Below are 68,928 nucleotides of genomic sequence, written 5' to 3'. Positions count from 1 at the left end.
TGTTTTCAGTCAAGTTACTTACATGGATGCTAAGCTCCCTTCCCAGCACTGAAAAATAAAATAAAATAAAAATAATAATAATAATAAAAAAAAATCAAAATATAAAGCAACTGACAACCTCAGAAGCTCAAGTGCATCCAGGGAAGCCTGACTTTGAAGAATGCTCTTAAGAATTTATTAAGAGTGAACAACAGGCCGTGTGAAAAAGGTGTCCTAATGTGAATTCAGACTTTGCCTTGAGGTAAGTACAAACAGATTTGGATAGATAGTGGTGGCCTGATTGTTACATATTCACCAAGTGGAATATGTGAGAATGTGCTGTTCATAAAATGAAAGCTGTTTTCACCATATGTAAGTCAAAAGCAGTAAGAAGAAAGTCTGTCATCTTCCCTACAGGCCTAGATCTCCGCTGTGGAGAAACTTGCTGAAGAGTTCCACCACATAAAGAGAATGGATGTTCCTCCCCACCTGCACAAACCAGTGTCTCGGCTATCAGGGGTAAGTGTCCTTCAGTGGAAGGAAGATGATGCAGTGCGTACACATGCCATACCAGCCTGTGCTTTTGCCTGTGTGACCATGGAAAGGACAGGGAAAAAGGGATGAAAAATCTACCAGGATGCTAAAGGCAAGGGGAGGTGAATTTCAGGGAAAAAGTAAAATGTGAAAAAGGGGTCCACTGAGAAAGGTGGTCTCTCCATATTGAGAGGAGGGTAGCCCGGCGGCCGGGTCTCCCAAGTTCACACACTGCAGAAGGAAAAAGTTATGTATAGCAAATTCAAAGGAACAGCTAGAGTCACTGGAGAAAGCGTGAAATCAGAGGAAATACAAGTAAGCTGTCTTCTGTGGAATAAATGTGCTGTTCTCTTCAATGAATATCTTTTTGTGCAGGCATCTTACAGTAACACCTGAATCCTTCCATTTGTCACACGTGGACACTCATGCTACTTCTGGAAGATGGTTGTGTGTACAGTAAAGATATTTTTGTTATAATAGGACATTGCTTTGATTTCTGTTTCAAATGTATATCCTGCTATCTTTATATAAGAGGAAAAAATGTTGAAGTGCACAATCTATTTTGTACAGAAGGGAACAAGGTTCCTCTATTCCTTGTACTTCTCTACACTGGCTTTTCCAGCTCTGAGCTGACTCTTGAATTTTTTGTCTTCCACTATAGAGTGCTTTACATCTTTTTGATATGAAATGTCATAGTGACAGTGGCCACTGGTCTCCATTCTCACCCCCAAGCTGGATTTTTTTTTAATTTAAAAAAAAAAAAAAACCTATCCTGACCTTTTGGTTTTGAGGTGCTTTGTTGATACCTCATAGGGTATCTAACAACTTAATCTGTGCAATCATGTACCTGATTCATTTATCATGGTTTCTTTTAAATTCCTTTAGGGGAATTCCATCTGTTTCAATCTTCTATTTCATCTTCCGAAGTGAAAAGTAATCTTTGAATATCTGTGGCTATTGGCCTTAGCAAAACTAGATATATATACTACTTTAAGTCATTTTTCCAGAAGAACCACTGATAAAGAGAAGAAAAAGCTGGTGAGCCCTGTGAGACAGTGATAAAGGAGGTGGGGGCCTCTAAAAGCAATGTTCTTATAGGATAAAACAGTAGGCGATGATCATGCTCAGAAATGACTGGAACAATGTTCTGCTGCAAAAGGATATCTAAACCAAAGTGAAGGATATCTAAACAAACTGATACACTTGACAGGAAATAGACAATTTCAGTGATTTTTCTCAAGCAGGAAAGTTCCTGAACAGCAAGAAATCCACCCAAAAATGCACCAAATTTCATCACTTCCACATGTCTGAACTCAGCTGAATATCCCCTGCTGTTTGTAAGGACCCTTTAACTAATAATGTGCCCTTGCCATGACACAAAGTTCTGATGAACTGCTATTCTTACCATTAAAACACACTTTGTCTTTGCTTTTTTTTTAAATATAGACATCTAATTCATTCATTTTCATTAATGAATTAATTGAAATTAATTCATTAAGTTTCATTAATTTGCATCTCCTGATTTTTCCTTCAAACAGCAGGGACCACTCACTGTTACTTTTGTAAGAATGTTTTTTTCCTAAATATAGGAGTTCACAATTATTTTAAAGACTTTTTTTCAATGTGTTTTTGTATTGCAAGCAATGACATAACTTTTTTTTTTTTTTTTCTTCTGGTAGATATTAAAGCAGCAGATTGTGGGACTGCAGGAGGAGTTCAGGAGAAATGAGACCAGCAGGCATGCTGCCTATGGCAAGCTAAGAGACCAGGTTGAGATACAGACTAGACAAAGCATAGAGCTTTGAGATGAGCACAGTTTCAGAACATCAGAGGCTGAAAGAAGAAACGAAATGAGGAGCTGTGAATCTCATGGACAGAAAATTGGAGTCTCCAGTACTGGAAGACATTTTTTAATACTATCTGAATAATTTAGGTTTAGCTTTTCTTTTGGCCAGGCTTGCATGAATACTGTTACTCCATTCCTGCCATGCTTAGCCTGAAGGGGAGAAAAATCAGGTCTGTATTAAGCCATGTGCAAACACATTCTTTGCATGGTCCTTTTCCATTTAGCCTTAGCCATGAGATGGGTACCTCTTCAAGGTGATTCCACTCACATAAGGGCAGATGGTGCCTGTCTCCCTCCTCTAACTAGGGAGGGAGTCTAGGCAACTAATGTATGTTCAGCACCAAACTCAGACAACTAACATCTCCTAAGATTAATTCTAGTTTTCATGTATGTCACTTACCTTTTTATAAAACAGTTTTTTAACCAGATGCAAGCTGGTTTCTGGCAATAAATATGGTAGGACCTTTTAGTAAACCTCATTTCAGTTCTTAGTGCAGTAAACTTTCTGGGAAAAGAACACTGTCAGTGGCCTGCCCTACAAAAGCACAAATTGGACTCTTGATTGGAAGTTATACTAGGCTGGAGCAGGAAAGACAATCAAGGTAGAAAATGTAACTGGCTAGTATAAATGTCTCTGCTCATCTCCTGAATAAAAAATATTTAATCATAGTTTAACAGATTCTATTGTCCTTTCTTGTTAATATCTCATTTGTTTAATATACCTGTAGGGTTACTTGTTACCTTACTATGTAACTACATAACTTCATTTCAGGGATTTAAAAGAAGGGAGAAGAATCCCATTATCCCCACTTCCTACACAGGAGACAGCAAGTCTTGGGGAAATTAAATGGTTCAGACTAGAATCCAAAAGACAGAGGTCTGCTTTGAGTGGACCATTTCATTTCCCTGTGTATTCAAGGGAGGAAAAAAAAAAAGTGCCTTTAAAGAGGGATTAATTTCATCCTATGTGAGTTGAGGTGACTGGAACAGATAATTATCTTCTAAATAGTGCAGTGGTAAGACGAAACCTACTTTTCCACAGACAGCCTGCACCTAGGAGAAAATCAAATTTAGCCCTTTAATCCTATGTATTTCACTAATTTGCAAATCTAATTTCCAGTAATGTATCTTTAAAAGATGCTAGGCACAGCAATTAATCTGTCCCTTGCTTTATAGAGTGAAGATGTTTTGGTCTCTATTTTTATTTGTTTTTAATGTACTCATAAATGAGATTTTTCACCTAACACTTAAGTTCCTTTGAAAATGCCATTTCAAGTCATGTTTCACTTTATTTTTAATTTTCTTAAACATACATGTTAGTATGACTCATCCTCTTGCAGATAATGAGGGTCAGAACAAAAAGATCAGTCGTGCAGAAAGAAAAGATTTAAAAGTTGCAATAAAAGTAATGGTAATAAAAAGCTAATTCACTTCTATTGCAAGCCAGAACTCTATAGTGTTTCTACTGCTTTAGAGCATTTGATATTGTAGAACTACTGCTCAAACCTCTGAAGATTTTTGTGTGATAGTAACATTAGGATGCTGTACATAAAGATGCTAGGATGCTATATATGAAGATTGTTGTATCCAGTGTTGGGAAGTTTCAGTCCTTAGCAGAACGAGATGTGGAATTTCATTGATTGTGCTTAAATATGTAGGGCTTAGTTATCAATCCTGAGCCATGCTGGTCCTGGCATTTTCATACTGAGACTAGCACTCTGCATTGGTAAGTTACCTACTGCTCAGGTATAGCTGAGTAATGGCATCATTGAACACAGACTACATCATTTTTATTAAAACAGAAAACCTGCTGGTTTGAGAGTTATTTGATTGTACTAGCTGTGACTTGAACTTAAAATTATACATGTATAACAAATTCTCTGTTAGGTTGCAGAAGCTATTCTGCGAGGGACAGCATCTTCGTACAAACAAGAAGAAAGATCACAGAGACAAACACAAGAGCCCTGTAATCTTGCATGTGGAGACAAAGGTAGCTTTGCAGAAACACTTGTTCAGAGGTGTGAATAGCAAAATATGCATTTTTACTGCCAGTAGGCACACTTCCACAGCTTCAAGTATTTATTTAAGGCAATGTTCTTGGGAATCAAAATTTGAAAGTGTCTATATATGCATGTTTGGGTTTTCATGCAGTGGCCTCATGCTGTGATTCAGCATGACTTTGCTTCTGGTTTTGCAGTAGCAAGAGGCAAATCTTGTTTTTCCTTTTCAAGATCTACTTGAATTGCCTCTTGTTTATGGATATGCTTTGAATTCATTGTACCTACTACTTCAGAGATTGCTTTTACAGAGAACTGCCATACCTTGCCTTGACAAAGCATAACTCCAGTATTTTACCGGTTAAGTCCTTGACAATGAGGACCGGCAGCCTTCTGCCTGATAAAATCAGTGGGAAAATCACTTAGTTTATTCAAGCTGTGACACGTTAACTCAGTATGTCAAGTTAAATGCTTGGTTTTGGTTGATATTTATGACTACATAGCCAGCTTACAACATTGCTTAACACATCGCAGTGTTTAGAGTATATAGATATCTACATATCTCATGTTTTTCTTTTTCTTGGCTTCATATTTCATGCATTTCATCTTGGGCATCTTGATTGTTACAAGTTTTCCTTCTTCCTTTTGTTAACATTCAGCTGAAATCTGTGCTTTGTTCAAGTGAACACTTCTTCTGACTTCCCTTATTTATTGGAAGTTAATCTGCTTCCATTGGACAGAGCAAAAACTAGCTCAGATTAGCCAATGCATTGTTCTCTCTGCCTATTTATGGACAGAAATGAAACTTAAAATATGTCAGGTGAGAAAGGAGGCAACTATTCCACTCTAGTGATAATGACAGCATGTGACTTAAGTGACCAGACGGTGGCTTTAGTGAATCTTGCTTGGTACTAGATGCGAAAAAAATTCATGAATTGTAAGAACACTTCTAAACTGAGTATGCTTAAGTGGGCAGAATCAGCCATGTGAAATAGTAACTTCAAATATGATGCAGATAGTGTCTGCCTTTAAGGCTGCTCTTATTTCTAAATAATATATGCTAATTTTAAGTCACAAATTGGGGAGTTTAACTGTAGGAAAATGTTTTATTTGTTCTGTACTGATGCTGGATCTCCCCAGTTCCTTCTACAGCCAGGATCTCTCCATTGCCTAGTGCTGCAGTGGGCAGTTATAAAGCAGGCAAGTGCTGTAGGATAGACTATCTGCAGTTAAGGTGGGCATTAAAGTCAAAAAGCTTTGGTAGCTTTCAAAGTATGAAAGCATATTTTATCTGAAGATCTCAACCACTCTTCCAAAATGAGTTAAATCCCAAAATATTTTATACAGGGACTCACTGTGATCTTTTGGTTGTTTCTCTCCTGTGGCACTCAGACATGTGCAAAAAAAAAAGGGGGGGCTTCAAATGGAGAGAATGGGGAAGCTGAGAACAGCACTTGGGCTTGTCATTATCTGAGCTTTCACCATCCAACTAGCATTGGATGCAATCCAACTGGAATCCAGCACAAGCGTGAGCTAGACTGGTGGGCATACTGCCCAGACATCCCAAGTGAACTCTGAAATGTCTGATGGAGCCACATGTTCTTTTTCTGATCTGATGGCAGAGGAAGGCCTTGCAGTGAACTATGTGAATGAAGAATTGAAAGCTCAGGGAAATGGATGGAGCATTAAAGAGAAGCCCCAGATCTATGGCATAGTGATAGATCTGAGCATTGTTACTGTTGTCTTGTTAGCAGATGGGTGTTTTCAATGACAGATCATGTGAATTTGGACAGCTCTAAACAGCTCTAAATTTAGTATATAGATGAAACTAACACTCATGCTGTTTTTCTGTGTAGAATTGAGATACCATGCACGGGAGAAAATCAAAATAGATGGGATTGCCCTGACTAACCAAAGCAGAGATGCATGCCACAGACATTTGGCAAGCTTTGTATGATATTTAAGGAGAAGCTAGCTAGGGATGGTGAATTTCCTCAGCTGTAACCAAAAAGGCAAAACAACACTTAAGGTCTGATGTATATTTGTCAAAGCTAATAGAATTTAAGGATATGTACAAAAATGATTGAGGAGCAAGTCTGAATAATGACTGGTACAGGTTAAAAAATGAGATTTTGGGAGGCCATGATATCATTGAAAAAAACATATCTGAGAGAGATGTATGACACTTGCTCTATGTCTCTGAAAAAAGGTATGTTCTGTTTGCCTATAATTCTTTTACTAACAATGAATTGTTTGTACTGTAGCATTATCTAATTGGTGAGGAAGTGGCCACTTTGAGCCATACTTCAGTGAGACAAGAAAAATGTCAATTTTAACTGCATGTCATTAATGATTCTTTCAGAATGAGGTTTGAATGATGTACAGGTTGGCTAAAATGGTTAACACTTGGAATTCTCTCAATTTCTGAATGCATCACATTAAAAATTTGGCAGAAACAAGTTGCCAGTTTCCTGCCAGACACGCAGTCATAGGTGAATATTAGTGACTTCTAAGAGAAAGCAGTTATTCATTCATACAGGGGAGAGTTTTACTGAAAGGCATACCAGTATCACTTTCTAAAGGTCCTGTTGGGAAAGTTTCAACTAAGGTCTAATGTGCTTCCAATCCCACTAGATGAACTTGCTATCTAATTTTGCCATGGATTTTGATGACCTTTGAACGTGTTATTTCCTCGTCTATGAATATTCTTGCTGAGAACTGATTAATTATGAAACAGGGAAGTACGACTTCAGAGAACATGTAGACAGCCTTTTGTAGCTTTTGAGTTTTCACTACTTTATTCATGAGGATTTGTTGATTTCTCACAGTTTTTAGATCTGTTAGTCAAGGTCTGGGAATGAAAATTCCACAAAACACAAATTGTGATATTTGGAGGCTATACAAGATCATTCTAGATCATTCTTTATGGGATTTGACAGTGAGAGCTTTCTGGGACAGTTTGATTTGCATCACAATAATTAAGAATTATGGGTATTAACATTTTGAGGGAAAAACTCAGAAAATTAAAAGGATGTGCATGTGGATCTGGGAGAACATCACACTTGTAAAGTTTGTCTGGTTTAAAAAAAAAAAAAAACACTGAGTAACAGCATCTCCTGCTCTCTGCTGCCTTCCTGACAGCATAGTTCTACAGGACTAGAACAAACCTCAGGAGGTCACTTGGTCCTTCCTTTTGCTGACAGCAGGATCAGTGTCACTGACAGTTATTAATCTGTGCTTCACCAGCTCCCATGAGAATGATCCAAAATGAGCTGGCATCTTCTGCTGCCTAGCTGTTCTTTAAGTTAGAAAATTCATAGCTAAACTCCCATTTCCTTTGTCACAGCTGATTAATTTTTGTTTTCAATGCAAATAGGAAACAACTGATGTATTTTGTGCATGCTGGAGGGCTATTTCCTTTCTCGGTCCCCATTTGTATCATTTACTGGTGACCCGTGTTTAAAAAGAAAAACAGCATTACTTATTTCATTTGACTTTGCTTATGAAAAGTGGTGGAGTTGAGAGATTCTTTGCTATCTGCTATCGTACGTCTGAAACTCTTGACTTCTCTTTTCCCTTCAGTGGCTTACATCTGCCTTAGGGTCCTGTGGGTCTTGCATCAGCCTTGATTGATGGGGAGATTTAAGAGCAAGATTAAAAAGGGTGGCCATCTGGCAAGTAAAAATGAACTCTCATGCAATTTACTGGATCAGCTCAGTCATGGTATCCCGGGGAAGGATACCATTGTCTGTGATTGGCAGGGTGTTGAACTGAGGGACAGGAGCCTGAAAGCAGCTGTTGGTTTTGTGATGTGCCCCTTGGATTATCATTAACTTGCATCACTGTCCAAGTAGAGAGAACTGTGGGAAGCAAGATAAGAGCCCAAATAGAGAATTATGTATATGGGTATACACATGCATGTCTTATACACAAATATACATTTTCCTAGAAGTTTAAAAATTTAATGAGCCACCTGCTGTAGAAGGATTTTAATGCTATGTTTATATCAACTTAATGCAGATGTATTTAAATCTTTTAGGCAATAAAAAGCTCTGTGCAAAAGACTGATCCTTTGAGATTTGTAACAAAGGAACATCAAGAAAAGACACCATCTATCTGCTCCCTTGGCAGAAGCACAACACCAGCTGGCAGGAGAACACCTCACCAGGGAAGAATGACACCATCTGAATCAGAAAAGTAAGTCAGTGGCAAGGTCTACCTAGGCAACCTCTATTTTCTGTTTACAGTATTGTTCAGAAGGTGGATTGGGATCATATTTCTCAAAGCTACTGCCTGGTTTTCTTGCCTTGGTATTGCACTGGTTTTGCCAGAAATGATCTTAGGGACTGCTCATACATTGAATTATTTGCACACCTTCAGGCCAGAGTGTGGGTGAACAATTTGAAACCTCCCTCACTTGCCCTCAAAAAATGTTCATGGCACCAGGCCCCAGGGCACTGTAGGGGTGAGTGGCTCCTGGGGCCTAGGGGCTGGGAGCAGCAGGGTCTCCCTATGGGGCCTGGCAGGGCAGGACCCCAGCTGCCTGGGCCCATCCTGCCACCTGAGCCAGGGAGCAGGGCTGGCTGGAAATAGGAGTTGGGTCAGGCCAGAATCCCAATTGTAAAAGTCCATAGTGATGAGGCAGGTCATGGGAGGAAGTCAGCCTGCTGGTCAGGGTAGGGGTTTGTAGTCATGATGTACGTGGCCAGACACAAGTGAGCCTGTAACATGGTGTGCCTTGTTGTGACATGGCAACCCAATGAGCACCAAGAGTAAGAGCCACAGCTAAAATGCATCTCCTGAGAGGAGGAGGGAGGGAGCCCTGTCGGGGGCCTCTTCCAGCTCTTTCACCCAGGCCTCATTTTTCACAAAAGCCTGAACCAAGACCAAACATGGGCATTGTATCAGTGATCTGGTTTGCGCACAGACAGCTAAATTGCTAAAAAGGAGGAGCACTCTCTGTCTGTGTCACTGATCGCTCCCAAACAGAAGTGTGTCAGAACTTATCCATGTTGCTTCAGGTTGTACGTCCTCCCTCTCCTACTGGGAGGAGAATGGATGATAGGAAATCACATGGAGCTGGCTCACGTCTGCGTATCTTTAAGGGGCCAAATTCACCTTATGTCAAAGGTAAGATTTGTGGGAACTTCATGTTTGCTCAGAGTCCTCTGCAAATGACTTGATCCCCAACCCTTGGCTAGTAGGCAGTGTGTTGTCACTAAAACTCTCCTATGACATTTAGAAGGGGGGGAAAAATGTGTATTTGACAAGAGAAGGAGAACAGATTGTGCTGTTGTCTGTAATTACATGCCGAGTTTGTTATCCTGGAAGCCCAGAAGGTGGAGCATGAAGGTCATCTGCCCTTCTCTTTGGTCCAGGACAAAGCACCTTCAAAGAGGATGGGGCAAGCAAACACCATCAGTATAACAAGCAATATGTTGCAAGAATCTGAGAGCTAGCATCTTCCAAAAAAAAAAAAAAAGCCTTCTATGGCAGGTGTGGAAACCATGATTGGCAAGTTTCTTAGCCTTTCAATAATCCCTTTTACTTTGCTTTTTCTATAGGCAAACCTTTTTCCATTTCAGGTAGCTCAGAAGACATGTCCCTCTCAAATAAGCACAGCAATTACGCAGCTTTGCACTCTGCAGTAACAGTGAAGAAACACAGGTAAAACACTAAGAAACTGTATAAAATAATTTACTATCTGTGATCTCTGTTTTCATATACAGCATGCTAACTCCAATTTAGCTGGCAACAGTCTTCTCCTGACTTGATTTTCTTGCCTCTACCCATGATGAGCACAGTCTTTAAAATAATATTACAATGACTTACAAGTAACAAAGTAGATTTCTTTATCAAGATATTCCTGCATGAACACTTGACATAAATCTAATGTTGCTAGTTAACATCTTAATTTTGGCTCAGGAAGAAAAGACTCTTAATCTTAAAAAGACAGGAAAAAAAAAAAAAAACGCTAAAATCTCAGAATAAAGTGGCTTTTGTGACGACACAGAGAAAAAGTGGTATAATTGCTTATGACAACAAAGTACCTACAGGCAATTCTGCTTTTCTGGATGATGAAGCAAAGGTCTGAGCGACTTACGGTTCTAGCTCTTATATGATCAGCAACTGTCTTCTTTCCATTTGTGAAATCAAATGGAACACAGTAAGAAAATCTTCCATTCTTATTTCCTTCATGTGCACTATAAAATTCAGAACCTTTAATCTGAGACTAATACTGGGTTATAATCTCCTGGGGAAAAAAAAAAAAAAAAAAAAAAAAACCAACAATAAGTTGAGATAAATTAGGGTGCTTGAAGAGCTGCAATTGATAGGGATCACAGCTTCAAGTAGTCATTGAGAATTAAGTCTCAAAAGAAGAGTCCTTTCCTGAAAGTAGAGCTCAAGTATAAAGTTCACACTATGAATGGCAAGAAATACATAACGTTGACAGGCTGGAAATCAAGTAACCAAATTCTCTTATCTCCCACCTGGATTTTTTTCTATGACTTTCACTGAGGACTTTCTGTTCCAGCTGCCTCCTTGAAAATGTACTAGTGGGGTAGTAATGGTGTTTAGTAATGCAGGATTTAAGGCTGTTTCTTTCCTTCCTTGAAAGTGAATCTAATGTGAGTGAGCTGTGCCAGCTGGACACCACTTGTGGGAGAAGTCTTTCATTACACACAGCTGGCCACACCTGGAGTAGCTCTAATGCTGAGATGGGCTCTGTGAAAGTTTCTACCAATCACAGTTCGTTCTCAGAAGTAGAAAATACAGTAGCTGTTTTGATCCTTGAAAGAAAAATAATTAAGAAAAAAGTTCATTCTTTTTTTTAACCACTGGACTTGATTCTTAAAATTAATGGATGAACTAGACTTGTGCAGCAAGAGAGAAGTCAAAAGGGGACTGAGCCATTAACTCTCATTTAAACCAAGTGGAATTTCTAGTAGTAATGCCTTTTGCTTTAAGTACCTATAAGAACACCTTTCTATTGCTCACTAATAATAAATAATTTAAATAAAATTTAAGTAGTTATTTCTAAAAACTAAAATCTTGCCCTCAGTAATCATTACAATGCCAGTCTGGAAAAATACTGCATTTCTCTTGTGCTGGGGACATTTATTCCTTTTTGTTTTGCTGGGGAGGTATTCTCTTCTTGTGAAAAGTCTATAATGACACTAGTACCATACAGAAAAGCTATGATGCACCTTTTGGTTGTCTTTTTTTTGAACTCACCAAACAAAATAAATTATGGGATTTGATATATGCTGAATAGAACTAGCTGCCATATTCATTCCAAGAAAACTGATTAACTAGAGGCCATGCTAGGTAGAAAGTCTTTGACCAATATATTTATTGTTTGTAGAACAGATACTGATGACATTAATGGCACTTGTTTAATAAGTCTTGATCAGTTTTGTAGGGGATCTCTGCATGCAATCACATTCAATTCTGTAGTACTGATTGTCCGTATGGGCTTATATTACTTGAGATAAAATGGTTGTTAATGTATGTCAGCTGTCTGTATTCATGCACCAAGTTCAGTCATTTGTGTTCACACAGTTCAGAACCTATGTCTACTGGGTGACTTCTGTGGGATGTGTACTGGCATATATGAAATTGGTAGAGACAGTAACTAACTGAAGTCAGTTGAGGAACGACTGATATGGCTTCACTGTTGCCACATGGCTGCATGCCTTGTTTTCTTTAACAGAAAAGAAGGTGATGGGGTGGAAACTTGATCCAAGTGCTCAAAATTAGATCCTTTTGTTAAAAGATAACGTAAAAGATAATGTCTGACTTTTGATCTCTTTTACGCAAATGAGGCAAAAAATGTACCTGTGCTACACAGAGCTTTTGAAATACAAAGGCATAGAGCAGGCTCACTGAGTTACTTCAAGCTCCAATTTCATTGGAAGGCAGGGCAGCATTACCCATTCCTTTTGACTTCATTTACCTTATATGCTTTAAGTTTTTTGAAGGTAGAAGAGGTGCTTACTGATAGATGTCATATCATCACTTTCTGTAATGGTACTAAAATGAGATCAGTGCTGATGAAAGGATGACAGTTATTAGGTTTTTCAATGGAGATGTAAAGATCATGCCAGATCAGAGAATGGTGAGTAGCATTTTTTGTTGCTTTTTTGTTTGTTTTTATGGAAAATTAGATGATTAAGTGATTTTCTTCAAACAAGTTTGTATCATTTATCTTGATATATCACTTCTGGGAGAAACTGGTGAGGAAGGGAGTTGGGTTTGCAACCCTGAACAGGGAGGCTGCTCCATCCAAGAATGGAAAGAGGCAAAGAATGGAAAGAGGTGAAGGTAACAGTCATAAAGGTACAACAGGGTAATTGGCTAAGCAGATCAAAGGAAATGGAAAGAAGGCAAAGTGCAGGGGCAGCCTTCTGAAGGAATGACAGTTTTTCATACATTTTAGGGTAGGTAGCACAGGGGGTTCTTCACTCTTGGCATTATGTAAATATAAATAGTTAATAAGTGTGAGTTAGAGTGGAAATGAGTAAGGTCTTGGCAGGAATGTGAACATTTTTAAATTAATAGTGCATGGATTGGAGCTAGGTCTCCTAGCCATGAGAAGGTGGGAAGATCTCTCATGTGTGCAATGTTCTGCTCTGTGCTACAGAGGAAAGTAGCAACTTCTAGACACAGCCAAAAGGAGGGGGGTGAATGAGAGGAAACAAATGAAATGCAAACATAACTATTTATATGTATGGCAGATATGGAAAATGACCTTGAAATGACATTTTCAAGTTGCTTATTTTTAAGCACACTGTTATGGTTGAATCTGCTTATGCAAATATTGTGAGCATGCTGCAAACAGTTCGCTCTTCTTCCAGATTTATTATTATGCAGATGCACAGACATCTCCAGATGGCCTGGAGGTGCTGCAGTTCCCTAATAATCAGATAGGTATGCAAAAGCTCATAAATGTGAACTATATGTACAGGAAGATTTTTATTATGAAAGTGGTGTATGAGTCCAACTCCAGAAGATTTTTTTAATTTGCTTTGCCTTTGCATTTGACTTTCAGTATAGTCCATCACTTTACTTTTTCTTTCCTCCTACAAAGATAATGAAGTGTAAATGCATCTCATCTATTTTTTACTGATTATTTAATTCTTTAACTTCTTTAGCAGTATCATTTCCACCCTAAATGTCTAAATACATTCCAATGTCTAAAGAAATTGGATGTAATTCTGTGTAAAGCATTGTGAAAATTCTAAACAGTTTTTTTACATCTTGTTTTCCACAGAAAAACATTATCCTGATGGCACACAAGAAATCGTGTTCCCAGAAGACACAGTGAAATGCCTCTATAGTGATGAATCAGAGGAAATTTTTTTCGCAGATGGTACAGTAGTAAAAGTAGAAAAGTCTGTCTCCTCTTAAAGACAAGAACCATGCACTGGGCACAGGTTCAATGATACCAACATGTAAAACTGGTTAATTCTGCATGACTGGGAAATTCACAGATGAAAGGAGAACGGATTTGGAAGATAACAAAGGTTTTGTTACAATGAGGCACTGAAAATTGTTCACTTCCACCTTGAATCACAGGTGACCATTATTGTTGGCAAAGTGACTGTGAAATATTCCTCATTTAGTTCCATGTAACTTTACATTTACTCTGTACATCTGGCCAGGGCTGCAGAGTAATTTGCAAGAAAAAGGAGAGCCAGTTGTCTGTGTGAACAGTGTAGGTATTGAAGGACTCGGGATGAGGACTCCTGGGCTCTATTCCTAGATTTTTGGCTCACTTTCTGTTCTTGGGCAAGATATTTCAAATATTATCTCTATTCCTCCTTGTAAAATTAAGACAAATAACAATAGGACAGATTTACACATGCCTCTTCTGCGTTTAGGGAACATACTGTTGTGGAAGGGGTTTCCTGTTTGCAAAATGGCTTGAGATCTCTGCATGAAGAACTCATATAAAATGCAGATCCCATCATCCATAGGGTGGATAATACCATTAGGTATTATCTTATGTACAAAAGCCCTTTTGTATTGAAATCATATTGTGATAACTGATCTCTAATGATACCCCATGTAAACTGAAGTGAATTATAACCTGTGAAAGTTTCCAGTTTCATTGTGTCATATTAGGCAGCAGCTTAGTAAGATGGGTTAATAACAGACAATGCCTTCTCATCAATTTACTCGTGGCTATTGCTTTCAGGAACAGAGATAAAACAGTGGTATTCGGTAACTGCCAGATGGAGATTCATACTGTGCAGTTCAAGAGGAGGGAGTATCCAGGTGGAACTGTAAAGACCATGTACTGCAATGGCAGACAGGAAACCAAGTACTCCTCTGGACAGGTTTGAATCACAGATGAGGAGGGTAATATCATCCTAGATAAGAAGTGATTCCTCCCCTCTAGGGGCTGCACTGTACTTAAGTGGTTTAACCCATTTTCTCTGGGGTATTTAATCTTTCTCCTCTAAACATGTCATTTTGCAACTCTTTCCTTATGCCTCTGATGCTTTTCTGTTCCTGTTAAGATTAGAACACGTGCAATAGTGAAAACCACTATTTCTATTGAAATAAACTACGGGTAGTACTGTATAGACTGTGTTCTATACGAATTACTATTATATGACACCAAGTATATAAATAGCTTAACAGATGGAGGGTAACTTATCTCTGTGTCCTGGGGCTATGGAGGAAGAGGAAGGATTAGAAAGAGGATGAGGAAGAGGAAGGATTAGAAAGGCCATGACAATGATCAAGAGACTAAAGTAGCTGTAACACTAGGAGAGGCAAGAGAGCTGGGGCTCTCAGACCTATAGAAGGATCAGTGGGTCTTATCAATGTGTATAAATACCTGATGGGAGGGAATAAAAAAGGAGATCCTCAGTAATTCTGTGGTTAAAAGGCTGAACATAAGGTTATTGTGCCTAGATATAAAGCTTGTGAAAATGTGTGGAATCTGTACAGTTGAAATTTACTTTGGCTCAGTGACTGGTGCTTATTTTGGAAATAACCTTACCTGGATGAAATGTCTCCTGAACGAGACTTGAAAGAAATGCAGTCATGCTGTCTTTTTGCAGCATTAAAATAAATGCCTATAGTACCTCTCATCAAAGTGTTTGTTTTGTGATACTGATCACACTTTCCCTGACTTCCTGTTAGTTACAGAAGTGACTTCAAGTAGGGATCACAGCATAAGAACCTCCGCTACGAATCTTCTTTGGAGTAAAACATCCCGGCATGCATCAAACCTTAGCAGGAGCTGTGTGTTAGGCCAAAACCCAAGCAGTTGAGTGAAGTCACCCTTCTCGATCTCCCTCCCAATCTAAATTACTGAGTAATGATATGATCCTAATCTAAGAATTCTGCCTAGCACACTTGAAAACAAACTGTAATGTTTATTCCATCCTGGTCATTATTCCAGATAAAACAGATGCTGCTTCTTTCTCCAGAAGTCTTTCCTCAGATCTCCTTTGTGTTGCTTTGTTTTTTAATTAACCTCTCCCACTACTGCCTCTATTCTTCCAGTAGAATAAAAAAATATTTCTGGTCAGTGAATCTCTACAGCTTCAAGGCTCTTTGCACTGCACTTAATTCCTATGGGGATTAATCATTTATCAGATGCTGCTTTCAACTGCCTTCCCAGTAGACTGCCTGTCCATCATCTGTCTTGAATTCTTCCAAAGCACTGAAGCATTTCCCCTGTAGAGCTCAGCTCATTACCTGCCCAGTGACTGAGAAGACCAATTATCTCCTCATGCCCTTCAAATTCCTGCAGTAACAAACACTTTCAAAGCATGCTGCTTTAGCCTCTTCTCATACCTATAGTGCAAAATAATTGCAAGATTATGGAATTGCTCTTTCTTCTCTTCAGTTTCTAGTGGACCAGACTACCAACAAATCACCATTCAAACTACAGATAATCTTTGGAAGAAATAGATTGAATAGAGAAGGCAGTGTTGTTAATATTGATTATAGACATGATGTAGTTTAGGAATTGTGATGTTCTAAACATCCATGTAGTTTGATGTCAGCTGGTGTTATAATAAAATGTTTTTATTAGTATAAAACTTCCTTTATTATTAAAGGAACACACCTTTATAACAAAGGAACAATTTACAAACTTGTGCTCGTTACTACTGCAACGTTCATTTTGTGTTTCGTAAAAGGAAAAACTTACTTTAAAAAAATCCAAGAGATCATTCTTCTGTTTTTCACTAAGAATTTTAGTTCAGTGCTGCTTTATTCTAACTAAAACAACTCTGTGTTTTTGTGGGTTTTGTTTTTTTTTCTCAACCATCATAAAAACAGTGAATGTGATTGTTTTCAGATTGGTTGGGAAAATACATGTTTCTAAAGGACAAGTGCTTTCATTCCCAGGAATTTCTTTTAACAAAAGATTACTGTTCTCCGCTTAATATTGCTGACATCCTCTTTGTTTCTCTACTAGTACAAAAACTTGCCTTATTTGCCTACTGTTGTTTGTTTTACACTTGTCTACTTCACAAAAGCCAGCTTACTATGATTTTTGTTCTGAAAGGTGTATAGTGAGCATACTTTTATGAAACCTTCAGGAAGACAGAACACGGCTGGGAAACCCCACTTCTCTCCATAGGTTTTCTGTTATTAAATGAAGCATGCTATAGCCACTATTTGGCCTCAATTTTGAGACAAATTTATAATGTACTGTAGGTAACTTCTGAACAAATTTACTTGCTTTTCAGACAGCTGGGGGCAGCAAAGGTGTACAAGGGAAGCATAGTAATTTGACAATTTCAAATGCTTCAGTTCAGTGTTAGTATTTTTCCATGCTCAGTTGATCAGTTTTATTGCAAGCAAAACAAAGCAGACTAATTCTGTACCCCTCAAGTGGCCAATTCAGAGTCTGTGAAACAGATTTGATCCAGTCTTCTAACCAGGATACTTGCAGTTTATATCCTGCCCTCCATTATCAAATTTCTCTCTTACCTTGGGAAGCCTGTTTTTTTCTTACTCATGCAGTCTACAAGGCCTTGTTTATCAAGAGTTTATCTGAAAATAATACTGGAGCAGTATATATATATATTTAAACTTTCCATAAGAATGTCTACAGAGTCCTACACGTCATAAAATGAAAGTTGTTTCATACAATGCGAAATTAAGCCATGGAAATGAATGTCAGGAAGCTCACTTGGTTGTTCAAAAATGTGATAGTTTTGTGTCATTCATATCACCTGCACCTTTGTAAACTCTGGGCATGTTGAATCCCCTCCCCCCCGGTGTAAACTGACCAGCTTTTTCAAATCATAAGGCCCTCTTAGTCAAGAAAATAAAAGAAGCAAAGACCTATATTATCATAATGAACAAAGACGGGTGTCTCCGAGGATGTTTTGAGAAATGCAATTCTCCATTTTTATTTGTGGATTACTTTAAAGAATTATTCAGTGCTTTCATTTTCAAAAATAATCTCTGATGGTAATTGCTAAATTACAATGTTTAAATTGTGTATGGTTTTGAGATCTCTCTCATTCTAAAACAATTTCAGTATATATCTACCTCCTTCAAGCTAAAGATGTCATTTGTGGTATGTCAATATAACCTAATGTCATGAAATTAAACAGAAGTTAAATAGCCCACCCCCTTCTTTGTATTCTGCTGTTTAGATAGCAACTGTTTGCTCACTAATTTGTTTATTTCCTTTATGATGCTCTTTACATCTGTTCCATCCCTAGAAGCTTGAAGTGCAGCTTCATTGAAAGGAAAAATAAGGACAAAGTCTCCTACCCGGCAGATAGGCCTCTGGTCTTTATCTGAGAGGAAATAGGGATGTGTGCTGATCTTGCAGTTGCGGAAATCAGGTGTAGGTAACCAGTGGTTGAGCTGGGCAGAACTGCATGGGGAATGTACAGCTGGAAGTTTATCTTTAGTTCTCACTTGTGAGGATGTTTTTGGCCTGTTCATCTTTTCCCGCAGCTGGGAAGTGAGTGTTTTCCTTGGATGTGCTCTGACAGTTTTCTTCGTCAGGGAAGCCACCTTATGAATTGATCCTCTTGCAGCCTGCAGGGCAGGTTGTACTGGAGAAGCAGAATTAGATGCAGCCACTTTCCGGCAAGTGAGTAAGCCAGGAGCCTCCTCTGGGGTGCTTGGACCAGCTGTTCTCCAGGGCACCTGCCTTCTGACAGCTTTTAATCCAGCCATTTCATTCTGCCTAAGAGTGTCAATCTCCTTGTAGTTCAGCAGTTCAACAATATCATGAAGAAGTCGTCTTTTCACAGTGTCATCAATGGAACAATCTAAGCACAGGGCTGGATTGTAGTTGACTTCTAAAAGCCATGGCTTGAATTTGTCATCAATCAGGATGTCAAAGCCAAAGAGCTCAAAGCAATTGGAAGCCACAGGTAAGGGGGTTACAGCAAGCAAGGTGAGAATCACTATGTTATTGATCTTCTGCCACAGAAGCAGGTCATCGACCCCAAAAATTCGAAGGTAAGAACGAAATTTGCTGAATGTCCATTTGCAGCCACAGCCAATCCCTTCTTTATATTTTTTATAGGAAGCTCCATATTTGTTGATGCTGGTGTTCGTTAGGTGGGCGTAGACATTGTCCAGAGAACCAAGGTCAAACTTCTCAGTCGCAAACCTCACCAGTCCTTCTTCATAAGTGTAAATGGTAAGGGGACAAAAACTGGTGACACACACATAGAGGCGAAGATCCAATTTATACCCTGAAATGAGTAAGGGGTTGCTAATGTACTTCTGCACAATGACTGTACAGTCATATACCAGGTCTTTAATGTCTTGGAAAATGAGTATGCCCCTTCCACGGGAGAGATCCACAGGCTTGCAAATCCAGTAGCTAGGTCTTCTGCCTACTGACTGTCTCTCCTTGCTGTATTCAGCTATAAATTTGACATAGTCATTGGGCATAATGAATGCCACTGGACTAAATTCATACAGAGCTGATCCATATGCTCCTTTCATACGTTTCAGATGCCTTGCCAAATAGTCTTTTCTGGTTATTCTGACAGCTTCTGGGTAGTGGTTGAGTCTCTGCCATGGTTTGATGCTGTGGTGGTCTGTCATACGAAAAGGTGAGTTTCGCCAGTACAAGTTCCAGTCTGTGTCATCTTGTTCCTTTTGATCAAATTCAGTCCAACCACGTTCCAGTAAAACCTCACGGACTATTGCAGGGGCATTCTCATGGAGACGGAACACAAGAGGCTTCAAGATATCTCGTGTCTCATAGTCATCTGCCATCACTTCCATCTTACTAGCTGAAAGAAAACAGAATTATCAGGAAGGAAACAATGCCACAGACTGTGCTAGCAGTCATCAGCCTCGCTGTATGTCAGCCTCACTATGCATGTCACTCTGTGTGTTCTCAAAGCATGTCACCTGTGTTTCCATGGTCCACTAATGAGAAGTCAACTGTGTTTAAGCTGAAACATGTATTAGAAGGGCATCAATTCCAGATAGCTGGTAAGAGAGCACAAAGCACTGACTGCTGAAAAGTTGTATGTCTCCATTCTTGTATTTACTCCTTAGAGGTAGCCTACTACAGTAGTAGTTGTCCTAAAACTTTTGTAATTCATGGATTTTTTTTTATTTTTTTTTTAACTGCCTTCAGTCTAATGTCCATAACTTTGCCTAACAAGACTTGTTTTGCACTGCTGCATTGCTGAACCTTCCTACTAACGCATCACATTGCCCTAAACAAGTCACGCTTCCCTTTGTAAGGATTACAAAGCTAAATGCAAACTATCAGGAAGCAGTAGGGAAAGGTTCCTTCAAATGCGTCTAGCTTCCTTCAAATGCCTCTTTTGCCATATGCAGATCTAACTTGTTGATATTCTTCTGCTGTTCCTACAGACAGGTGCTCCCCAGTTCCTGAAGACCTGGTCCTATGGACCTGTAGATTTGAGTGTTGCTGGTTTAATTTCCTGAAACCCTAGTATGCTGCTCTCTAAAGATTAGCCTCTATGTTTGAAGGGGAGGATGTCTTGGATGACAGCAGAGTGATTGTGCTGAGAACCATTCTGACACAGCATTAACATACTGACCTTTCCCTTCACTCAGAAAGTAGCAAGCAACAGAAATACCAAATCAGTGGGCCATATCCTGAACAAAGCTCCTTCACATCATATTATCGGGGTGACATCCTTACTCTTCTTCAGGTTGAGAATCTTCACCCTGGAGATCTAGACTCCAGAAAGAAAATATCCTCTGCCTTCCAAACCACTACAGAAACTAAGGGCGCGTGTCACACCTGGAAGTATTTAACGCAATATACAGCTGAGTTGACCACGAATGCTTTTCCTGTGGAAAACTTTCAATTTGTCAAAACTGAGAGCTTCTTCCCTCAGAAGAAAAGTAATCTTTGCCTTATATATATACATGTAAATCTGAATTTTATTTCAAGTTGTCAGAATATCTTGTTTCAGTTTTTTAAAAAGGCAGATTTGAGAGTTCTGGGCAGACCATAGTCAAATTTTTAGTGAGAGCTTTCCTTGGGTGAGTTGTTTGTAGGGAACAGGAAAGAAAACATGCTAAGTACTGCAATGCTGTCACAATGCAATAGAATTTACATAAAATATCACAAAAGGAAAAGTAGTCTTTCTGCGTCTCAGCTTTGTTTCAGTTCCCACAAAGTTGGGGATTTGCTGCTAAGCTTGCACACAAACCTAATGAGGTGGCACGGTGGTCCCAGGAAAACCTTGCTGTCTTTGCTTCCACTTTCTTACCTGGGAGATTTCTTTGCTTCCTGCTTATTAAACAGTAGTATGTTACACACTAAATGTGTGTGTGTATATATATTTATGTATGTATGCAAAACTAAGCAAGTTTTCTACTAGTTGGTTCAAAACATTTGGAAAAGGTTATTAAATTAAGAAAAAAAAATGTAACTGAAAGTAGCCATGTTGAGCATTTAGATGAGTCAGCTTAGGGCTGCAGTTAGCTTTGTCTTCTCTGCATTGCTAAGTGTTGCTATTAGCAGTGTTTCAATGAAACAGTCGTCTATGAATCCAGTGCAGGGTAAACTGTGCTATCACAGTCTCTGCTAGGTAGTTATAAATCAGGCTGTTAGCAGTGTCTGAACAACGAAGCCTACTTTGGTGATTTTTCATGTCAGCTTGTGTTAATGGCACATATTACATACCTCTGGTGTTCAGGGAGTAGTTTACTGGAAATTGTCTCACTAAGCCTGGATATAACAAAAGTAAGCCTCAAATTTCCAGGTAATTGAGTACAAAGAAAACAAGATATTTTAACCAACAGAGATCACTCATCTGCCTCTAAAAAAACTGTATCACTTATAAACAGAAGCTCTTGAAGTGGTATTATAAAATTAACTCTAAGATTACACATCGATCTAAACAAACAAATACAAATTTCACTCCTGTGCTCTATACAGGTGTGTGCCTGGATGAATTCCCGTCTCTTCATTCAGTGGAGCTCTGCCTCTATTCCCAGAGGGCTCTGTTTTTGGCCCAATCTTTAATAACTCGGAAATCCACCCGTGTATTTGCAGACACTCTTCCACAGAGCAGATACTGCTGCAGCTGCCTGTGGCCACCCTGAAGTTTAATACCTACCTAGTGTTGTTGCAGAGGGGCACCCAGGAATGGTGATGCTGCCCTCAGAACCAGGGTTTGATGCTGTGACCTCACTGTTCCAGCAGGAGTGCGTGGAGGGCCCGGTGCTGCAGGGCAGCCCTAGTACACACACATGTAAACCAAGGCTTCGTGATCACCCTGGCTTCTTCCAACAATTTATGTGTCACCGTTGCTCATCTTTATAATTATGGGAGGCAGATTTTTTGGAAACATGGTCCTTAATGGTTAGGCATTAAAACTGTTTGTTTGCAGAGTTAATGTGGAATGTTTCTGCATAACTAAGCTCAGCAGACTGCACAGTATTAAGTCTATGAACCCTCAGAGTCACAGACCATAACATGGGCCTGGGAGCTGCCTGCCTTGGGCTTTCAATTTGGAAACAACCATTATAATTATTCTTACTGGTCGCAATTTTTGGTAAGCAGCCCTGTATTTCCAGGCCAGAAAGGATGCCAGCCCTTCCAGCTTCATCCTGTCTGCCCCTGGCTACGCATCTCATCCCTTTACAGACCGCAAGTGTCGGGCTGACAAGGTCATGTTATCTACACCCAGGCACCCTGATAGCACAAAATCTGCCAGTGGTGATCCCACCATCGGTGCACAGGGACACGACAGAGGGGCACACACTGTGTTTGGCTTTCCAACATCGCCATCAGTATTTAAGTCCTGGGCTCTGCTGACCGCCCCGGGGTGCGGCAGCGCTCCCTGCCAGCCTCGCCTCGCCTCTCCCCGCGGCCGGCCGGGCCCCGGGGCTCCCCGCGGGGCTCCCCGCCCTCCGCCCGGAGCTCCTCACCCACCTCGGCCGGCTCCCGCCGCCCCGGGACCGCTCCGTGCCTCCCTGCCGCTCCATAGCGACGGGGCCGGGGCAGGAAGGGCCGGCGGGAGGCCGCGGCCGTTGCTTGGCAATGGGGAAGGGCGGGCAGCCACCCCGCGGCCATGTCGGGATCCTGGCGGGATCCTGACTTTTGTCCCGGCGCGAAGAAACCAATTAATGTATCAGTATTAATTATTTGAATCTGACTGTCTTAGGTGCCAGGTGGTGCCGTAAGGCATAGGCTGCCCAACGCCTGCCTCCTCAGCAGAGGTTGGGGTATGACCAACCTGGAAGGAACAGCTCAGCTGTCCTTTCTCCAGACCTTGTCACCTGTCTGGTCCCTCACTCCATGTCCTCATTGTCCCATTGACCATCCTCCTACAGCTCTAGGGAACCACAGTTTGGACTGAGGGCACCAGGGAGCACCTTCAGAGCACCTGTAGAGCTCCTGAAAGTTTCAGCCACGTGGCTGGGGAGGGACCCATCTCGGAGCAGGTTCAAACCTCCAGTGAGATGGCTACACCTGCTGCCACTAGCCTCACACAGCCAGAGGCAGACAGATAAAAGATATTGTGATAAATGATTGAGTCCCAAATAAGATTCCAATTAAAGTTTGCAATTTATTAAATGAATAGAGGCAAGCAAACAGCACTCAGTGCACCAGGAGTCTCTGCTCCACAAAGACCCACACTGTACAGTTCCCATTCTTGGTTTATATCTCTTCTACTAATGCATATTCATAGTGGGCGTGTCCTCTTCCACATGCCGTCATCTTCTGGAATCTTTTCGAATCTTCTCGACCCCCATTTGGTGGTCAGCATATGAAGTCAGTGGTCTTCCTCGGCTGGACCCCATACCCCATGCATGCGCCCCACAGACTTCTGCTTAACACTGGACGGATAGCAACAAAACTGGTCCAAGCCGGTCCTGTCAGGCGACCATTGCAGAACGCAAGAACTATATACATACATTAACCACCTCTATTTTTCTTAGTCTTGCCATCACAAAATACAGTAACTATATGTTAACCACTTCTACCCTTCTTAGTCTCGTGGTTATACAAGGGTGTGTAAGACAGAAGGTCAAATTTCATCATGTGGCCCTAGCATTGCTCCACATTGACACGAATCAGATGAACACATTTCACAGTACTGCTTCATTACAGGCTGAACACGGTTGTGGCTGTGGGAGAGATCAGAGCATGTGTGATAGTGCAACATGGGGTGAAGAAAGGTGAATCCACCTGCGCCCTGCTGTGGGCTCAGGCAGTCCCCCTGGGCCAAGAAGGGGCAGAGGCCTCATGCCCCCACAACTTCGACCATCGTTTTGTTTCTGGTGTCGAGGTGTTCCTAGATGAACTTGTGCCTGAAGTAGGTTTGGAACACTATGCAGCAAAATCCCTATGGCAGTTTTTTTATGTGATACCATTGCTAAACTTTTACTGCAGACACAGCTGTCTGCTGACCTAAGATAAGTTGATGGACTTGGTGCATTTTGTGGTGTTCAGATAAAAACTGTAGATATATCCAGCTTGTACCGTAATGCTATTTACAGCAAGTGTTTACAAAACACAGGATGAGAACAATACACATCTTTATTAATAGTGGTTCCATGACCACAGATCATAGATTTTATAATATTATACGTGTTCTTTGCAATCAGCTGAGGAACTCCAGGTGCTGTAATCTTCTGATGCTGCATGTGGGATTTGCAGGTTTGATTTATAAACCTGTGGTACCAGGTCCAATCCACAAATACAAAAACATGAAGATTTCAATAGTCTTATTTACATTTATTAAGACTTTATTAATTAAAAAAAAAAAAAAAAGACATTTAGTTGGTCACCTGTATGAAAGGGTGAAGTCAGATAATCTTCCTTTATAAGGCTGAAATGTCAAAAAAAAAAAAAAAATCTACTAAGACATTTGTAGTATACTGGCTTTGACATCTGCTCCTTTTTCCTCTTTCCAACAGTACCTGTTGGAACACCCAAGGAGACATACCTGTAGGAGACGACCTCAATTACTCTGATGCCGTTGGGTTACATATTTGTTTAGTTACATATTTGTTTCCTGGGTGTGAGGTCCTACATTTTCCTTTTTTGTAGCAGTAGGTGTCCCAGTGGAGCTCTTAGCTTCCATGTATTCAACCACTCCATACGTGACCATAGACAACACAAGCACAGCCAGTAAAATGTATAGTTTGATGTAGACTTGCAATGTGGTGCTGTAACCAAAGGCAATAACAAATCCACATGATTCCCACAGACGGTAATTTGCAAAGGCAGCCTCCTTGTGTTTCTCAAATAAAACACCATAGAGTCCTGAAATCAAGGAGATGAAGTTTGTGAAGGTTAAATATGAAACCATATATTTTCTGCAACAGGGATAAATAGACCATGAGAGGGAAAGTAGACCCTACCTCAGAAATGTCAGAAGGAAAATAGAGGCTTTGTCTTGGAACATTTTTTCACTCATATGAAATGTAATAAGTGAAAGAGCAAAAATGACAAAGTAGCAAAAATCAGAGAAAAGGGGGAAAGAAAATGAGAGGAAGGAAGAACGGATGTGTGCTATTGAAGTGAGGTAGCAGGAAGTTTATTTTTCAAATCATCAGCCAGAAAAGGGAAGGTTCTTAGACCAAGTCCTTAAATACTTTCATATTCCCTGGAAGGCTCCCACTGAGCTTGGTCAGCTGCACACCCGCAGCTGGGATTCAGGCATGGATTCCCGCCTCGAGGTCTGACTGGTCAGGCATCCAGGGACGGGGAGAGGACTTGTTTTCCTCTGGGTGCTGAGCTAGCATAAGTGGTGATAGAGAAGCAAGCAATTCCACTGACTCAGCTGTGGTGAGCAGGGAGGAATATGATGAACCTTGACTCTTCTCATCCACTTCTGTATCTAACAACACATATGTTTGAAATATGCACATTCAGCCAAACGATGAAGAGTACAAAGTTCTCTAGAATTCTGGGTAGGCTCAACTAACCTTTCAGCTTTGTTACCCTGGGGAAGACATCATCTGTATGCAAAAACTCACTGCTTCCTGATGGCTACAAGATGACATTAACTGATTGTTTCAATTTACATGTGATGGAAAAGTTGGATAAGTGCATCGTACAATGTACTTAGTTCATTAAATTGTCTGTGAATTATTTGATAATCCTTCATAGTTTTGCCTAATAAATGAGCAAGTACAAGTTGTTCATGTAACAGAGACTTTGCAAATATGTCGTGTGTTTTCTTCTGAAAGGGGATTTATGCATGCATGAAAATGGCAGATTAGTGAGAAGGGTTTAATATAGCACAATTTCCGATGCCATGGCATTTCTATGTGTAAAGATTCTGGGTTTCAGCTGGCACCTCTTCTCCTCCATATGAAGCCTTCATTTTGTATCAAAGCAACGGGAGAACTGAGTGGGAAGCTTTAGTCTGAAGTTCAGCTGTGGGAAGTGCTGGCTTGGCAGGAAGGTTCTAGTTTCCAGGATGTGTATTAGCTATCAGCTAGCAGTTATAGAGGAGCACAACGGTGTTTTGTTCGCAAACCTAAACATTTATCTGTATCACAAACACTGCTGAGGGCAGCATGGCACGAGTTCCCTGGCTGAAGCTCTGGAAGGACCCACTGGGCTGGCTGAGTTCAGAGGTCTGAATTCCTAGCTCTGAATTCCTGCTGGCAGCCACAGGCCCCCATTTTCATGGAAATATCCATCCTGCTTGCCACTGCCTGCTTTCCCACTCCTACAGCGTCTTCCCCTTCCTCTGCTACGGGTAGGCATGGATATGTAAGAGGACTGCTGGAAATCATTTGAGTCCAGGTTTATAAACTTTCCAGACTGATTCACATCCTTTCTAAAGGCACACATCTGGCTGGAGAGAGTTTTATTTTTCTGTGGTCTACCTGATAGCTCTGTGCTGCACAGTTGTTTGTGTCTGCAGTGCAGTTATTGCCAGGAAGGTGATAATAGCAGCTGTGTTCAGTTTAGATAAGAGAGGGCACTACACACTCTGAAATGAAGCAGCTTTCACTGGAAATAAATGCGTGCATACACATACACAAACGTATTAGGAAGCCTTTACAAGATGAAGTGACTTATCTATATATCCTCTAGGGGGAACTCCAGCATTAACTATGCACAGCAGGACAAAGTAAACCATCTCTGATTACCATAAAATGCCCGAAGTATGCGGCACAATGCCATTGTATGTATTCAGTGGTTAATCTACTGAGACAGAAGGGGCATTCATGGGATCTTGCCTAAGGAAGCACCGCAGATCTTAGTCCCTAATGCTATTTTAGAGGTCTTAGTCTCACCTCATAGCCTTTGGAGTCACGAATTTCTCATATGATGTTAATGCTGTTTTCCCTGTATAAAACTAATGAAGGGACAAAGAGATTTTGTCCTAAATGGGCATGTCAATCTGCAGATCCTGTTCTGGGATGCAGCATAATGCAGTAATGTCACTGCACGGTCTGCTGTCATCACTGTGACAATGCAAACCTTGTGCACTTTTGTTACTAGAAGCTGCAGAAAAGCAGAAGAAGAAACAGATACTGTGCAAACATAAGAACATATGTGTGCTGTTTTTTTTTTTCCCAGTTAGCAACAAATGTGATTTTTTTGTAAGCATCCACCAGGAATATGGGAATGTAGATGACCTATTACAGTGCTGTAATATGGGTCAGACTTGTCTCAGCACTGCAGAGCTCACTGGCAATGAAGAGTCGTCCACCATTTGTGCCTTGTCTGGGGGTTGGGGACTGCAGCCACCTCCCAGCCTTGGTCTCTGACACTGAGGTCCTCTGCACTACCCCTTTTCCTAGTGAGGGCACCAGGTGCCCCTTCCTCAGGCATACAGAGTGTCCTTACTGAGGTGTCCTCAAGGGAGTCAAGTGTCTGAGGGCAAGGCTTTCTGTGAAGATCTCTTACAACAGTGGGAGACTTAAAATTTTGGTTCTCAAGAGTGTTGGGAAGGAGACAGATGAACAGCCAGGGAGACTGTGGGCAGAAGCAGCAGGAAATGAATGAACAGCTTTTCTTCAGAGAGGGCAGATGATAACTGATGCTCTCTTTTCATGAGCCTAAATAATGAGAGCACTGATTTAAAACTGTGCCAAAGTCAAAGGCACAAGGCTGTGGGTTGAGATGAGAGAAGCTGAGAGGGTGTCACTTGATGTGTGTGCCAGCTCTGCTCCAAGGAATATGACCTGGAGCTGCTGGAAGGACAAGGAAGAAGTCTGACTGGTCAGTTCCTTGTTTGCTACACACGCTGGGAAGGAGATTGCTGTAAGTGCCAGGCAAAGGCCTGTGGTGATTTCCCTCTGGCTCTGTAGGAGGAACATACTGATTTATTCAGTGAGCAAAATCAAGTCATCATCTACTGAAGCAGCCAGAGGGAGGGAGGCCCAGACACATGTGCTGATGTGGGCCCAAGCAAGCTAGTTCTGTCACATGCGTGTTCTTACAGTATCTCCCAAATATGAGTCTGAGGTGGAGGAAAATAATACTCATGAATAAAGAATCAAGACATGGGAGCAGGTGGGGGAGCATTTAACTGTATCTTGCGGATACAGGCTACGGCATTGACTTAAAAAGACTGTGACTGACAGTCATTAGCAGGCTGTACTTCAAGGCATCAGAGACTATGGCCCTTTCTTGCCCCCTCCAGCATTTTGTAGTCTTCCTTCAGTTTCTAGAAGAGCACTTCCTCTCGTTTTGGTGAGGGATGAATTTAAAGGATCCTTATGGAAATCAGTTTGTATCAGTTCAGTATCTGAACTGTCGATGTATAATAATTTTACTCTACCACAAAGCAGAAGAACACAAAGATTATAAGGACAACTGCTATGCATCAGACAGGAAGTCCAACCATAGCCTTCCAGTAACAGACACCTAGGGTAAGCAATGAGGAAAGTGCAGAAATGATCTTTCCCCTCTGATGCTCTCCTGACTCTGGCAATCAAAGGACTTTCTGTGTTGGAGGTTTCCTCTGGATCACCAGGCTTAGTAAAACCCAAGAGCATTTTCCCCTGAAACGATGTAATTCCAGCCTAAAACCATGTACATTTTGGGACTTTTGTAAATCCTTTGTCAGTGAACACCACAGTTCAATTATGTAATGTGTGAATAACAGCATTTCCTTTATTTTTTATAAGGGCTGCTGTGGGATAACTTTATTTGTTAACACCTTCTCTGTTATTGAGTGAAATACTGAATAAATCATTTTTTTCTAACTACATTTTCCATACTATTCATAATCTCACTGGCTGCTTTCCGTACTAATCACTTGTCTGGGCTGAAGCATTCTAGTTTTTTAGTCTTCCTTCACATGGAAGTCTCTCAAGGCTCTGCTCCTTTTTGTTGCCCTCTTGTACCTTACCACATTTATTATGATTTTTAAATGGAACAAATCAGAACTGCATGAATGATGGATTTACATGGTCGCATAATATTGCTCTCTGTGATTTTTTTTTTTTTTTTTTTTTTTTGCAATAGCTCCTAACAGCTAATTTGCTGCTTCTGTTGTTGCTGATCTTTGAGTTGATCCTTTTTGTTGGTGCTCTTCTTTATTACAAAAGACAGACTAAATATATCATTTTCCTGAATTTTCTAATTTTCTGTGAAATACTTGCATTCCTCCAGAATATTTATTCTAAATATCTGTTATTATCTTCTACAATGTTCTCCTCTCTTCATTTTGAAAAAAAAAAAAAAAAAATGTTTATTGAGTATTCTACTTTCTTATTCCTAACTTGTTCTTATTTCTTCAGGTCTCCAAAGAGCTAACATATTTCTTTCAGATGCTGTCTTAGACCCATCATAATTATTATGCATGTTCTAAACCAGATTGCTTATAAATACAAATGTAAATTTTTATATCTCAGGAGAATTCATTTCATTGTCACCAGGACTTACCATTAGTTTGTGTCTGCCAAATGGCATCAGATATGCCCCAAAGAGCAGGGAATATGAAGAACACAACAAGCTGGTTAGGATGAGGTTTCCACAGCAGTAGTGCTATTATGCAGGCAGCGTTCGTAACCGTGGCTGTCAATTTAGAAAGAAAGAAGAGAAACACAAATGTTAGTGTAAGCAGGACAGATAGTGCCCTTTAAAATTCTTCCCCCAGCTAAAGCACAAAGCAATCTTAAAATATTTCTGGTTCATTGGGATTTGTGCTGACTGGGTTGATATCACATGAAATACAAGACAATGCAATCCATTTGCAGTCTTCAGTTAATAATTCTGAGCAGTGTCCTAAACCGAGGGATCCTGGAATCTGGTGTGGCTTATATCCCAGAGAATGAGAACTGCCACGCAGCAGCAGAAGGGGCTGCTGAAAGCCCTGCGATCCGAATGCGAGGCATGTCGCAAGGGAGAGCAAGCACTGGTCACCTCTCCTTAGGTAGCCCTTAAAAACATATTTTGTTTCAGGGCTAAAGGAGGCAATTAAGGATGTCTAGAGTTACTGCTGTCTTTCTGTCTTTCTTTTTAAAAGCAGCACGTAAGTAAGTAACTGGCTCTTCTCTGTCACGGGCACACCTTTAGAGTCTGAGTACAAAGACTATTGAACAGAACTGAGAGGTTAGAGGTCTTGCATTACTAATGCTATATTTTTTTTGATTTTAAATTGCTGTTTTGTTTTTTTTACATCTAAAATTAGTTTCACAGAATGAAACGTAGTGACAGTAATATAAAGGACACTAAATTTCTTCTTCTCCGCCCAGGTTTAAAAATTCCTGTGAAGGTCTCTAATAATAGAGGTCTGTGTAATGGAAGTAAAGTATCAATACACCCCAGCATAGATACTTCAGTGGATACTAGGACAGAAATTAAATATTTCTTGGTGTTCTTCTGCCTCCATTATTCCATTACTTCCTGTAACAACGTTCCCTGAAGAGGTTCTTAAATATACAAATCTCTTCTCATGGCAATCTAAACATTGGCGTTCCATATATAGGCCTTCAAGTTATTTTAGCCTGACACACTAGCATGAGTCTTTCCTTTATTTTTCACCCTTTAGAACAAGCAGTGAAAAGGACACTAGGCCAACCTTTTAAATTTTTCCTAAAATTCCTAGACTGGTTACTGACAGTTCCTGGTTCACCACCCCCTGAGACTCAAATCAGCAGTGTATCCTACTAGGCTTTTGGTTGTTTTCACTCCATAAGAGTGAGGAAGTTACATCCCAATGGAGAAATCCTTCTCAGGTACAGTGTAGACCTCAACAGCTGCATTGTAAGATCATTTATCACTGGTTGCATTAGAGCTATAAAGCATCAAGGCTGTAGGATGCTTTTTGAGCAGACAAAAGCAGGGTTAACTACACCAGCAAAGTGATGTAAGGCAATGACTTGAACACAGTGGTTGGCTATGCTGCCTCTCTTCTCATGAGTTAAGTTTGCCCCCCAGTTGACTTCGGTTTTAACTGAGAGATGACAGGGAGCTCTCCCTTTGTGGTGCATACAAAGGGGTTGAGCACTGGATTCGATATATTACATGAGGTAATCAGTCCTTCAAGTGACCTTTACATACCTAAAGCAAAAAGGAGTTTTCTACCCGTGAACTGAGAGATCTTTCCAAAGAGCAGAGAGCAGAGGGAATTCACAGCTGAAAAGCAGATCATCACGTAACCAACATAGTGTATCCCCAGGGCACAGGTCACATATGTCTGCAAGAGGAGAGACAGTGGTGACACATTGGCTTCAGGGAAAATATGCAGCTAAGGTTCAAGGGTCTTAGCCTGTGTATTTAGTAAATAGCCAGCATAGACAAGGTCAAAGGAGCACAGCTACGGAGTTTGCTGACAGGTCTCTGGAGTACTGACATAGTTGGCCTTCAGCAGTGATATTCCTAACCCGGTTCCCAGTCAGACCTATGCTATGCAAACAGAGCAGTGACAAGCTGGGGAAAACACTGGGGCACTGCTCACTATGCAAATAAAGCTCCTGGCAGTGGCACTAGGAGTTTTCTGCCTTTCCCTTTGTACCTCAAGATCTGAAGATCAACAATCGGCACTATGGTTGTCACCATGCACCTCCCAGGAAATGAAGAGGACCTCACCTGCAAGAGCATGCAGCCACTGGACATGGCCTTGGCGTGCCCCTCTCAATGCATTCAAACACAGCAGCAGGTGCTCCCTTCTGTCTGCTTATATGCAAGGTTTGTAAGCTTAAATTTAAAATAAGCAGCTCAGGAAGTTTTCCCCCTTTCTTTGGAGGCTTTCTCAACAAATGTGTGGAGAGTACACCTGCTACGTGTCCAGGTTTCTAGAGGAACTGGAGGAGCAGAGGAGGTTTCAATGTCAGGGTTTGGACCTGCTCCACTAGCAACTGGTGAGGGCTTTCAGCCAGCAATGTTAAGGGCTTGCCCTCTTGCTGTAAAGGTTCTTAAAATAAAATATGTGGCATGTATGCTGATTTGCACTTACAGAAACTCTAGAGAAACCAGAAGGAAGGAAGATACAAAAACTTTGCAGACTTCTGGCTTTTCTCCCAGTTTGTTATTTACAGCAAGCCGAAGAGTTTGAACCTGTAGCTCTCTGCTGTGTCCTCTATTGATGAGTTAAGCTCTCCACTGTGCTCTTTTTAAGGCTGTTCCAAGGGACATGTTTACCGCTGGCTTATTCTGTTTGAAGATGTCACACAGAGTTCATTCAAGTAGAAGTAAGCAGTAATTTAGCTAGCCACAAATCACCACTGAGAACATCTTCATTTAACAAGTAAATATAGATCAGATGCAACAGTAAGTCACAAAGGCACAAAAAAACAGACAGAAATAGATTTGCATTGTCATCCACACCTTTGTGTAGTCACCAGCAAGAAATCCCTGTTCAAACCCACTGTACATTGTCAGAGGGATTAGAAGGCATTGTCTTTTGTCTTTAAGGTGCTGGAAAGTTGCTAGGAACGTAGACCAAAGGGATGGTGTCTTTTGTATTTCTTTCTCAGTCTCTGCTTGGTCAGATTTGATCTGGTCCAGAAATATAACAATCAGCAACACAGCTAGCACACCACTAGCTGCAAAAACAAAACAAAAAGTTCATGAAAAAAATGAGGAATGCTGGAAGAAGGATGGGAAATCGCTTGTTGCTGTTATCGTTCTGACTTAGTGCTTAGCTCTCTATGGGATGTTTTGGCAGATGAATCTGATTCCCCTTCAGTGTAAAGGCCATTTCTGTGTAAACAAGGAGGCCTGATCTACATTTGCATCTTCTGCATACAGCTGTGCACCTCACAAATCCCCTCCGCTTAGCTGTGACTAGCGTGTTGTGACAGCCACCAGGCCAGCTGCACGGCCACCAAGGGTGATGGCTCACCCTTCCAGGGCAGGCCAGGGGTCACGGGGCTGGGGAGCTGGCCAGAAAGAGCTCCCTTTGGATCTATCAAAAGGCTTTAAATCAACACAAGCGAGGAATATTCACTTTCAGTGCCAAGGCATTCATGGTTGGGATCTTCCTTCAGCTACACGGAAGGAAAAATAAAGCACTAGGAGTAGAACCGCTGCCTTGGATCCCAGTACATGTGGCCCTTTTATTTGGTTAGCTATTTGGTCAGCTCTGAGCAGGGCTTTGAGTATGTGCTGTTTTAAAGTTGACAGTGAACAACTGTAGGTGACTTGAAAAAGACACGAGTTACAGCTTTGAACCTATAATTTCCTAGCAGAAGCAGCATATAAAAGAATACGTCGCGTAGTTAATTAAAAAAAATGATCGTGCATGTATCAGTCTACATTTTTTTGCTTGTGAAGTGAATCAATATGATTTTGTTCACGTTATCAGGAAGATAATTGTAGCTAGTAATATACATGAAGCCACAGACTGGCAACTGATTGCTTTATGACAGATACAAGGCATGACTGTGTTTCCTCTCTTACTGATGTAGGCTAGAAATCCCTCCATGCAAACAAGTGGAGTTAGAGAATAAGAGGAGAACCAGGCCCCTCTTCTCATCCATGTGGCTTGTTTAATGTCCTCCTATGTTACTACATTTGTGGTACTTTCTGATGACTTTTACTGTCCAAATACATTAGCAGATTTATATTAAATTGCCTCAATTTCGAATTGTTTATTATTTCTCACCAATGTCTTCTAGAATGAAAATATGTTCTCCAGCGTACTGTTTCTCCACTGTGGCTGGACTGTAAACCATTAAGACGTGTATATCCTGCCAGGGTGTTCATTAGTGTGTATGGGCTGATTGCAGGACTTAAATGGATGAGAGCAGGACATGCACATTTACAGAACAAATATTCTAACAAATATGTCAAACAAACCAAGAGCGACTACAGGAGATAAGTAACTGCATGGGTTAATAGTGATTGGTATGAACATAAATAGAAACATGCACAAAATAAACAACAGGAGACTTATCCATTATTGGCTCCACCCAACCTGGCAAAATATGTATTCAGCAACCAAATAAGGGAGACGTTTTAAAAATGTCTGTAAATGAAATATTTAGCTATATGGCTTCCCCTGAGGTAGGAAAAGACATATCTTTTATTAAAAGCGTAAAAGAAAAATGAAACCCTACTGACGCAGGGTCAGTAGACAGCGGGGTTGCATTCATTTTGCATGAGCAAAGCCTAAGGGAGTGCTGTATATGTTAGTCGTCAAATTTAAACTTGAACTTGCGAGCCAAACTTTCCTTTAACAGAAGGGCATCAGCTCCAGCACACTCTGTAAGGGAAACTGGGGAATACTCTTTGCGTTTTCTCACCGATAAGGAATGGAGGCTTGGGAAGGAGAGAAGGTTTGCTGTGATGGGCTCGTCTGGTGAGTGCTGGCTCTGACTGGGTTGCATACGCTCTGTATGAGCATATGACAAATTCTATCCATCTGTCCCAGAATAATGAGCATATATGTGTGCAGAGACTGCAAAGATATTTTAACAGAGGTAAGGTGACATATTGCCTTGCTATATACTTCCCTGTTATCTCGAGATGAACCTGTTCTGAGCCAGATGCATTTTGAACTTTTTTCATTTCTACAAGATGTCACAGAATGGATCTTTATATATCTATTTTTATCATTCCAGTTTTTGATGGTATCAACCTTCCCCATCTTTGATTTCTTTCTAGCCTTATGCAAGGAAGGTCTATTGGAGCTGTCGTTACTAAATGAGAGACGTGCCAATTCGCCTAGCACTGCTTTTTATCTTCTCCTTTTGCACAAATGTATTACAAATTCAAGCATCACAGCTGAGAATTGACTGAAGCTGTAAAATCTCAGCAGGGATCCAACCCCCCCCCCCCCCCCCACCCCCAAGGGTGGGCGTTTTCGGGAGCCATGGTACAGATCCACCTCTAATTACAGGACAGTCCTGCTGGGCTTCAGCTTTACTCCAGGTGAAAAGTGCTTTAGGCAAAAACGATGTGGCACACAGCATTTGAAGCTCTTCAGGAAGGAGTTGTTTACAGCTCTCACATATCATATTTCTTTTTAGCAAATTGGGTTGAAGGAGAAAGTTGGAAACTTAATCTGCAGACTATACATGGTTTCACAAATAGTGGGTTCCTCATCAGCGATATTCATTAAAGATTGTGTGGATTACTTACCGGTGTAGATCCCTAGCAGAGTGTATTTTAAGGACTCTGAGGGTCCTGCTGATGCAGTGGTGTTAGTGGTCTCAGTCATGCAATCATGTGCTCCGCAGCATGCTAGGCTTTCTTCTGAGATTTCCACTATTTCAGTAAGAACCAAAAGAAAGGCAGGACAGAGAAGACATGAGATGAGTGCACACTGGATATAAGGACATAATGAGAAGGGAATCCAGCGCTCAGTGATTAGTCATGGTTTCAAATCCTTCCCAATTAGAGGCGTTTAACTTCAGAACCCAAGCTTAACACACAAAAATTTGGTTTAACGAAAACAGTTGCTCAAGACAGAGCATTGAATCGGCAGTTACATGGCCATGTGGAATAAAGCCAGAGGCTTAAATCTGAAACCCATCTCAGATTGCAGCATTTAAAGTTCCAGGGTATATATGTACCTCTTAATCATACTGCACCACCGGAAAGGTCCCTCAGTTCACAACAGCATCGAACGGCTGGACCTCAGCTCTTAGAGCCAGAACACACTGTCCCTCTCCAGGTAATTTCTGTATATGTTATAGCAATGGAAACCACCTTGAGACATCTTCCTGCTTTATTAATTCAAATTATGATTACCCATTAATGCAGTCTTCCAAGAATACGGCTTTTCCTGGCTTTGTTACGAGCTTTATTACTATTTGAGAACATACTTGAAACCAGACCAGCTTGGCAGAGTTTGGAGTAAGACCTTTGCTTTGTTTAATCCCTTCATCCTTGTGCTGGGCACGTGCCAAAGTGGCACACGTGCACACACTCACACACCCTGTGCGTCCCCCTGACACCGTGCCCACTTCCTCCAGGACCCTGTCTGTGAAGGCAAAACACCGACCCTAAGCATCGTCCCAAATAAGCTGTGCAGAGGGAATTGATGATCAAAACCCCATAATTTCAGTACTTTTGTTGCGGAATTTGTCATTGGCCCAAGCATAATAAAGGGCAATATGGTGTACCTTGGCTGGTTCCTTAAACAGGGCCTGATCTGTAATTTTCAGTCGAGTTACTGAGTAACTACTTTTAGTGTGCTTTTCCCCGTTGCTTCCAATCAGTGCTGCTGCAATGTGAAGCAGCTGTTCACCAGTTTCATAAATAGCTTTAGAGTCAATACCAGATTAAACTTCATAACATAAAGAAAATAATTACTTTATTATTGCCAATGGCTACTTCTACGTGGTTTTGGACAAAAAGATCCTCAGCCAAGTTACAATGTGCAAAAAGTGACTCACAATAGTAAAACATGGAAGAGCATAAACCAAGTTTTTTATCTGTACATAAATCATCTGAAGATGAAGATGCACATGTAATTGGAAGTATAGAAGGTGCCAGGCAGGGTATGCTCTGTTCTTTTGGAAATAAGGCTAGGCTACAATATCAATGAATGAGAGACGATGACTCTTGCAACTTACGTTGATTGCTGTCTCCTGATGTAGCACTGCATCACAAAGCAGCTTGCCTTGCTGAGTTTGGATGCATTGATGCAGGCAATATGTCAATGCATTCTGATTCTGTGGGTGCACACTGTATCTTTCTTGCTGTTCAATGACATTTTAAGCACATTTGAAGTGGGCAGTATAGGTAGGTACTTTTCCTGCACAGTCAGAGGAGAGGCAAAGAACTGAGTGCCTGGAAAACCTTACCCCAGCCAGAAGTACCCTCTAGGTTAAAGCTGAGTCCCACTGACAAGGCACGGTTGGGGAGTATGACTTGTAGCATGGCTGCTCATCACTGAGATGTGCTGGTCATTGCACACCTCTCAGGAACACAACCTTCCCTGAAATCCCATGTAGCTGACAAAAAGTAAGTAAAAGTTAAGAATTTCTTTGGACTTTAAGGAACATCCCCAGATGTAAAACTAGGAGGGGATTTACAAGACAGACAGCATTTTAATCCTCTTGTTAACATCACTTAATGTGACGCGTACTGTGAGGCAAGGAAGAGTAAAATGTTTTGCAGACCCCACAGCTGCACCAAATCCTCTGGCCTGCAAATTAAACCAGAGCATCTGGTCCCTCCTGAGATATCGTGTGGCTCAGTAATCAGGTCAGCAAGGCTCTGTTGAAAGTGATAAAGTCCTTCAGCATTCTGCTTTGATGGTGTTTAGGTTTAAAGGAAGCCTGATTCTCCACAAGTATCACAACTACCTTGCCATATAGCCAAGGATTCAAAGATTAAATCCTGATGCCAACTCCCTGACATTTAGGTTCAACCTAATCCCTATGTGAAAACCCCCCAGAGGACGTACAGTTTAACTGAGCTAGGGAAGAGAGGTAACTTCTTGTTATTCATAGCAGCAGTGGATATGGAAAGCTCCTTCCATGTCCATCCTGTTCTGACTTTGATGGAATAGGGAAAGCCTGGAAGACTGCAATAATTATAATACACCATAGCATTTTGAATCTCTAGGTGGTGTCCAAGTATTAATTTATCTTCACAACTGCCCATTTAAAGCTTATACCAATTACAAGCTTGGGAAATGAGGGCAGTGCTATTGAGTGATTTCTTCAAGCTACATCAACATCTGCTGCCTGAACCTGAAACATGCTGGAGGAGCCCTGGCATGCAGACTCCTGCCAAGAGCTACTTCTGTTTCTTCTTGACATTTCTGAAAAGCACTAATTTTCAGTAAGCACCAACATCAGCTTGACTAACCGTGAATGTTTAGCAGCAAATTAATTCAATACTACAAGCTTTGTGAAAAGCTTGTAGTGCTTTTTGTTTTAATCCACTTTAAATAGAAGTCAGATCTGAAAGACTGTCACTGCCAGCAGCCTATCTGTGCTTTACAAGATGGGTGGAATTCAAAAGGAACTCAATGGACATCTATTTTTGAGCTAGTTGTCTGAACTCCGTTTATAGCTGATGAAGAGCTGATACAAAATAGACGATTCCAGAGAGCAATTTAGCCAATCTACTCCAGACACGTGCCTTCAGATGAGCTAACTCACGTCTGAAGTGTTTGTTTTAATTGCCTAGGATGAGAATTGAGGGTCAGTCTCTCAACTACAGAAATCTACCTTTTAGCTATCTAAAACTAGCTGATGCATAGAGTAGAAAGAAGCATCAAGATTTTAAATTATTTTACCTTTGTTGGAAGACTGGCTAAATATCAGGGATGAGATAAGATTTCCCCAGATTCCAGAGGATTGAAATATCAGAAAGAAGACCCCAAAGTATTGGTTGATAATGTCTTTCCCATTTTTTCCTGCTTTCTCAGCATATGAATTGCCAGCAATGGTGAGGTAAGTGCATTTGGCAGACCAGAGTGGTGCTCCTCCTAAGCCCAGGATCACAGAGGTAGGGATTAATGTGTACCTGCCAAAGAACACTTTATTTAGCATGGTTATCATCCATTAGTGTAATAATCATTTGCCCAAAGTACCAGAGGCAAAAATAGACATCAAAGAAATAGATTTATCCTGTATGTGATTCAACAAATCTATGATGTGAAACCAAGAAAGGGCCACACTTCTGAAAATTAGGATCTGAAAGCACTCCCAGCTGTGTCCAGGGTCTAGGTCTAGGCTAGGCTAGCTACGTCTGTGTGTGCCCTATCCCCTTGTACTTGAGAACTACATCGCATCTGCCCCTTGGAAGATGGATCACAAATCACAACACCTTTTCTCTGCAGATTTCCATTCCCTGTCATCCACCTCTGAGAGGGCAAGGCAGGAACATGCCCCCTCATGTGGTCCTCTGCTCACAGAGCCGCTGACTAGGAAACAGATTTCCCTTCAATATTTCCAAAAATAGTCCAAACAGTCATTTGGATTTTTTTTTTATTTTTTTTTAAGGGAAATCTCTGCAAGATGTATGAGCTAGAGAAGCAGCATCAGGTGGGTAAATGGATGCATTCATTCTGTCTTTTTGCAGCTTTTCACTTCTGCTCCAGCTGTTACTAGATTTATTTATCCCTATCCCTTGCAGGCAATACCTTTGGCATTTAACTTTTACATCCACAACATGGAGGTAAGGTAAGGGTTGAGATAAAGAGAGTTTTGCCCTAACCATTATCTAGTCCAGAGAAAATAGAGAGGGTTCAAGTACTTAAATTGAGCACTAGTACCAGCTAGCATAGAAGTTCCCCAAGGAGAAGGCAATGTAGCAGCACATAGAGCCTGCGATGGTCCACTTGCAACCCAGCTTCTTGATGAGGATTGGAGGGAGAAACATGGACGAGATAATAAGAGCAGCATAGAGAACACTTAGGGAAGCAACACCCAGGCCTTCCTCTGAGTTGAGACTGCTCTGCAAGGACAATAACAGCATGTGAGACAGATTTTACCACAGGTGTATGCTGCTATAGTGTACAGAGGGTGGCTTCAGGGAGAAATAGTAATATCCAGCCCTAGCTTCCCTCTCTCTCCAACCCCTTTCCCCAGAGCATTCTGCCTGTGCATTAATGCTTATTTTCTCACAGTGATAGCCCTTTTATGAAAATACAGTACTGAACCACGTGAGGATTGCTCAGATCCAAAGCATTGGTTAGTACAGTCTTAGATTATTTAGAGTTATTTAAGTTTCTTGTTGAAAGCAAACTGAATGAGGGATAATCTCTTTTTGGGTTTGTCCTTCTCTCTTTGCCCCAAGCAAGCATATCCTTAGCTCTGTATTGCAAGGGCTGACTTCACCACAGTGAAAGATTCTTTACTTCAAACTGCAGGTCTGATACTGTCTAAATTCTTCAGCCATCAGGACAGGGAGTTGAGGAGGGTATTTTCTCTGTTGAGCAGTGTCAGTGCATTTGGGGACTGGAAGAGTTGTTTTGCCAACAGGCAAAGAGACTCAATGATCACAGAGGTCTCATTTCTAATGCATCAATGCCTGCTTTTGTTAGCTACAAATTCCCAAAATTAGGAGCCAGGATTTCAAAATCATACGATTAGCTTAGTTGTTTTTTTCTTTTTTTTTTTTTTTTTTTTTTGTGTGTGTTTTTTGTTGTTGTTGTTGTTGTTTGTTTTGTGGGGGGACATTGAAATAAGTGGTGCCTGTTTTCAATACCTCTCCTGCAGTCTACAAATCAATAAAATAACCTGCTTTTGATTGTATCTCAACAAGTCATCTTTAACCACCAAGGTAAAATGGAGCGGGAAGAGGTCTACTTTGTAAGTCAGTACCACTCTGTGCTGCAGGAGAGGGAACATCCGTGTTGCAGCACTTCACCTAAACATGCATGGCTTCAGATGGTGGGGCTGACTTGTGATGTCTTGGGTTTATCATTGCCCCTCTCATTAGTCTGCCCAGCTCATAACATCTCCATCCATTTTGGGACTGTTTTTGCAGAACTTCCTTGAGCTTGGAATTTGAGTCTTAGCAAATAGAAACTGATCTCAGAGAGAAGAGGCAGGTGTGCAGAGCTAGGTGGGACCTCCCCTGAAATGAGCTGTGCTCCTTATTAGCACAAACAACTGTTCCATATTACATGAAAAAGCGAAAAAGAAGCCTTAATAAACATATCAAACTCCACCTTTAAAGCATAGGGATTCCTACACTGTTTGGAAAATCCTTCAAGAACCCAATTGCTCAGGGATATCTTTTAATATCCTGCCTAACCCTGGTCATGGATGGCTTATATCCGTTTGTTTGTCATTAGACCAGCAGTCATATACTCTGGAAAACTCCTTGCATTTATCTAACCTGAAGTATTCATAGAAAGCAACAGTATCCCCTCCGCCTTTTTATATTTCTTTCCTATGCTAAACAAGCCAGCTCTGAGGTATGCTATGCTGAGTGTTCAAGTCATTTACAAATCTCTGTACTGTGTTTTAGGATGTTAATGTAAATACAATCTGTGGCTGCCTTTGATATAAAGTAAGATTTTTTTATTACTATGTTACATCATGAAACTATATTATTTTATGTTCACATTATTTAATAAGGTGGGCATATACTTTCATTATTTAACATTTCTGTATTATAATAATATTGAAAGTATGGCATTTAGAAGTATTCAAAAGAAACCCTTTCCAAAAAAGGAATTTGTTTTCATTTTTTCAGTATCTTCTGAGAAATATCTCAGAGAAATTTAGTTTTAATTCAAACAGCTTATGTGGATCAAACGAGGTACTCTGATGCAAGCACTCAATCTATCTGAGAAGTATTAGAATAATCTATTTAGTAGATGCTATGGGTCTGGGTGAGGGATTCTAACCTGTGCCAAGCTGATGCCCTACCCTATGCAATTTAGGAAGAAAAAAGAAAAAAAAAAGTGCATACCTTCCTCACAGAAGCAATGGAAAGACTGAGGGATTTCACACCACCAGCTGGGCTGATGCACTTCCAGGCCAGCTGTCCTGCCAGCTAGTGGGAGATGCTTCACTTACCTGCAGACTCTGGAGCCCTCCATAAGCAGTGAAGAGAAGTAAAAATCCAAAAGAAATAACCAAAACGTTCTTAAGATTTCTTTCCATATGGATTCAAGGAAGACAAGGTCTCCCAGATCACAGAATTGATCCAATTATTCCAGGGGATGCTTTGAGATGGAGAAAAACAGCTTATGTTTTCTTGGAAGAGATCACTTCTCACTGCATTTGGAAAGGAAAGAGATGTTAATTATTTCAGGATCGGCCAATGAACTTTACTTTTTCCGATACTGAGAACTCCTCTTGGAGTTGTTACTCATTCACCTGTTGTGCCTGTGAGGCAATAAGGAGTGTTCCCAAGGGACATCTATCAGGTTTTATTAGATTTGTGTTTGATACTGAGGTATACAAGTCATTTGTGACACTCAGACTGATTTTAATATTGCAGCCATACATGATATATCTCTCCCTTATCACTAGCATGGGAGAAAAAAATTGCAAGCAGTTAAATGCCTGTCTGACATAACGATACACCAATCCATAACGTGCAAAGGTTAAAAGATCATACGGAAATCTATATTAGGCCTAATACTTAACTAAAGTTACAGAAGAGTACTAGGAAATGAGATAGCTTGTGTTAAAGTCTCATCTGCATACAGCAGCTCCATAACTGTGCAGTGTATCAAAACACATTGCTGGCTGCCTAGCAAGCAGCAGCTTCTTCATCCACAGGGGAACCACATCACAGGGCTTTGAGGTTTCAAGTTTACCAAGTCGTAGTCATTAAAATATTTTTTCTAATTTTTCCCATCAACTCAGAAATCAAGAAGAAACATAGACCTAGCAAATAAATTAAAAAGCCATTTACCTTCCCCTTCTCTGCCCCCTGGAAAACAAGCATCCGTTTTGGGATGTATTTTACCTTCCCAGTGCTATCCGGCTCAAGGGGCAAGAAGTTCCCACCTCCCCAGCCTGTCGTGCTGTGTTTGCCCGTTTTTCCCTATTGTCCCTATTTTCAGTTTGTTAGTGACACAGTGGCCACCCTGCAGGTCCTGGGCCACTTTTTGGATACTCCCCTTCTGAACACACCAGGTCCCCCTGCCCCTAAGCCAGGCAGGGTGAGCAGACCCCCTCCAAATGCTTCCTGCAGCTTTAGCAGGGGAGGGATTTGAACCTAGGAGCAAAATGTGATCCAAGACCCATGCCGTACATGTTCGAATGGAGGCCCCGGGTCCATAGTGTCTAGCAATTATACACAGTTTAACTGGCTTGGTCTAAATCCCACTAGATGGCACAATTTTGCTTCCCAGAGGACGCTCGAGGGTGAGGGGAGGAAGTTGTAATGCATTAATTCATTTAATACATTAAAGAGGTCACAGCTAGTTTCTCCTTTGGAGAAAATTCCAGTATATGCCTTTTCATTTTCTTCTTTTGTCTTATAATCTTCTGGAATGAAATAATGCAGAGACATAATCTTTTAATTCTCTTTTGTTAATGGTACTTTTACGTTGCAAGTCTAGAAAGTTAAATACTGGCTTTTTATTTTACAGACAGCCATGCTCAGCATGCAAACAGTTTCAATTAGATCACAATGTGACTCCTGTTTTGCAGTGGTTTTAATCCTCTATAAAGCTTATAAACCAAACTGGTGCTACTTTGACCTCCTGGTTTCCCATCTTTTTAGGTTTATGGACCCTTGCAATCTCCCAGTCTAGATCCCTGCATTATAAATTTACACCTGGTGATAACAGGTTTCTTTTGCTTCTTTTTTGGACACCTTAGAAATACTCTGCAAAATTCTAGGGAGCTGAGGTCACATTCCCTGAAAAAGTGAATGAGAAAATGCAAGAACAGTTATCCTAAGGTAAAGCATAGTTATTGCTTTCTCTGGCAGATATAAGAACCAAGGAGAGTGCAAAGCACACTCAGTTCTAAAAGCCTTTAACTTCACTGGTCTTTCTTGGCATTAGCAATAATGACAGCACAGCTTTAAAAAAGAAAATTAACTTGACACTATTTTTTAAATGCATTGTTGGATAGATTATCTGATCAGCACTTCTGTGCTGAAAGAATTCTGAACTCTGAGCTCCATCACTCCCTATTAGCAGCACCATGCTGGAGAGCTTATGGGGGATGGTGGGTTTGGGTTTTCTTTTTACCCCTTTCAACTGATCAAAGATATTTATTCCTGTTCCATCTCCCTTGCCCAGAGCTTTGGGTTACCCAGCTGCCTGCTCCTGAGCCTCTCCCTAGGAATGCACAGTCTCTACCACAGAAATCTGATAAGGCTGAGGAGCTCTTCCTAGGTACCAGGCAGCAGTGTCTCCAGCAGGCCTGCTGTGCATCACCCTTGACACCTCTTTCATTCTTTCTGTCAGTCTAACCAAGATTAAGTGAGCCTTGGGAGCTAGCTGTGTGCTGCACTTTGGGCTTAGCTTTCACATGGCAGACTGCAGTCACCAAAATGAAATGTCCCACAGAGCACGATCGCAAACACAGAGATAGAAGAGGCTAGTTACATTCATGGCTCTGTCCCACAGCCCATCGTGTTTATTTTCTGAGTGTTAGGCACTATTTTCTGAGGGCAGGCTTTGTTTAAAAGATCATATCAGCAGAAGGTAATCTTTATGTTGGTTTTGTCTTTTTTGTAATTTATAAATATCTTCATTTCTACTTTCATGATTATTTTTCATTTCCCTATTTTGTCTCTTTGCTGGTTAGATATATCGTTGAAGCAATTATTTTAATGACAACAACAACCCCAAATCCAGAATACTCACCACAGGAATCTCTGTCTTGGGAGGCTGTTAATTGATTAGCTCCCAGTTCCTGAGTCTATCTGCGGAAAGGATGAATATATATATATATTATGCTGTCTGGACAATGGTTTGGCCATCCCTGTAATTGGGCAAGTGTTGGAAGAGCTGCTCTCAGCTGGCCATAATTGGCACTGGTCTCCGAGGAGCTGGTGCCGAGGACAAGTGCTTGCCCGTGGATGTCTTCAAACACAAGGGTGGGGAGAGGGGTGAGGGGAGACAGTCTGCATGTTCCCACCTGGAGAAATTAAGCTGATTCCTGCCCTTTTGCCATAGTGAAGGCATTGCAGATGCACTGGAGGGGAACACCAGGACAGAACCTGTCATCCCTAGCTGTAGCATTAATGCAAAGCCCTTAGTATATTGGCTTGTGCCGGAGATATGAAGGGTGGCACAGCCTGCAAATCGCATGGTCCTACTTGGCAGGTTGCAGAGAGTTACCTGGCTAGCATTCCCAGCAGGATGAACCTGTGCTGCTGCTATTTAATCCAGTCTGGTAGAGAGCCTCTCTACCTAGAAACTTCTGTGGGGCAGTCAGGTGCCTCCTTTGACTAAGCTACCGCCATCCCAAACACTCACCTGAGGCTGTCAGGCAGGACACACTCTTCATGGACTGTAGCAGCGTAAGTGTCTCGAGGAAAGAAAATACTCCTCCAGAGAGTGGGGTACCTGTGAATCATAAGGTCAACTCATGGGGCAACAATAAGTGATCCAGGTAGGAGAAATCTTTCACAGTTTGCAGCTGGCATAGGAGAGCATTGCTGATTCCTAGGAGATGCCTGTGCAAGTCTAATTGCAGCAACCAGTCCTTTTTCCAAAGCCCTGCTCTCCCACGAAATGAGCCTGTCCTGAAATGCCTGCGGTCTTCCCAGCCACCAGACCAATGTCCAAGTTCTCCATTCAGAAGAAAAGGGGCTGATTAAAATTCAGGGCTGCTTGGCCCAGGCTGCCTGCACAGCGTTTCCTTTCTTGCTGTGAAAGGCTAGCCATGTTGCTCTGTTCTCCCCTCCTCCTTCACCTCCTTTGGTGTCCTGCTGATTTTGGAGCTGAGACAGGACCAGCTGCACACGAGGTGCATGCCTTGTGAAGCCCAGCCATTTCTGGCCTGGGGGTCTTTATTTTAGGTGTTTACCTCCCCAAGGGTTAAGCTCACTCTCCGTGTTTGTGAGGCTCTACCGTGAGGGTGAGCACTAGCTGGAAGCTAGAAGGGCTGAGGTGGTCAGAGGCCTTTGAAAATACAGGCTGTTAAATGCTGAGAGAGAGTCACTGCTCAGAGGTGAGATTTGTAATACTGAGCTGAGCAAATCGAGACATAAAAGCTGTTTTCTCCCAGAGGCAGGACTGAAGGGGGCTGCCAGTCAGTGAACTCATTCTGCCCACCAAGTCAGAGGAATATGATTTCTGTGGCACCAAAGGTGCCGTCGGTATGAGTTGCTTCTGTGCTCCTCCAAAGGCCCAAACATCCACTCCTCCACCAGGATTTCAGCTCCCATGTCCAAATTTTCTGCATTTTCCTTCTTTCCCTTCAGATCCTTTTCCACCATGCAATGTATCCACAGATATTGCCCTTTTATCTGTTCTCCCAAGCCCCTGCTACCTGCATGGCTGCATAGGCATCAGCATACCTCTTCTGTTTGAATCCTACCTGGTGATATCCTCTGTCTTTCTCTGGAGACAGCAAACTGTCTGTCTCAATCTTCCCTTCTGTCCTTGATGTATCCTGTCCTTCTTTACTGCTTTGGTGTTCCCCGGCCATAATCCCACCTCAATGTCCCTGCTTTTCCCTCCTTACCTTACCTCCTGAGTGCCATCAGACTTTCTGCTTCTTAAGGGAGTCACCTGAAAACTACTGGTTGTTACACTCATTTTAGGCTTTAAGGTCACTCTCCCTCCTCCCTCAAAACTGTTCTCAATACCTCACTAGGACCCTTTGTAATTTGAATATCACTTCATCAAGGAAGAGGAGGAGATATATATCTTGTCTTCTGCACTGGGAGCCAACTCATGATAGAAGGGGGTGGGGAACAGAAAAAGAGCAGAGAGGGCGCCGGCCATAGGCCTGAATGCTGTTAAACATTTCTATCAGTAGGACTGTGCAGGAACCCTTCCTCATGGGACACTTGTCTGCACTGTTGAATCCAGCTGCCAAAATCACCAGTATTGTCTCTCTAGTATAGGCAGGAGTCAGTTTGGGATAGGATGATGTGAGGACAGCCCAGGCTCACCAATCCATTTTTATAAGCTCTAGAAACAGTTTCTTTAAGTTTTCAACCTTATAGATGTTACCAGCCTCCTGAGATTTTCATCCCTCTTGGCTGGAGCTTTCAGTGCATGAACAAGTCTATGAGGGTGTTCACAAATACCAGTCCTAGCCCAGGGAGAGATTCAGGCATTTTGAAGTTGAGCCTCTGCCCCTTGCAGCAGCTGACCTCTCTGCAGAGGACAGCTAGGGAGGGAGATCAGCCCCTCCAGGCTAGCAGTTGCCAGTGGACAGCCCCTGTTTCTCAACTGGAACCGTCTTGTGCTCATTCTCATATATATAAGGGTGCTCTCATCTGATTCAGACTGCCACATATAACCTTAAAACTGTTGCCTGAGCACTGACAACATACATGTGCCTTGCCCTGCATTTGGCATGTTTTGGAATAGCCAGGGTAAACCTGTTTCTAATCCTAAACCAGTGGCTGTGACTCAGTTGGTAGGACTTAACACCCTGCTAAGATAAACATGCCACTGTTGTGACCTGTGCTTTTCTAATGAAAGGGTAGGGAGGCAGATCCTGCATATGAACAATAGACTTTTGTATGGCAGTGGCTCTACAGTCTTAAGAGCCATTTACTGGAAAGTGCTCGACTGCACATTAGCTGTTCATAGGAGCATGCACCAGAAATTCCCTGCACACACCCATGGAGCAGGCTGGGAGGACGGGACGCTGTCAGCAGCCCAGACCATTTGCCAGGCATGTACTTTTGGCTTTCCTTTTGGTTCACATGGCCGCTCATATTGTTAATGTCAATAACTACCACGTTATTAAAAGTCCATTAATGTCTGGCAAAAATAATAATAATAATAATAAAAAGTACCACCTATTTACAACCCCCTTGCCATCAGTGTAAATACCTTTGTCAGATAAAAGCATAAGTAGTATAAGTCTCTTCCTCTGCAAGCTTGGCTGCCTCTTGCTTGTGCTTTCTGCAAATGGATGTAGTATGGCCACACACACAGGAGCAGGAGCTACCAAGCTGCAGAAGTGCAGGCAGGGGCTCCTGAGAGTGAAACATTAAAAAAGGGCTGTTCTGAACAGGCTGATGTAGAGTTGGTCATTAGAGAAAGGGGTTGTTATAGGCAAATAATCACATCTGATAGAATTAATCAGAATAGGTGATTTTGTTTTTTCCTTTCCTGCAGTAAATTTTGACGATACAACTTCTTCCCTTTCCCAATAGATACCACCAAGTGCATGGGGCGTACCTGTCCTTTTCTGTGACACAAAACACAGAGAAGATCCCTTCCCCTAGGCTGAAGACCTTTCCCTAGGGTGACAGAGTCTCTCCCAGCCCTCAGCAGCAAGGTCCTTCCCTTGCACCATTATTAGTAAGTTATGCAGCCATCCAGCACAGCTCGTTCTCTACCAGCCATCCCTGACCCTTTTCTTCCCCTATGCAGTCCTGCTTTCTCCCACACATGTTCCTCTAAACACAGGCTTATTAGTCTGTTGCTCCTTGTGTTCAATCAAATCAAATTACCTTTTCAAACAGCTTTCTGTGTACATTCAATTTATGAAGCTATGATCGACCTCTCTGGAAACAAGTACTGGAGTCCAGCTGGGAATGTCTTGATGGTTGATCCTCTGAACAAGCTACACATCTCCTGTGTCTTTTATGGAGATCAGGAAGCCTTCTGTGTCTCTCTGACCTTCTATAGATCTTTCCAGAAACAGTTCCATAAGGGTTGCAAAACTCCTATCCCATGCTTCCCTGGAAATTTCTCTTCATTTTGTCAGCTACTGATGTGAGACTTCAGCTAAGAAGCAAAGAGTATATTTAGGAAATACAGCACATACAACTCCACCTCTTGCTTATCATCTGAAATGAGTAGTTACTATTCTGCTTGCATTCTTGATTGCATATTCATTTCTTAAGAACTGTTAATATTCCACTGAAGTTCTCCTGCCTCCAGAGAAGTGCAGAGACTGCTCATCATGATCACTCTGTCCCTTCACAGAGGCTGTTCAGTGACTGTGGATGGAGGGAATTAGCAGTTGCTCCCCACACCAATGGAGAGTGCTTAATGGGGACCTGAAGGTGAAAAGTGTCAGTCTACTACAACCAGTTCGTTAATAACATAGCAGTACCACAGGAATGGTCACCACATACATATACTTTCAGTCTGGATTATATCTCTGGAAAACCATCCTTGCTGGTTTTTTTCCTATTAAAAGTCACTGACAGAATCTGCTCCAGGACCCACAGCAATGCTGACCTTAGCGTCAGTACCTTCAGTCCTTCGTACGCCTGTGGATGGATACCCTTGGCTTTCCCACGTGAGAGAGTTAAAGCTTGGTGATGTCAGTCTAAGCAGGAGGCTAAAGACTTCCGAGCATTGTAGGACAAGTCAGGAGAAATGTGTTGGAAAAACTGTCAGAGCAGCAGGCAGGAAATCTAGAAACAAAATCTAGTTCCTAACAGGCTACTGGCTTCAATAGACTCTCTGTGAGAAAAGGTATTTCTTTTCTGTTTGCTAGATTCCCTAAGGCCAACAAGCAGACCACAATGGACTAAATAAATCTGTAGGTACTTTAAAAAGACATTTCGATATACTTAAATGTCAGAAATTATAAAAATGATGCTAAACATGGATTCCTCCCTGCCAGCCCTCTGGAGGTATGGTAGCTTTAATAATTCATCATTAAAGACTGAATTAATTGAGTTTTGTCTTAAACATCCTCTTCCAGTGGTAGCTTTTTAAGTGACTGAGAGTGGTTTTCTTAGACCAATAGAAATAAATCCAGAGTATACTCCAGAAAACCTTGGTGTCTTTTCATTGTGAGATTTCTGCTCTGCAAGGCAGGAGAAGAAAATTAAGGAGTAAAGCCACATCACATGGAGAAGGAGTGCCAGGGAGCTAACTGGAGCAGTTAGGGACCAGAAGACAAACCGGTGACCTGTTTTTCTGATTACCAGGCCCTTAAACAATCCAACTCTCCACATCTTCCTTTAATGATCAGAGGCAGAAGGCAGACATGCACAGCTCTCTGTCTGTTAAATGAGCAGAACACGCGTGATGAGGTTTTCAATGGCCATATAAAACCCATGCTACAAAAACCTGTAATGAATGGTAATTAATTTTGATTTTCAGCACAAATGATTCTGGCTTTGTGTGTAAATACACCCATTTCCCTCTGGCCTGTCTTTTCCACTGGCCAAACCTGGCTGTGACTCAGGACTGCTGTCCCCTGAGGTACTTACTGCGAGATGCAAGCAGCCTTCTTGGAAACCACAGCTGTTTCTTATACACGGGACTGAAGACCCTTGGCTTTTATCTTCCCCAGCACTATACAAACTGACTGAACACTGTTAATAACACAAGCGGAGCCCTTTTTGTATATATGGGCCTGCAGAAAGCAGCAGCCAAAGCAGCACCAGGCTTTCTGGTGCTCACCTAGGAGGGCTAGACATCCCAGCTGGACTGTCTGTGTCCTTCTGCTGGTATCAGGGGTGTTGCAGCACTAAGAACCAGCATCTAGGACCTACAAGGTAAGGTCAGTTTAGATAAGCAACATACAAGAAGGCTCCTAAGGCCTTGTAAAGGATTCAGACTTTTACCTGGAGTTTCCCAAAGGATGCATGAAGGGCCAAAGATCTCTTCTTGCAGGTAATTTACGCTGATCATGCAGGACGGTGCTGGAAGGACTGGGAAACTCCTGCACTTGATGCCAAGGGGCTGCACTGAGCAAGCTGCCACAGGGAAAGCTGTGGAATTGGGATCTTGCTGGTGAATCTCTGTGTGAATGTGCTTGGTGTGGCTAGCAGCGTTTTGTGTGTTTGGAGAGCAGGGAACTGGCGGCACCAGATTTGTCACGTAGCAGTATTTGTGTTTCCCCACGATGGCTTAGATATACATGAGTTTAGACAGCCATTGAGAAATTTCATAACTTAAGGATATGTAAACTACAAAGTATCCTCTATCAGTGGGACTAGAAGCTGAGAATATATTTGTTTACACAAAAACCTCAGGATTGTGCAAGTGTTAAGAACAGTGGCTGGATGGGGGCAGAGGGCAAAGAGCTGTAGAAGAGATACTTACAGCTCCCTTAAGCTGAGCCTGTGTTGAGCCTTAAGACTGTTTTAAACTATGGCTTAATACGCATAGGCTATTTCCCAAGTGGGACTTTGGTATGAATCTAGTTGTTCATAGTAGCTTTTGAGGGAATCAGGGTTGTAATGAGACTGTTTGGTATGTAATGGTGCAGGCTGTAACTTAGCTGTCAGCTATACAGACTCCCTCTGTAGAGACAAAAACACAGGCAGGAAGGGTCATCTATTTCTTGTCCTTTGCATTTCTCATGGAGAACCACAATAGAGCATTGACTTTAGGGGCTGAAAGCATTCAGGGCTTGGTTCTGCAATGAGTGGAGCTTAAGCCTGTGTTTTGGGTTGCAAACATCCTTTGACACTTTATGTGTCAAGGTCCTGATACGGGATTTTAATTAATTATACTTTTAAAATTTCTGCCTTTCTATTTAAGCTTAGGGTATAGGTGCAGAATTCCAATGGAGTTCAACTTTTGCTAAGACACAGTTCCTTGGCAGCATGTGGAGTAACTTAAACCTCAGAAAAACAGATAAAATATTGCAGCCTAAGTAGTTTTCTGAAATTACAATTTGAAATGGGTAAAAGTCCTTTCATTTCAGCATTTAAGCAGAAGTACATCTCTCCTAAAGATGTAATCTATGAAGCATGTCAAAGGTTTTTGACATTTGAAATTATAGCTCTTGTACTGAAGAGAGGCTGTCAGTTTGTAGCTTTGTATTTTTTCTCCCCATAAATGTGAGTAATTTCTCTTAGCCCTCAGTATATCACCAGTATATTGTTGTTTGTGGAACTGCTTGGATTTAGTAGATGAGAATCAATAAGTGAACCATTTACTGACTGTGAAATTGACTTTTATAATTGAGAGACTGCTGAAAATGTATGTATACATGAGGAAAGCAAAAATCAGGCTACATTATATTGTATGTTTGTTGCAGGTCTGAAAAAAAAAAAAAAAAAAAAAAAAAAGGTTGATCCTTTTGGATAAAAGTCCCAGAATCACATAAAAGTTTGTTGGAAGAGATCACTGGGTGTCACCTTGTTCCAACCTTCCACTCCAAGAAGTGAAGAAGTGGTGTCACCACCACTAAGTCAGATCATCTATGAATTTGTTTAGGTCAAGTCCTGAAAAACTTCCAAAGACTTCCAAAGACAACACGACATTTCTGGTAAAGTGTTCCTGTGCTTTTTAAAGCATAATTAATTAAAAGCCCATATCAGGGCCTTGACTTGTAAAGAGTAAAAGAATGCTTGCAACACTACCCTCCCAGTAGGAAAATGTTTTCCTTTCTGTAATGCAAAAGTAATTATTCACGTTTCCTACTTGTCAATTTTCAGTTTTATGCTAATATTCTTCCTCTTAGGAGGAAAAAAATCCCACCTGCACACAGAGTAATAGGGGAAAACTCCTTTCCAATGTCACACATCAGGCATTTCAGCTACTCAACTCAATTAATCAGCTAGGGTCCCTAAATGCCTTGCTAATGGAGAAGCAGTGACACTTTCAGGTGGAGATTCAGAGGGACCATGCTACTTACAGCTGGCCAGAATGAAGGTCCTTCTGCTATTTCATCACTGAAGGTGGTGTGATTGTCTATGAAATCAGCTTGAACTTTACTTAAGGTAAAGTCAAGTCAGGATGTTTTCTGCTCATTGTGTGCAACAACTTGGAGTATTTTTGAAATAAGCTTAAAAACATGATAGGATGCTTGGAACAATGTAACCTCGGCTGAAGTTAATGTTCCCATACCAGGGACCACTGCAATATTTAGCTCCCGTGAAATAATGCTGGGTAGTAGGAGTTTCCTGTGGATGGTTTTGTTGATGAATCCTACTCCTAAGGCAGGAAGCCTTGTTGCTGAGGCTTTTCCCAGAAACACACATACATGAGCAACATGTTCGGCTGCTAGATGCATATAGAGAAGGCTTGCTGTTTCTCATACTTCTTGGGTACCTTACATAGCCTTTAACAGTAAGTAGACTGGCTTCATAGAGAAGGGAGTGGATGGTCTACAGAATCCATTTCAAAATTTATGACAAGTCGGTGGTAATATAAGCACTTGTTAGAAATGACTGTAGGGCAAAATTAGGCTTATAGTCACAAATCTTGCCTTAGTCTTCATTTTAAGTTTATACTTTGAGTCTTTTTTTCAGGTAATGGGCTGGTGCATATCATTGGGTTTAAGTAGCTCATTATTTGGAGGACTAGGAATTCAGATTTATATCTAGGGTTAGGATATTTGTTATGACAAAAACCTATTGTCAGTTTGTCATGGGTTTTATATGCATTTCCTGTAGAGTTGCCTCTGTTTTTTTTTGTTGTTGTTGTTGTTTTTTTTTTGAGTGGAGCATTCTCATGCTCCAAATGCTATGGTGTTTTATGAACCTCCTTTAAGAATTCAGAAGCACTTCTTAACTTGCTGCTCAGGTTTGATGCACTCTTTCTGTCTGGTTGAACAACTTCTATTTAATCAATTCTCAGGTATTGAACTTATTTGACCTCGTGCCTCAGTTACTTCCCTGGACTTGCTCAGCATACTAATTTTCCTCAGTGCTTCTTCCATATTTATTCAGAGGGTGAGATTCTCACCTATGTCATGGCCAATCTTGCTTTTACCCTTCTTATCGTATAATCTTCCTCCTCCAGTCTGTGAACCATGAGTTGATAAAGAGAGAAGCTGAACATAGCAGTTATAGGTGACCTACCAGCTTGTACCAGGAAACCTGTTCCTCCAGCATCTGACTCCATTTAACTAAGCCTGAGCATGGTGAATTATCAAAGGGAGTTCTGCCTCTGACTTTCTGCTTTTCCCTAAGAACATTCTGTGAAAACCTATTTAGTATCATGAAGCATATAAAATGACAAACAAAGCTGTCTTCCAAAGGCTCAAAGGCTTGCCCTTAGAAGTGTGTTAGTAGAGGCCTCATGAAAATGGAAGCCAGACGTCACATTAAATGCTGCAAAGTCGGTGTTGAAGATCCATATGGGTCAAAGCAGCTTCAAAAGGATGGGGGAGGTGGGGGTTTAATGCATAGGTACTGTGTCATGGCATTCTGATTGTCCAATCAAGTGATCTAATTTTGATCTTAGGTAAGCTATTGAGTTTAAAAACCAATGCTATAATCTGATGAGTTGGTAATATGAAATACTACTTTGTTCATGTGTGGCTGTTAAAATTGCACTGTGTTTAGAAATTAGACAATCAGATAACATTTTTGATTCTGTTGCTCCCAAGGCAGAAGGTGTTTCTTTATTTAAAATAAAATAAAATACAAAAGAAAAGAAAAGAAAAGAAAAGAAAAGAAAAGAAAAGAAAAGAAAAGAAAAGAAAAAAGGAAAGAAAATAAAAGAAAAAAGAAAATAAAAGAAAAAAAACTCTTAACCTCTTATATTAGAAGGAGGGATGGAAATACACAAGTCTTAGGACAAATAATGCATAGGTGGAAAGAGCTGGCTTAGTAGAACAAACTCTCTGAAATAATGGTTATTAGAAAATCACTTAATAGACCTAGATATTGGAACATGCAAAGAAGTACTAACGGTACTACGTGTCATGAAATATCTGTGCTGAATTAGATATAGAGAAGTTCTTGATGTTGGTTAAAACAACAACAACAACAACAAAAACCACATATGAACAAAACAAAACAAAGAAAAAAAAAAAAACTTCATGCAGAAAAACAGGATTTATTTTTTATTTATTTAAGCATAATTTATCTCTTCTCATGAGGAAGACCAAATTTCAGAAACCTCTGACCAGGTCTACTTAGCATTGTGCACTGAGGTGAACCTCAGAAAAGCAATCTTGTCTGCCTTGAAAGCATACTCAGGCTCCCTGTAATCCATCCTTTGACAGGAAACGTTGAAGTATGTCCCTCTTCCTCCTTGGCATACAACAGTTATCCTCTTGTCCCCTTGTTTTCTGCACCATGTAGTCTTTCAGATGTTACCATGTGTGGGCACCACATAGCCACCTTCCAGGAGAGCTGCAGGAAATTGCTGCAGAAGAATAGAGAATTTCAACACTCAAAGGAGCGTTTAATGCCCAGCGCTAAAGGACATAATTTATTGTATGACTATTTCTGCTTATTCTTGTTTTCCCAACAAATTGTGAGTGAATGTTCACAGATAATTGCACCCACCCATACTCAAGGTTTACTTTACTCAAATTTCCTAGTCAAGCAGACACCTAGAATTACTTTATAAGCAAATAAAATACAAATGATCTCTTCATCCCACATATAAATATATTAAAGCCTTCTGGGAAATATACACTGTGACATTTCTCTTATGCTTACTCAGATGTCCGCAGTATGAATTTTTACTAATTACCTAGAAAGTCCACGTGCACAAACCTGCACAACATATTTGGTGTGTTTTTGATATGGAGTCCAGTATATCTAGTGAGTTTGAATTAAGTGGGTTGAACATCAATCACCAAATGCACGGAGCCGTGCATGGCATTTTCTCTCTGTTCCTATTAAAAGCAAAATCGACAGGAAGCTTTGTTGCTGGCAGATGAGCTCTTACCGTCTGAGCAGAGGCACTATTGTTAGCATGAAATCATAAAAATTCCAGTAAGTTCATAATAAGAGGAGAGAAATCTAGGACTGTTTCAGTCTCAAAGGTCAAATATGTACTGATGTAAACCTGTGTACTTTCACTAAAGTCAATGAGTCTAGGTCCATTCACAATAGCTGAGCAGTGCTGCCTGTATGTAATTAATCTGTGGTTTTTTTGTGTTTTTCTTTTTCATTCTGCATGACTTGGCACCCATTGAAAGACAAAGTACATTAATAGGACTGTAAGAATTGCCTGTAAAGGCAGACATATCTTCTCAGAAGTTTCTGCCTTGCTGACAAGTGTGTAGGAGTACCATGTTGTTAGTCTAACCAAAATGATTCTTGAGTAATCAGATTTCTCCTCTTATATTGGCCAGGGAAACATGGGATAAGAGAAACAACGTATTATGAACCCCCCATTATTTTTTCACTGCTGTGGAATTTAAGCAGATCCTCAGAAGAAAATAAGGCTTTATAACTCTCAATGCATCACTTCAAGGAGAGGAGACATAGATTTGGTCCCTGATGCATGTTTTGCTACTTTGTATTTACCAGCACATCAGATAAAGTACAAGATCCAGTGTCCAGTCTGCCTGTTTCCTCTTAACCCAGCCAGTGAATACCTGCATCACTGGATTACAGCTTGTTCCTTGTTTCCTACCTAATGAATCTTCCAGTCTTTTTGTGAAGTGGGAGAGGCAGAGAGTAGATCGTATAACACATACAGTCCATAAGCTAGCAGGTTGGGCACTGTGCTTGCAGGAGGTGAGAGAAATATGCATGAATCTCTTATGAAAGAAAAAGGAAATTAATCTGTTTCTGGCAGCCAGTCCTACAGAGTTGTATTAGGTACATCTTGAGACACTTGGGAAAAGTCCTATATCTGAGGAGACAGGTGCTACAGGAAGCATCCCTAGCCTCTTTTTGCTAAGCATAGGTGTAATCTACTAACTGCAGCCATCTGGGAAGTGATGCTATTTGAAGAACTTTAAGACACTCTAGCTCTAGAAGATGCTGTGTGAAATGAAGAACTATCCTGTTTTACATGGGCTGTGCTCAATCATCCGTAAACTTAATTGGCTGTTGTATGGCCCTTAAGTTTTAAAGGTTCCTGGCATCCCTTTATGTCTGGATTATTTGGAATCTTCAAGGAGAGCTTCTTCTCTTCATTTGACTACTTCAGATTTAATTGAATAATCCTATATTTGAGTGTTGTGAACTGGAATTACTGTTTCCTTCCTAAAAACCTTAACATGCTGAATTAGAAGAATACTGAAGTCATCACAGACAAAAAACAAAACACAAACCCCTCCTTTGGAGACATCATATGCAATCTCAGTCAACACTGCTAAAGAAAGAGGCAAGATTAGGGGTGGGGGAGGAAAGAGGGTCCGGTAGATAGGAAGAGACGAGGAGAGCTAAACAAAGGATCAGAAGCAATGTGCTTGCTATCTACAAATAAACATGCTACAGAAGGAGATTTATGTAGGTTAAAGGACAAAGATAGTGCAAGATCAAATAGCTGCGAAGTAGCCACAGTTAAATAGAGCTGCATGAAAGAAAGCTGACAAACTGTCAGAGGAATGAGATTCTGGGGTCCCTATCAGGAAAAAAAAAAAAAAAAAAAAAAAAGTGACCTGAGGGAAACCCTCCTTTTTTAAAAAAAAGTATCAATTTCTGAAAGTGACAAATGATGACACCTGTCAGTCTGAAATCAGTAACCCAGGATGTCCTGTTTAGTCCCATGTCCTATGTTTTATCTTTCAGTAAAAGGATTGGTTTTTGTTTACTTTCTTGGAGGTTTATTTCCTCCTATGTTGGAAATGGGTTACAAAATATGCATTCTGATTGTTGTTCCAGGTGCAAACTAAAATATTTAGGTTCAGTTTATTCTATTCACAGAGGAGTGCATGTTCATGCATGAGGACACTGTTCCAGCAGCTGATGAGCTGGAGGAGAGGCTGTACTGCTTTCAGCCCCAGGCTGTTTGAAATGATTTTTCACTGTCCTCTGTTCCCTGTGCTCATGAAATCACAAAGACAGTACTACCAGTTCTAAATATGCTAAATTATAACTAGAATAGTTGCTGTAACAGATAACATCCTCATTTTGTGTTCAAGATATCAAGATAGTAAGAATTTCAAGAACCAGAACTCTTTAAGTTGTCATTTGCCACCTGGTTTTAGAGGTAAAAGCTTCTTTTTTTTTTTTATTTTTATTTTTATAGTTACAAGAATAACAGCTGTCATTTTTTAAATGAGCTGAGATCCTTGTACATGATTCTAGAAACTGGGATTTCACAAAAACACCAAATAACAAGCGAGAGAGAGAAGCCTTCCTCAGCCAAGTATTTATTTTTCCAGATAAAAAACATAGAGCAAAACAACCTCTGCAGAAAGTATGCTGGTGGCATGGGTATTTTTATAACCCATACTTCCTACCAATGGGTCTGGAAGAACAAGCAGCAACACAGAAGTGCAATGTGAGAGGAATACCAGCTTACTGTGGGAGCAGAGATCTGGAAAGGAAGACGGGCGAGAAGCTTCTTATGCATTCAGTCTTCACTCCTGGAGGTACCCAGGTCTGACTTTGCCCAGACAGGCAGAAAAGAAGGGACTGTCCTTGAAGCTAAACACCTGGCTCCCGGAAATAGCAGCAGGAAGCAAAGAACTTTTTAGGAACTACCTATGATTTTAAATACTTGTTTTAGGAAACCAGGCACAACTACCAGCAGTGCATCCTGCAAACAAGCATTTGTACTTGAGAGCAAGCCAGGCCAGGCTGACACTCCCCAGCTACTTGCAGCTCTAGAATAAGCTACAAAAGAAACCCCCAGGTCCAAACATCATGTTCCAGTTAACAAAAATCAGGCTGGCGCTCCTGACCATGTCCAAACAATTGAGGAGGCTGAACACAAAGTTATGTGGTCAATTAGTCAAACATAACATTGCAAGACTTCTTGACCTTTCAAAACTGGAATGAATTTGCCAAACAGGAAAGTGTAGGAATGAAGCAGAACAAGTAATTCAGAAACCCTCTGGGTGTAATCTGCCAATGCCTTGCACCTTCAACTTCATTTCTGGCCTCCTAGCAGAGTAATTTGTGAGTGTCAGCAGATTTCCAGGAGTGAGAGCAGAATCCTGCACAACCTGCTCTGTCACTTCTGCTTGTGTGAATTAGAAGAATGGTGTTTTATCCCCATTTTATGCTGAGAAATGTGTGTCTCCCTGTGTATCTCTGACAAGTGCCTGCCCCAGCTGGGTTATTAAATGAATGTTAACTGCAGGACTGATGCAGAGAAGTAAGGACATGAGGATAGCTGTGTTGGTTCAGGCTGAGCGTCTCTCTGCCTCAGTATTTGGTTTCTGACTATGCCGTAGGCAAAGGCATGGGGAGGAATCAGGTTGTGGCAAGAGCATGTGATGCTTCTCTCATGTAGTCTTCCAATATCTAATTGTTTTCAGGTTAGTTTCCCAGTTTGCCAAATCTGATGTAGTGTGGCTCTTTGGCATCCTTCAGCTGATCTCATCTTCAAGTACTATGGGGTTTGCTCCCTGAACTGTATAAACATAATGATGTTACTTTTTTGTTTGTTTGTTTAACTCTATTTTTTTTTTCCTAATAAATACTAATAACCTTTTTACTTTTCTGACTACTTCATCAACACAAAGCCATGTGTTCATCCAACTGCTCTAATCTCAGGACCTCACTCTCAAATATGTTACCAGCTCAAAGCCCACCATTTTGTATGTGGAACCACGATCTGACATGTACCACGGAAGGAAAAATATGCATGGTAGGAATCTCATGGCTGGGTGGCACAACTTTTACCATCAAGTCCTTTGAAGCCCCCTGGTCCTCCTTCAAGCTTTCCCATAGTGCTGAATATGTGGTTGAAAAATGGGAGAAATGAAAGAGCAATGGACCCTGACAAAGAAGAGCAAAATGCAGAGGATCTTTGGTCACCAGATCACTGTTCTGGCTGTTGCTGGGTGCTGGCAGCATGTCCATCAATGGCAGGAAGCCTCAGTATTTATACCTGAACTCTTCCTGGCCTGCATGCGACACCCTGCCCCACACCTGCCTGAAGCTGTCAGTACATCTGGCCCCCAAGTAGCAATGGCTCCTGAAGCCTGTACTTTTTTTTTTTTTTTTCTCACCTTGACCTGTATGTCCCTCTGCAATAACTGTTGCTCTTTCCTCTGGAGATAGTGGCTGTGGCCAGGTTCCCTATGGCAGTTTGGAAGCAGCAGTGCAGCCCAGCGGCTGGTATACCCAGGCCTGTCACGGGTTGAAGGTTTTAAGATAGGATTGAGATGAAAGTCCAAGAATAAACCAGGCTGTCAGTCATACAAGTGCCTTCAAGGGCTTCAGAGCAAAACACAAATTATTATTGTTGGTTCTCCTCCACTGGTGCCATATGAGTTTTGGTTTGCCCATGGAGCAGGCGATGTTCTCCCCTGGAGCCAAACCTTGCCTGGCAAGTGAGCAGGCTGCCTGCATTTTCGTTGATGATTGTTATTTATTTTATTTTATTAATAGATTTCAAGTGAATCTAGTAGAATTGGTGATTAGTTTCTGTACCATCAGCATTCTAAGGATGCTAGTGCTGAAAAGCAAAATGCAGACCAATTACTGCTACATTGTCTCAGTGAAATGTTCTGCTGCACAGACAGCTTACACATATTTCACCCAAACAGCTATTTCTCCAGTCAGGCTTTTCATCTACCTACACCACTTCATGGAGGAAGGGGATAAAAGTGGCTGCCCTTTTGCTTCCTGGAAGGATTTTGCAACCAAGTGTCTCGACTGGAAACACAGATATTAATCAGCTCCCAAACAGCACCCCAAAGCATAAATCTTTGCATTCAGATATTGGCTAAAGTAGGCAAAAACTGCTACCTCAGTTAGCTCTTCAAGTAGCAGCAAGCAGTGCCTTCTTGGAGACTGCTCTAAGTGGCAAGCAGTCATATTTAAATTTGGGAAGGAAAAAAAAAAAAAAAAAAAAAAAAGCCACTGGAAGCTGATTTCCCTTGTGTGTCACAGGTTATGGACAAAATTCCAATCAGTTCCCCTTCTGCCAGTAGGGGAATACATAAAAACTTCACCAGTTATGAGCATTACAGTAATACATACTATTACTGTGCATATGTATATATATATAAATGTGCAGTGTATGTATATATGTGTAAAAACTGTGATACATGAATTTGTATATCCATACGTATATACTACAGCATATGGTAGTACTGCTGCAGGATTACACTGCGCACTGGTTTTCCCCAGTTTGCACTGTTGCCTGAGTTTTGCGGAGGTAGGGGTTTTGCTGACAGTTCCACAGTGCTGGCAGGGAAGGGAGGGCAGAAATCCTCAGACCTTTTGTTCCAGCTACATAAATTGCCTGATTTGCCTTTCATGAAAAGGAAGATGAGGAGTAAGGCTGTACTCATTTACACTCAGTACAAAGACTGCCACCCAGTGCCCTTTGAGGGCAACGGGAGTCTTTCCAAGTGAACCAAAATTGGAGTTTTTTCAGTAGTTTCAGTAGTTTTAGCACAGCCAACAGAGCTGGGAAGAACAAAGAAGAACAAAGGACACCATGCATTTTTGGAATAGCATAGGAAGGTCTATGTTGAGCTGCAGACAAGCCCTGTGCTTGTCTGGAACCACAGTTATTAATGTTCCTCAAGTTTGGGGATTTTCTAAGGAGTGCTAATCCCCCATGCCAGATCAGAGTAGTGACTCAGTAGGGAGTCCACTACTTGGTGTGTTACCAGCAGTGGTATGAAAGTCACCGTGATTAGGGGCGGGAGGAGTGGGGTTATGTCTAGAGGAGCCTCCTCCTTCCCACTGTCTGCTCTTCTCTGAATTCCCCAAACCTAGGAAACTTGGCTATATAATTCACATTACTGGGACATCATGCTTGCAGTTTTCCAGAGAAAAATAAAATATAAAATAAAATTAAATAGTAATGCAAAAACTGGAGATGGATTTATATTGAAAAAAAACATGCCTGGACACTAATGTGGGAAGATTTGAGCTGGATGCTTAGACTGGCACCTACCTTGAAGGAGCACAATGAATATTAGATCATGACTCAGTGAAAACTTGCATCTAAATGCAGATGTGAACTTTGTGGCTTGAATTTTTCTCTGCAATAAATCAGTTTTATTTAAGTAATACACTAGTCTTCTACTTAGGCATTCAGTGGAAGGGACAGTGACAGGATGCCCTGGGGACAGCCTTTTTTAGTTGTCTGGGAAAATATTATTGCTTACATATCCATTAAAGCAATAGCTCCACCTTAAGCATGTAAAAGCTCAATGATCTGTGTCCTTCTGGGTATTTACTGACCATATCTTTGCTGTGATGGCTCATTACAGACACTGCACCTTTTGCACTGAGGATAGGTGAGTATGAGTGGAGCATCCAATGCTGAGTTTGGCACCATTACTGGAAAACATCCAGCTTTTCTGGTCCTGCTGCCGTTCACACGCTGCACTGACATTTTGCAGCTCCTAATATTTTGCTGCCCTGGGCAACCACCTATTATGCATTTTTGTTGCAAAGCCAATCTACCATGGAAACACTTCCAGCCCACCAGCAACTGCAGTTTCATTAGGTCATTACAGAGATGTTAAAACACAGATTGCAGATGTATGCAACATGAAGCATGAAATAAGTACCGCTTTGCTTTGAGACTGCCGTCGGTCTTGTTTATGCCAACAGAGTCTGGCATAAGTTCCTTTGTATCATTTGAGAGTTTGTGTATGCAACAGCAGGTAGATTCGTATACCTGAACCCCGACTTTAATAATTGGTCACTTTCACGAAAAGCAGCGGTAAGTGCTGCACAAGGCAACACAGTGCTGCCCAGAAGCCCAGGGTGAGCATGCTGCATGAACTGCTGCCCGCGGGATGCCGGGAACAGGGAGTGATGTTCACGAGCTGTCACCACACGGCTGGCAGGGACACAGCAGCATTGTTTCATTGGGCTGAAAGTCTTCGTCATGAGCCGTAACGGAAGGATGACAAAGATTTGTCCCTCTGCTTTCTCATGTAGAGCGTGGCCCTTTAAAGCCATCGTTTGTGACCTCAGTGACTCAACGGTGAGGGACATCAGCAAAAGGGAAAGGAAATGCCGGAGCATGACACAATTGTTTCCAGGCGAGTGGGTTCCTGGTGGAGAGCCAGGTGCTGATACCCGGACTCACACGTAAGTCATGGAGCTGCTCAGGACCAGGAGCTGTGCGCGAGGCCTGTGGCACAAGCCGGCCCCAGTGCATGCAAACTGAGATAGCCCGTGCATTTCTGTGAGCAGTGGTCTGGTGTTCCACTTGTATGCAGGATATACAGTGCATCTGGAATAATTCATTTCTAAGCCTATTGTTGCTTTCTTGTGGATCAGAAGTTTGCTGCTTCTAAGGCAGGCTGACTGTATTCAATATCTCTTCCTGTTTAACTTTGTTATTCCGGCCTCCTGCCTTTTTTTAGGACCTCTCTTTTCATTTTTCCCTTGAACTAGAGAATTTGCCTAAAGTATGGATGAGTCATGGTTACCGTATTTCCTCTTCTCTGCAGCATGTTCGCATTTTTGAGCAATTACAGCTGACAGTGATGAGCTATACCTTCCAAAATATCCTTTTACAGGGAGGAAAAGGAAGGAACAGTGATGCTGAAATAAGCCTGAAAGGTAAATGACTGAAAGAGAGAGAGAAAAATAAGACAGTCTTAGAAGGGCAGCCAGACGTGGGCACTTACTTTGATGGCAGTGCTTCAACTGATAACGTTCCTGTAATCTGAGACACTCTGTCATACCTGTCAGCAGCCATCAGGCATACCACAGGCAGCTCTAAATACAAATATCAGAAGCAAAACGGATAAATAACCGGAAGGCCTATTCATTTTTCCTGCTCACAGCATGGCATTTTCTGAAGGGTGGGAAGGTTAGTTTATAACAGAGGATGTAAAAGGTGCTGCCAACTCTGCATTGTCCCATCAAAACCATACAGCTCCAGCTCCATGTTGTGGCTCTTACTTCAAGGACTTCACTAATGATAATTAATTATCATCATTGAATTCATTATAATTAATTACATTTATTAACTATGCCAATCAATATTTTTAAAGCCTTTCATTTTTGTTTCAGAGGTCAACTTTCCCATCTTGTCTTGTGTCCCAGGCTGTTTCCTTAAGTAGGTCTCGTGGTTTTGCTTCTTTTGTTTCTGTGGGACTTTTTTCTTTTTCTTTCTTTTTTTAAAAGGTGTAGCAAATATTCCATTCATAAAAAAATCTGCTATTGAGGTTATTAAGAGCTAAAGCTTACAGGGTAACTATAACCACTTTCCTTTCACCCCTAAATTGTAACGCTGTATGGGGTTGATAACAGAAGTTCTTTGAGTATCAGAGAGAAAATCGGGCTTTTCATAGGCAGTCATTGACAAGAGAGGCTAATTCCAACTGTCTTTTGCACATATCAGAGTACCTTATATAAGAGCCCATGAAGCACTCATCTGTAATAGAGAGTATTTGTGTAACGATCACCGATGCCACACTATAGTCAGCTGGAGCCCTAGAAACGGTCATCCTGACCTTCAGTCATGACTGGAAGAAGATCATGTCACAGTCACACTACACACAGCAAGTCCTTCCAGCAAATCTTTTGTAACTTTAGATGGGCTCCATAGCTGCTGTTTTGAAGAAGCATTTGTGGGAAGGAGTCTGCTCTAAGCATATACCTCTGGGAGAGTTCTCAGCACAGCTGAAGAGTGTAGCTAGGAAGCTGAAATCTGAATAACTGTCCTGCTTCCTGGTTATTTCTTAATTCCTGATGTATGCATCATCTGCATCATCTCTCCTGACAGTAAACAGTGCTGTCAGTTTTTCTATCTACTTCTAGGGAGTGTGTGGGACTGACAGGACAGGAGAGTGCCAGCGCTCAGGTGCTGTATTGTGGGAGGCTGGTCCTCTGGAAGTCTGCTTGGTGAGGGAAGGACAGAACAGTAGCTGAGGGTGAGGTACTCATTAGCCATAAAAAGTCCCTCTATTTACTTGCTTACTTGGCAGAAGGTCTGCTGATAAATCTCAGAATATTGGATGGGAAACTGACTATTTATTGTGTGTTTTTCTTGATATTGCTAGAGCCTTACTTCCCAAATCTGTGTTGCATGAAACATTTCACTCCAGTTAGTGACCTGTCCTTCACCTACTCAAGGACTGTCTTCACCCTCTTACAGCTGAGGGGAAAGCACAACCCCTTCTTCTCTCCACATCTCTTTAAGACATTCCCATGAAGAGAGGCACTATTGTCATTGTAGGTGGTTGCCCTTCCAGCCCTCCATTTATGTGTAAGGGGCAAGCTAGTTTAATATGATTACTGCAAAATGGTTAAAGTTACCCAAACAGTGTTCAGATGGGGTCTTGTTATGTGTGTGAACACAAGGCAGTCCCCAAAGATACCCAAAGAAGTTGTTAGTGCTTTACCAACAACAGATGGTAAGCTATTTGAAGGAAGGCCGAAGGATCTCAATGAAGAGACGAGACTGATGCTTCCAAACCTTTGGTCTAGAAAGACCCTGGTAAAGACATGTTTATTTACACTTTACAGAGGTCTGAGAATACCATTTATTAGAAGACTGGGATACCTGTTATTGATAATTAACACTTCCTTCAAAAATTTTTACAAGCATTTCCTTTAGTAAGAGTAAGCATTACAGGCAGCATGCACAGAAGCAGTCCCCAGCTTTATTTAAAACAGCACAAGCTTTAATGCCTTTTTAGAGACAGCACCATGGACCATTTATGCCAGCTGAAGATCTGCCATTTGAACTTAAATTATTTGAAACTGTATTTAGAGAAAAAGCTATATCTGTTTGAAGTAGTTTAGCAGTTATAAACATAAGAGCTAGAAAGGACATCAGAATTGCTTGTTAAACCTCACCTGGGGGAAACAGGGATGATTCTGATGACCCTACCCACAGGAACAGCTGCTTATAAATAGGGGATCAGCAGATGGTGAGAGTAAAGGTTAGTGGAAAAGTAAAGCATGGAGCTCTAGCTGGAGAGTCCATGAAAAGAGACTGGCTGAAAGGATGAGTAGGCCACAAAAAGAGTTCTTCTTTTCAGGTGAGTTTCCCATGAGGGAGTCTTGGAGAGTGGATGAAGCTAAGACTAATGTTGATGTTAGGGCTGGGTGAGAGATAAAGTCTAGAGCTCCAGCTAGCATAGAGCTGCAAAGGGTCTGCCAAAAGATGATGGACATTGCAAAAACAGTTCTCCAAGGGGATCTTGTTCAGGGGAAGCATGACTGGGGGAATAGGGCTTTGGCTTAGCTATGGTCAACACTTGTGGTAAGGGTTAGGAGACAGGTAAAGCCTTAAACTCCATCTGGCATGAGGCTGCTATGCAGTAGCCCAGAGGATGATGAAGGATGAAAAAAGATTTTTCCACAGAGCTTGTTAACACTGGTGTCATAGCATAAGGATCAGCTGAGGCCAAGACCAGGGCCTAGGGTTAGTGAGGAACAAAGCCTACAGCTGTGTCAGGTGTGAGGCAGCAGTCAACTGTCACAGCATGGTATAGACTACAAAACCTTCTCCCCTAAGAGTTTTTTATTGTGTGCTCCGAATAAATTTCTTGGCATGGGGCTTCTGTGGCCTAGGCAAATATCTTGGGAGAACATTGAATGAGAGAGAAAGCCTAGAGTGGCAGGGGTGTGAGATTGCAAAGGGGCTGCCTAAGGGTGGTGTAGGCTGCAGTAGTTCTCCCTGGAGATTTTTCTGTGATTCTTGGGTAGGAGTCTTGAGCTAAGGCTTGTTCATACTCAGTTTAGGAGAAATGTTAAGATTAGTGTATCAGTAGTTACGGTGTTACAGGCATTTAAGATTAACTCAGTGCTCTGACTTCAAAGAGCCAGATGTCTGGGTGCTTCTCTTAGCATGGAGTAGCCAACTCCAACTCTCTGCCCAGGCACTGTATTCTGACAGCTCTTCTTCATATGAAAGTATGAGGGGTCTGACCACTGCAACTCACTGCTATAAAATCTATTCTAGAGTCAGCGATAATGAAAGCACAAGTATATTGTGATACCCCACTGCCATCTTTTCAACCACCTCTTCCCATTACTGTTGTTCAAGGTGGCTTTTGGAAATACAGTAGCAGCCAATGTCTTCTCTACACTACTTTTGCTTCTTGACAATACTGTTGACATAATGTCAGGAATTTTGAAGAAGATAAATTGAAAGTAGGCAAGAGCAATCAGTATTTTAAGCTAAGTTAAACCAAGAGGACCTACTAGAACCAATTATTGTTGTCATGCCAGAGTAAGTTAATATCAATCACTGGGGTTACAGATAGGGCAAGCAGTATGAGAGAAGAAAGTTGCCTAGGACTCTCCTGTTCACAAAGTCTTTGTCATCTTTTTGAACCGTGCGTCCATTGCTTTCGTTGTCTCACTTGCCTTAGTGCTGTGAATACCTATGAAGTGCTGGGATGTGAAAGAGAGGATTCTGCTAGGCCAAGATGTGGAGTTGGATCAAAGGCTCGATGCAGCAAGCTTCAAGGTAGAGATGCTCACGTCCAGCATGTAGGAATGCCAGATCCCTGGGTATAATTATGGAGGTGTTTGATGGGGTTGACTTTTGGGTATCTGATTTTCCTGAATCTGCTGGTATCATTTGGAGCACTGATTGTACTGAGGTGTTATCTTGCAACGTAGTCACTTCTTGCACCAGTGGTGCAATGATATTCTTCAATTGTTGGCCAGATGTATAATAAGATTCTCTTTAAAGTAGTCTCAAGTCTCTATTTGGCTTCTTTCACTAGGCCTAACATTTCCCACACTCACATGTGCCTGTCTGTGTGTATATGCAAACCTGAGAGAATTCCTTGTGGTAAAATACATTGAAGGTGAACTTGGGTACTAGTGAATAGTAGTTCACTGTTGAACTACAAGAACTATTTTTCTTGGAGCAACTTTTAAAATGTTAGAATTTGCTTGCAGTCTACTTTGGAATAGCTTCGAAACTTTTCAATGGCAAAAAGTAAAAACAAAAATCTGGTATTCAGTTCAGGTTGTCTCTCAAGAAATGACCAGGGTCTACCTTAAAGTTTTGAGACCTATTAAAAAGCTTCACCGAAGTCAGTGTATCTTGGTGAAATATATTGGCTTTGACTTAATCAGTACTGTTATGAAATTGCTTTTAAATGAATATGTGCGTGTTAGTTTGGCACATCAGTAAAGGCATTTTAAGATGCCCATTTACACTGTGTATTTGTTATGAGTTTAGAGATTATGATGCTCAAACACTTTAACGCTCCAGATTCAAAGACTTTTTGAACTTCCTGCTCTGCACCGTTTCTATTCTTTCCTTTCAAGTGAAAAATTAAAACTGTGATTAACAAATGTACATCTGAAATTAGGAGCTCTCCCTACAGGCTGCAGAGGTTGGTTTATGCAGGAAATGTTGTTTCCAGTAATTGAATATGGTGATATAATTTATAGCTGCTCAGCCACAAGTTTGCACAAATCAGACATAATGCTCCTGATTAATTGGATTTTCGGTTTATCACAGTACCACAATCTTTAGGCAAAAGATAACTCCCATTTTATTTAAAGCCTTCCAGAAGGCAAAAGGCTTCTGAGAACTGAATTCCTGGCTTCTCATATTGCTGCCAGTCAATGGGATGTCCTTCACACTGCACAATTTGTAATAGCTTGCACAGCACCATATACTTCTGCATAAAAACAAACTAAACTAAACAAAAACACAAATGTCTCTGAATATGTAAACAGGAGCATAGCTTGTAAGATGAACTGATGTCAATCATTCAACTCAGTCATATTGACATTGCTAATTTTGAACTGTTGAGGGAATTACCATTTCATATTTCAGTAAGTGTGGGAAGAGTCTAGAAGCGACCACCAAGAACCCAGCACAGTTTGACCTACAGGAAAAGATAGAAAAACTTGTGCCTGACTGGTTTAAAGAAGAGAGTTCTTAAGGGAGACATGGAAAACATCTCAAGAGGTTAGAATAGCAAACAAAAAAAAATTAAAAAAAAAAAAATTTACAAATCAAGAGATTAACATATACTTCATTTTCATAAGGAATAAGATGAGATGTACTAGACAAGTTATAGCAAGAAAAAGTTGAATTGGGCACTCAGAAAACTCACAATAGCTAAATATAGGTTGTCTGTGAAGGTTGTGAAAGCTTCATGGCTGGAGGATTTTAGCAATGGATTAGACATCTGTCTGGAACAATATAAATGTAGCTCAAACTTTCTTTGTGACAGAGCGACAAGAGGGATGGACTAAATGACCTCTTAAATTATATTTTAAGCCTTTTTTCTGTGACTTGTGGTCTCTGATTTCTAGTTTATATGTGACTCAGGTTGGTAGTTTGATTAAAAGCAGCATGAAAATGACTGCAGGGTCAAGACTATTATTTCTTAAAACCTAGTGTTTCTTCTGCTTTCTGGTTGTCAGCATGCGTTTCATTAGTTTGGAGGTGGTACATGAGATAATCTACCCCCACAGTATCTAATATCTGATTTATTGATTACTGTTCATGGAGACATAGTAGATAG

At 41.2% G+C, this 68,928-nt stretch overlaps 2 protein-coding genes across 6 annotated transcripts; both read right to left on the bottom strand.

Moving 5' to 3' along the window:
* Nucleotides 1-17,080: 17,080 nt before the first annotated feature.
* TTLL2 (tubulin tyrosine ligase like 2) lies at nucleotides 17,081-22,659 on the bottom strand. 3 transcript variants are annotated; one of them, XM_035322478.1, is made up of 3 exons: nucleotides 21,924-22,659; nucleotides 21,488-21,532; nucleotides 17,081-19,604 (listed from the first exon to the last, which is right to left on the bottom strand). In XM_035322478.1, the coding sequence occupies exon 3, from the start codon at nucleotides 19,594-19,596 to the stop codon at nucleotides 17,944-17,946; it is 1,653 nt and encodes a 550-aa protein (XP_035178369.1). In that variant the 5' UTR covers nucleotides 19,597-19,604; nucleotides 21,488-21,532; nucleotides 21,924-22,659; the 3' UTR covers nucleotides 17,081-17,943. The 3 variants fall into 3 exon arrangements, with proteins under 3 accessions (XP_035178369.1, XP_035178370.1, XP_035178371.1); XM_035322479.1 differs by having other exon boundaries at nucleotides 21,488-21,535; nucleotides 22,058-22,659; XM_035322480.1 differs by lacking the exon at nucleotides 21,488-21,532.
* Nucleotides 22,660-24,543: 1,884 nt separating this feature from the next.
* UNC93A (unc-93 homolog A) lies at nucleotides 24,544-45,318 on the bottom strand. 3 transcript variants are annotated; one of them, XM_035322481.1, is made up of 10 exons: nucleotides 45,045-45,318; nucleotides 44,430-44,488; nucleotides 41,671-41,819; nucleotides 39,414-39,595; nucleotides 38,433-38,662; nucleotides 35,318-35,443; nucleotides 32,561-32,778; nucleotides 31,295-31,430; nucleotides 29,675-29,806; nucleotides 24,544-25,081 (listed from the first exon to the last, which is right to left on the bottom strand). In XM_035322481.1, the coding sequence occupies exons 3-10, from the start codon at nucleotides 41,755-41,757 to the stop codon at nucleotides 24,816-24,818; spliced, it is 1,377 nt and encodes a 458-aa protein (XP_035178372.1). In that variant the 5' UTR covers nucleotides 41,758-41,819; nucleotides 44,430-44,488; nucleotides 45,045-45,318; the 3' UTR covers nucleotides 24,544-24,815. The 3 variants fall into 3 exon arrangements, with proteins under 3 accessions (XP_035178372.1, XP_035178373.1, XP_035178374.1); XM_035322482.1 differs by having other exon boundaries at nucleotides 44,430-44,484; XM_035322483.1 differs by lacking the exons at nucleotides 44,430-44,488; nucleotides 45,045-45,318 and having other exon boundaries at nucleotides 41,564-41,812.
* Nucleotides 45,319-68,928: the final 23,610 nt, after the last annotated feature.

The sequence above is a fragment of the Oxyura jamaicensis genome, chromosome 3 (assembly GCF_011077185.1).
Source record: "Oxyura jamaicensis isolate SHBP4307 breed ruddy duck chromosome 3, BPBGC_Ojam_1.0, whole genome shotgun sequence".
NCBI lineage: Eukaryota > Metazoa > Chordata > Aves > Anseriformes > Anatidae > Oxyura > Oxyura jamaicensis.
The sequence above is the reverse complement of the archived record's forward strand: the minus strand, read 5'-3'. Positions and strand labels throughout refer to the sequence as shown.

Excerpts from the sequence above, each read along its gene's own strand:
- TTLL2 (XM_035322478.1), bottom strand. The coding sequence starts at position 19,596 with ATGGAAGTGATGGCAGATGACTATGAGACACGAGATATCTTGAAGCCT.
- UNC93A (XM_035322481.1), bottom strand. The coding sequence starts at position 41,757 with ATGGAAAGAAATCTTAAGAACGTTTTGGTTATTTCTTTTGGATTTTTA. Across the intron at positions 39,596-41,670 it reads GAGGGCTCCAGAGTCTGCAG|AGCAGTCTCAACTCAGAGGA; the intron begins GTAAGTGAAGCA and ends TTGTCCTTGCAG. Across the intron at positions 25,082-29,674 it reads TTGGCAGACACAAACTAATG|GACTCTATGGTGTTTTATTT; the intron begins GTAAGTCCTGGT and ends CCTTGATTTCAG.